This window comes from Chrysemys picta, chromosome 4 (genome assembly GCF_011386835.1).
Source record: "Chrysemys picta bellii isolate R12L10 chromosome 4, ASM1138683v2, whole genome shotgun sequence".
NCBI lineage: Eukaryota > Metazoa > Chordata > Testudines > Emydidae > Chrysemys > Chrysemys picta.
The window spans coordinates 22527747-22578469 of record NC_088794.1 but is presented as its reverse complement, the minus strand read 5'-3'; the positions used below and the strand labels follow the sequence as shown (position 1 = coordinate 22578469).

Below are 50723 nucleotides of genomic sequence, written 5' to 3'. Positions count from 1 at the left end.
CATTTTTAATATCAGTGTATGTTATTTTGTTAACTCTTAGTTTCTGTATTACACAATGTGGGCCAGATCCTCTCCTGCACCCATCTCCACTAGCCAGGGTCGGGGGGCATCAAGGTGTTTCAAATGGTCTGGAGGCTGCTCTAAATTTCACAGTGAAGAAGGAACTTCTCCATCAGCCTGGGACAGCTGGCGTGTAGGGAGACCAGGGCTTTCCCGCTACCCTCTTGCAGTGCCATGATCTCCCTTCAAAATGTTTCATGAAACAGAAGTTTTCCAGACAGCTCTGCTGATAGAGGATAGTTTGGTTGGCTTCCTTGTGACCCCTGTACTGATTGCACTGCCTATGGTTGCCTACCACACCTTTGAGAGAGCCTATGCTGCACCTCTTATCTTCACCCAGTGGGAAAGAGGTGAGAGTCAGCGTGTCCTGCTCCTGTATGAACCTGAGCATGTGGAAAATGACCCACAAGGGCTCTGTGTGGGACAGAAGCTCCCTGGAGAACGTGGTTGGCACCTGAACCTGGGAGACTGTCAGTAACAATGTGCAAGGAGCCCAGTGAATTGTATCTTCAAACAAACCTCTGTTTGTGTTTGCATTAAGCAAGGTGTGAAGGTGTAAGGGATGCCATTCCTCTGGGGTCAGAGGCCTGGGGCTGGCTGGCCGATTAGCCCTGCTCACTGAACCTGAGAGAGAGCTGGAAATTTAATTAGCTGACCCTTATTGAAAAAAAAAGGCAGCAGGAAATGGCAGAGAGGACTACAACACCCCCCAGGAAGCTAAGGGGCCAGGGGCTGCGAGCCCGTTGGACTGCTGCTGGCGCTACTGCGAAGAGGAATTGCGCCAGAAACCAAACGGACAGAAGGGAGACTGCGTGGAGCCCTTTATTGCTGAGACTCGGTGGTAAGAGCCAGGAAATGTTGGTTACTGGAGTTACTGGCGTGAGAGTCAGGCTTGGGGAAGGGACTCCTTGGCCAGCACAGACTATAAGAGAAGAGTTGATGAGGGTTTTTTGTTTTGTTTTGTTAAGAAGGCTTAAAATGAAATTGCTGAAAATTGCTTCCCTGGATTTCTTGAGAGCTCAGACAGAATTACCTCAGAGAGTGAGCTAATTCCGTGAGAGGAAAGCCTGGTCTGGTAGAAAGAAGGCGCTCTAAGATAGGCCCCAATCCTCTGACACAGGGACTATCACCAAGGGGGTTGCCCCACGCTGGTACATTGTTTGTGAGGATCCTTATGACAGGCCTTAATCCCCCCGAACAGAGACAACATTGTTTCTGTCCCTTGGCACTGTGTGTGCGCTGCTCTCTGAGGTGATGTGAGTTTGGTGGCTCTTAGCTCTGGCCCTCTGGGGAGGGGACTGTGCAGATAACCATCTTGGATAACGCTGCACACTGATATGACAGAGCAGCAAGCCCCTTTGCAGCAGGTGGCAACCAGAGCACCAGGCTCTCTGTCGCCCTGGGAAAGGTCTCAATCTCTGGGTATGTCTAAGCTGCAATCGTAGGTGTGATTGCAGCTTAGGTAGACACATGTATTAGCTTTAATCAAGCTAACATGGCTAAAAACAGCAGTGAAGACACCGTGGTATAGACCTCGGTGCAGGCTAACAATGCATATATATACCCAGGGTCCCTGAGCAGTTTTCTTCAGCCTGCCCTGTAGTCCATGTTGCCACATGTTTACTGCTATTATTAGTGTGTTAACCAGATTAAAGTGACCACGGGTATGTTTGCACAAACTACAAATCACATATCCGATTGCAGCATATACATAGGGTGAGAGAGAAAATTCTCCTTTAACTCTTAGGGTGGGGCCACTGACACCTGGTAGCAGTATTCGTTTTATGTTCCTACAGACCCAGTGTGAATCTTAGGGCACTGACCACCTCTGTGCTTTGTGGGGAAACACAGAGAGGTATCCTCGGCTGTCACAAGTTACTAGCTGCAGAATATAACTGATAAAACACAGTTTTAACCCATCTCTCTGCTCCCACTCTGTGTTGTTAAATGCTAACTCAGCCCTGCAACGGATTCCTGGACTTGTTTTATGTACTGGGAGTGTTCGAGTGAGATGGCCCAAGATTACCTGATCCAGTGCACTACTGCCCCATTTTGGTCCACCTCTGGGTAAGGTATCTCCCTGGACACGTGGGGAGCATTCAGTTGGTTTTCTGGAGACATCCAGCCAGGCTGGACACATTTAGTAAAACTGCTAGTTTTTCATGACAACACTGAGTTTCAGTGAATCAAGACAAGACACATGAGACACAACAATGCCCTTTATTCAGGATCACCTGGGTGAGTAATTCATATAGCCCATTGCACCCTCTATAGATTGCACCCGAGACACGCTGTGGCTGCTAACATACGCCAGTGAAAGTCCCACTCGTGTGCTAGGCGAATGCACTGTCAAATGCTGCATCTTTGGTTTCTTTTGCTTGGAAGCATTTTCCATTAGCCTGGCAGGCAAAGCCTGGCATAGCAAGCAAAGGTTATCTGGCATGGGGGCCTGGGGAAAACCGAGCAGAGCTTTCTCATCCTGTCCCCATCTCTGCAGCATCGCTACATGTATGTGCGTTTGTCCTGGGGGAGTTGGGAGTTTGGACGGACAGACTCTTGGAGTTCTTTATTTTTCTGCCCATCCTCTTCCTCCTCCTCCCATCCTGTCCAAGCGTTACCTGTTCTCTTGTACTGGAAATGGAAGAGGAACACAGATTAGAAAGCGGGTGAGAGATGAGAAATGGAGACAGTTGCTGACAACCTCCCATATGGATGGCAGGCTCATTACACGTTCATTTAGCTTCAGCATTTATCCTCTCCCTTAGGAAGCAGCAAAGTTTGCCCTGGAACCTTATTCCAGTTCCCCAGGGCTCTTTTCCCTCTTGTTTCCCTAGATCTGTAGCCCAGCACGGTGGAGTGTCTCCCAGTGGGGGTTAATTCTGTCATGTGAACGCTCATGAGATCACCTGTGAGTGGGAGGTGCTGGTGTTGGTTCAGGTTTTGGCTCCCCTCGCTCGTGGCTCTGCTCCTCTGACGGCTGGCGATGGTAAAGATCAGTACGGCTGTCGGGAATTTAGCAACCAGGAGTACCATAATGATGCAGAGGAATGCACTGAAATGGGCCTCAGGAAGGCTGTTATGGGAAACCACACATAGAACAGTTTAGCTTTAACTAGGAAAGGAAGTTTTCCACCTTTTAATGGGAATCTTGTATTTTGGTAACATAGAAAGCCAAAGACAATCACTGTCTCTATCTAACGTTCTCCCTGCCCACACATGCTGGGACTCATGGGAGGCTGCAAAGATGACAGTTGTCTTAAACAATAGCTTTAATCTGAAGGCAAGGGCAGCTGATGGAAACGAATCATTCCTATGGAGTGGAAAGAACAGACAGCTCACTAAGGACCTGCTCCAGCTCCTAGTCCAGCCAGTGGGTGTCTTTCCACTGCCTTGAGGGGGTTAGATAGGGTTACCATCTGTCCGGGTTTCCCCGGACATGTCCGGCTTTTTCAGCCTTAAATGGCCGTCCGGGGGGGATTTCTAATGAAGTAGAAATGTCCGGGATTTCCCCTCCTGCAGAGTGCGGCGTGGCTGATTGGACGCCTGGCCTGATTGAAAGCCGCTCGCAGCCACTAGGGCTTCTAGCAGCCAAAGTCCCTCCCCCGCTCCCTCCTCCCCCACAGAGCAGCGAGGAAGTGTTTGAGTCAACGTGGAGCCTGCAGCTCTCCCTCTGCCGGGTGAGGGGTGTGAGTGTGTGTGTGTGTGTGTGTGTAGAGGCTGCGGGGGGGGGGTGCAGAGGCTGCAGGGCGAGGGGGGAGCAGGGGGCACAGAGGTTGCGGGGGCGGGTGGGTGCAGAGGCTGCAGGGCGAGTGGGGAGCAGGAGGCACAGAGGCTGCGGGGGGGTGCAGAGGCTGCAGGGCAAGTGGGGAGCAAGGGGCACAGAGGCTGTGGGGGGGTGCAGAGGCTGCAGTGCGAGTGGGGAGCAGGGGGCACAGAGGCTGTGGGGGGGTGCAGAGGCTGCAGTGCGAGTGGGGAGCAGGGGGCACAGAGGCTGTGGGGGGGGTGCAGAGGCTGCAGTGTGAGTGGGGAGCAGGGGGCGCAGAGGCTGCAGGGCAAGTGGGGAGCAGGAGGCACAGAGGCTGCAGGGGGAATGCAGAGACTGCAGGGCGAGTGGGGAGCAGGAGGCACAGAGGCTGCGGGGGCGGAGGGGTGCAGAGGCTGCAGGGTGAGGAGGAGCAGGGCAGGCAAGGGCATAGAGGCTGCAGGGCAAGTGGGGAGCAGGGAAGCACTTAGCAACCCCCAACCAAGATCAGAGCGGGAGGGGGAATGCGGGGTGCTCAGAGGAGGGGGCAGAGTTGGGGCAGGGACTTTGGGGAAAGGGTTGGAATGGGGGCGGAGAAGGGGTGGGGTTGGGGCGGGGCCGGGGGCGGGGAAGGGGCGGAGTTGGGGCGGGGGAGGGGCCCCCTGGAGTGTCCTCTTTTTTAAATGTTTGAGTATGGTAACCCTAGGTTAGATCAAACCCTGTAAGAGACTCGGAGGATGGGGTGTGTGTGTGTCTTTTACAACCCCACCCTTTTAATCTGCCGCAGATCCAGAAAATCCCCACTGGGGACTCTAAAGTCAGCCCTGAAGACTTTTGTTTGTTTGATGTTCATACCTCTGCTCCTTGTTGCTGGCCACAGTTGGGTGGGCGGTTTCCCCCTCGTTAGTGGGAGGCGAAGTAGCCTCATTAACTGTATCATAATACACACTTTTTGCTGAAAATAAACACAAGAGTGAGTGACCCTCCCCTGCATAGCCCTGGCCTGCTTGACATCTGGAAGTGATGGGAAATTATGACGAGGCTTTAGAGTCTTCTCGTACTAATCGTGAGTGATCGCTTGTTGGTTAACAGTGAGAATGTGACAATAGGGTGTGATGCAGGAGCTCTTTACCGCCCAGAGGAGTCCTAGCCGTGAGGCTTATTGGAGTGTAGTCCAATAATCACTCACGGAAGTCCTGTGCATTCTATCCAGGTTGTTATGTGGTGCCTCTCACCGTAGTATCTGAGCAAAAAAAGTTTAGTGTCGATACCACCAGAAAGTGAGTAGCAGCTATGGAACTAGAACTCACATCTTCTGATTCCCAGGCCCCCACACCATCCATTGGGCTACACTTTTTCACTGGAGACATTTACAGCTAGTATGGCACACGCCTTGGAAAATCTACTAGAAGGAACAACCCTGCAATGGCCAGAGGGATAGTCTAGACAACCATTGGTTTCCAGGCACCCAACCTTGCCAATTGCTGAGTGTCTCCGGTGAGATGGACCTGATAGGTCTGGGGTCTATGACAGATAAAAGGGAAAGCATGGCTACTGTCGGAGAATACGTGTGAGCAGGGACCGATAAGCCACATATGGGAAAAGGTCCCCTTGGATAAGGATCCAAGTGCTCAGTTTATGATCTGACCCTCTTCAGGGTTATTAACTATAACAAAGGGATGAGTTCAGTCAGAGATTTGGGCAACATTCAGATCAGTTCTGGGGCCATTTCTTTTGCTGGTGTAAATTGGTGTAGGTCCATAACAACTAATGATTCCCCTCTGATTTACGTGGGCAGAGGATCTGGCCGAGTTTGTTTATAAGACTAGTAAATATCAAAGGTCTCAAAAGGTAAATTCAGAAGTTGTCTCTGGGTTTCCTGCAATTTCCCTGCTCTGAGGAGCCCATCTGAGCTCTGCCCTGTTACCACATCCACCAGGGGATGAAAATTTGCTGACTTTTAAGGGAAGGCCACTTTTCTTTGAGAAACTCACTGAAAACATTCAGTATGATCCTCTTCAGTAGCACGGTACTTCCCTGGAGATGGGTCTCACAATGATACTCCCCCGAGTCACGTAGCTGGAGCGCCACCAGCATCACTATAATCACTCTGTTCCACCGGTCAAGCTTTATCCTGGTCCTTTTTTGCATATTAAGAATCTGATCAAACTTAACGCTGCTGACAGGTTGACATCTGGTTGCGGTTATCATTTTGCACCAGGTAAAATTACTAGGTCTTCTGCTGTCGTCCATCATAAAATAGGAACAATTTAGCGAGATGGAGTCTCCTGTTTTGGCAGATAGCCTCATGGGAGCTGGAGAGAGAGACCAGTGACTGGTTATTGTGAGAAAGGGAAGGAAAGAGACATGTTCCGTAGGTGTATAAATGCCCCCCTGCATCTAAATGGGAAGACAAAGGATCAGACTAAACCCCATCCCAAAAGGAGATTGCAAAAGACGTGGAAATAATCTCTTCCAGCCCAAGGAAAATATTTCCTAGGATTGGCTGTGCACAATTACCACTGGAAAACTGCACATCAATCACCACGAGGCAGCCCTGAACCAGCCTGAGCATCTGCTAATGCTGCCACCACTCTGAAAATGCACCTTCACCACTGGCCCCTCTGCTCCTGGCAGTCTTAGCATCCGAGGAGCTGAGGACTGAGTGAGCCCTGAAGTGGGGATTCCTCTCTCCTCCCTAGAATGGGGGACCACCTAGGACAGGGCTGAGGTAGTTTGGCTGGGGTAGCACGGGGAAAGTTGCCCTGCAACTGGCCACGCTGGGCCTCCCCTGTGTGTAAGGATAAGGGTCCAGAGGTGTCATTGCAGCACCTTTCAGCAGCAGTGACAACAAACAACACTCAACCAGGACAGGGAGGGTGTGAATGAAGAAGCCCAGTCTTGTTATTGTGCATCCCAACTGGTAACCAGGACTTCAAATTGGGAGTGGGGTTTCTCCATCCCATGGGGTTTCTATCCCAGCTGGTCAAAGATTTTCTGTCTAAAAGGTTCAATTTTTGATGCAAAATGGCTTTTTGATTAAATAGGACATTTGGGGGAAATGTTAATTTTCATTAAAAAAAAAAAGTTTTAATTGAACAATCGAAAACTGAATTTTTTTGAGTTTTCAACCCAGACCTTTTGGTTTTCATTGTTTTGACAAAAAGACTAAAAATGTTTGTTTGGGGTTTTTTGGTTAAAATTCTTTGGGGATGGGGGTGAGGTGGGCTGGGGTGGGAGGGGGAGAAATACGTTCCTAACCAGCTCTTCTTTTTACATAGATATGTGATAAGTGTACATCTAAATACATACATATATGTGTATGATACACATGGTGTTTCTATGTCTAGATATGTAATTGAAGGTTATTATTTTAACCATCTCTCTCTATAACATATACTGGGGAATTGACATCTATAGACCCTGTGTTTTCTTTGGAATAGGAATGGAGCATTAGTCTAATTTGGAATATCCTGGTTTGAGCTGATTTGTGTCCCAACTAGGTCATGACAGGTCTTTAGCTCACCGTCATAAGAAACAGTCAATTGAATCTTTTTCAATGGGATAATTGTTTGATGTTTGAAAACCCCACAGAAGTATGTTCCTGAATCCTCTATCCGGAGCTCCGTCATGGACACAGAAATGCAGCCTGTTCCCGAGTTTGTTAGATCGACCCTTCTCTTTGGTGCAATATTTAGGTATTTTTCTCCCTTTTCTTGGATGCTCAGGAAGAGTCTGCTGTGGCATTCCTGGTCTGACAGCATCTTGCACCAGAATTTCTCCTCTAGTGAATACTTGTCATTATTGTAGTAACACGTTGTACTGAAAGAGCTTCCCTGTACAGCTGTCACCAATTCCAGCTCCTCTCTGGCCAGGCATGGCCCTGCCAAGGAAAGAAAATATTGGTGAGAATGACCTGCCCATCAATGCTGCAACTTCAGGCTGCTGTGACTGGTTCTCCAAGCTCCCATCTCTGTGTAAAGGAGCTTCTGTGGTGAGACTCGATCCATTGCCACTGCCTCCGTCCTATTCAACTTCCCATGTTCTTCCCCACTGTGAAGCTTATGTCCCCCGATCTTCATTGCAGGTTAGCATGTGAACAACTGATCAGGAGCTAGGCTGGCTCTGTCTGGTAAACTGGCACTGGTCTGATCATCTAATCCTTGAGTCATCTTGCAGGGTTGTTCCCTACAGAACATTCTCTGTTACTTTCTCCAGACTCATGGCACCCAGTTCCTAGGTTGGTTTGGAGACAGGAATCCCTTCTAGCATGAGAAAAGTCTGTTTCCAAAAATTGGGGTTGGTTAAACCCTCTCTGACATCCACTCTATGGCTTTTCATTCCACTATAACATATGCAATGACTGGGGGAAAATATGGAACCCCAGCAAGCCAAGCATTTCTCGCCATTGCAAATAGCTGGGTGCGCAATTTCCGTGCCTGCTCGCAGCCTGCCAAAATGATAAGTGCAAAAGCAAACAAGCGCAGTGTGCTACGAGTGCAAGAGCAAACGGAATGTTCTGTGTCTACGGGAGGGGAGGGCCGATCTCTCGGTTCCTTACCTGTTAGTGCCAGCAATAGCAGCCGGGCTGAGAAGCGACCCATCCTGTAATGGGAAGTGGTTTAGATCTTGGAGAGGTGGAATGCAGCATTGAGGCTTCTTTGTTGCTGTCAAGATGGGTCGGCAGTGAACTCCCTTTGTCACTGTTTGTGTCGTCATGCTCCAGAGTGACAGTATCGTTTGTAATTGTTGGAAAGATGCTTCTACCACAGTCCTAATCTGAGCCTTCACACAGGAAGCCTGCATTTTGGCTATCAGCTGCTTCTCGTTTTAGCACATGTTTAGATATCTGCTTTTGGAAATGGGGAGTGAGGGGAAAAAAGAGAGAGTAGCAGATGTTCTATTTTTAATGACATTTGAAGCCTTGGTGTATAGTACATGAACAGCTTTTAGTTTTGTATCCCTAGATCTCAAAGCACTTTATAAAGGGGGGACTTAGCCATAGCTACATTGTCCTGCTAGGAAAACAGAGATGGGCAATTCCTTTGCCTGGTGTTACACAGCTGGTCAGAGATGGGAGCAGAACACAGGTTTCCTGAGTCTGAGGCTAGTGCCCAATCCATTAGGCCATGCCATCTCCTTAGTAGAACATGCCCCAAGTTGCTTCCCATCAGGGTCCCTTGTGTCATCCTCTAGCTCTGTGTTTGGGATGTTGACCCGGAGAGGATATTTTTGTTTAAAGCCATACAACAAGGAGGAGGATTACAGTGCTAAGGAAAGGGAAGCGGGATCATGTTGGTTCGCCTCCATGTGGGAGATTGGAATGCATGGCTTGGCTCAGCTGATCCATCCAGTCCTATTGGCTGTTCTGGGATGCGTCTCTCTCAATCTCTCCTGTTGAAGCTGTTCCAACTTTGTATAAATAATGACCTGTTCATTGGAACAGCGCACTGGGCACTCAGAACTGAGGTGACTGCCATAACTCCTGGGCTATTGGTTATTCTGATCTTCTTCCTATTGGGTGTTTCACAAAAAAACTTCAAAAGGACTCGGTTTCATCCCAGTGTGGTAGGGGAAACATTTTGAAATCTTGACATTTTTCACGGGATGGGAAAACCAGCTATAGTCTTCATGGTGTGTGTGTGTGGGGGGGGGAGGGGCGGTGAGGGGGGGAGTATGGGCTTGTCCACACAAATATTTAGTTGGCAGCAAGCTGGTGTGAGACCCACACTAGCCCGCACGGTTAGTGCCTATGCATCCGCTGATGCGCATTAACGGTTCGTCGGTGTGTTTTGAGCTAATCCTGTTTCAAAGAGGAGTAGATCACAGTGGATTGACGAACTGTTAGTCAGCGTCAGCAGGGTCACGTGGGCAGTTAGTCCGCGGCAGGCTAGTACAGCGTACGCTCACACCTCAACTTTCCACAAACCAATTGTGTGTGTAGACAAGCCCTATAAGTCAGTTTTGTTTGGCTCTGCCTTGGGTTTACAACCAGTGCGGGAGAAAGGAGAGCATTGCTGCTGGTACTGGGTTTGGCCGTTCGGGTGCAGCATTCTGGGGGTGAGTTCTTGCTGGTGTCAGTGTTTTGCATTGTGTAACGAGATCCTCTCCCAGGATGGCCAGATTCAGCTTTGCTTTGGGGCCAGTGATGAGTCAAACTCGCATGCGGATGACACCGCAATAAGAGAATGGAAAAAAACCCACAGCTGGGTTACCCTATGTCAAGGCTGCTTCCCCACTTTGAACTTTAGGGTACAAATGTGGGGGCCTGCATGAAACTTCTAAGCTTAACGACCAGCTTAGATCTGGTCCACTGCCACCACGCTTGATGCTAATTCCCTTCCCTGGAAGCCATGAGAGACTCTTCACCAATTCCCTGGTGAATACAGATCCAAACCCCTTGGATCTTAAAACAAGGAGAAATTAACCATTCCCTCTCCTCCCTTCCACCAACTCCTGGTCGATCAAGATCCAACCCCCTTGAATCTAAAAACAAGGAAAATCAATCAGGTTCTTAAAAAGGAGGCTTTTAATTAAAGAAAAGGTAAAAATCATCTCTGTAAAATCAGGATGGAAAATAACTTTACAGGGTAATCAAACTTAAAGAGCTCAGAGGACCCCCCACTAGCCTTAGGTTCAAAGTTACAGCAAACAGAGGTAAACACCCTAGTAAAAGGTACATTTACAAGTTGAGAAAACAAAGGTAAACTAAGACGCCTTGCCTGGCTGTTTACTTACAAGTTTGAAATAGGAGAGACTTGTTCAGAAAGATGTGGAGAGCCTGGATTGGTGTCTGGTCCCTCTTAGTCCCAAGAGCGAATAACTTCCCAAACAAAGAGCACAAACAAAAGCCTTTCCCCCCCCCCCCAAAGATTTGAAAGTATCTTGTCCCCTTATTGGTCCTTTGGGTCAGGTGTCAGCCAGGTTACCTGAGCTTCTTAACCCTTTACAGGTAAAAGGATTTTGGAGTCTCTGGCCAGGAGGGATTTTATAGTACTGTACACAGGAGAGCTGTTACCCTTCCCTTTATAGTTATGACACCCTATTTTTGCAGCCTGGTTTCTTGTGAAATCAGGAAACAACTGACCTTTCAACACCGAGCAATGACCAGGCTCCGAGCCCATTGTTCTGTCTTGTGCAGCTGGTTCTTGTTCTATTGCTCAGCTAATAGTGCTGAAACTCTGGTCCTCAAAGATCCAAGCTGCTGCGGGTAGGAAACCTACAGGATTCACCGTCCCTGAGTCTAAAGACTGTGAGCAAAGAGCCCCACTCTCTCCTTACAGCCCCCAGCCTGGCCCTGGATTCCTCTTCCATGATTGCAAGGCAGAGAACCTCAAACCCATGTGAAATGAGCTGTGATTTTGAGAATAAAAACAGTACCTAGCTTTTATGTGCATTACTGCCAGGCTCAAAAATCATGAGTTAGCCCCCACAAAATCACGATTTGTCCCCAAATCATGAATTTTACATAGAAAGATTATATGGTTTTTGGGGTCTGTCCTTCCCCTGCCCACCCCTAGTGTGTGTGTGAGACAGAGTTGCCAACGTTCCCAAATGTATGGTGTGACATTGTGCAGTCTATATGGTTTTATAAAAACATAATAATAAGTGAATATAATGCAACTGGGATATGCTTCGTGCAAAAGGTCTCTTGTAAGGTATCATTACAAAGCTCATAATCTACTGAGTGTGATCATCCTATTTGTAGAAAGGTACCACTCTTTTTGTATCTAAAACTAGAAATATAAAACATAACTCTGAGGGCCTATTGTAATTATGTAAAGTGTGGGCCATTAATGATGGTTTGGAATCTTGATGACTCCCATTAACAAGGACCATTGTCTGCAGATGGCTGTGTTTACCTGTTAATCTTCCTGTATATGTGTGTTCTGGCAAGTGAGCAATGAAGTCTTGCAGTGACATGTGATCATGTCACCTGAACTGGAATCCATCTTTAATCTGGTGCTTTTCCAGTGGGGTGGGGGTGTGTGTGGAAACCCAGAGGGACAAAGGGTTCCTACCTTATGCAAAAGATATATAAAGGGGTGGAAGAGAACAAAGGGAAAGAGGAGCAATCATGAAGAATCCCCTAGCTATCACCTGAGCTGCAACAAGAGCTGTACCAGGGGAAAGAATTGTGCCCAGGCCTGGAAGATGTCCAGTCTGAGAAAAAACTTACTGAAGCATCTCTGAGGGTGAGATTATCTGTATTCAGTTTGATTAGGCATCGATTTGCGTATTTTATTTTATTTTGCTTTGTGACTTACTTTGTTCTGTCTGTTACTACTTGGAACCACTTAAATCCTATTTTCTGTATTTAATAAAATCACTTTTTATTTAGTAATTTACTCAGAGTATGTATTAATACCTGGGGGAGCAAAGAACTGTGCACATATCTCTATCAGTGTTATAGAGGGCGAACAATTTATGAGTTTGCCCTGCATAAGCTTTATGCAGGGTAAAACAGATTTATTTGGGTTTAGACCCCATTGGGAGTTGGGCATCTGAGTGCTAAAGACAAGCACACTTCTGTGAGCTGTTTTCAGGTAAACTTGCAGCTTTGGGGCAAGTAATTCAGACCCTGGGTCTGTGTTGGAGCAGACGGGAGTGTCTGGCTCAGCAAGACAGGGTGCTGGAGTCCTGAGCTGGCAGGGAAAACAGGAATAGAAGTAGTCTTGGTACATTAGGTGGCAGGTCCCAAGGGGGTTTCTGTGATCCAACCCGTTACATATGGAATAAGGTGATTTTGGCCTCTGCTGTCCTCAGATCTTCCTCCCCACCCCAAGTCTCCATCAGTTCTTCCCAGTCTACAAGGGCTGCAGTGGGGGGTCTCCCTTCCAGTGCTGTGAAATGAGCCCTGCAGGTTTGGCTTATGTCCTGCCCCTTTAAAAGGGAGCCCTTGCTGTTCCTGTCTCATCACCTAGTGGGTAGGAAGTGGATGTCTCCTGGCTGAGTTGGCTACATGCTTCGCGTGCTGCTTCCGTATAAGCCCGAGGCCCATGGACACAAACTGCAAAGGCTCCCGAATGGACAGGACGTGGCTGCAGCTGGTTATCTGGGGTGTGCCCGAACCTAGCGACACCACCAGGAAACATTGTGTCAGGTACCCAGCAAACAATGAGTCTTCAGCTCACTTGATGCTTTGTGTGTGCATCAAATTGTGGTATCACTCCCCTGTCTTGTCTCATTGGCTACAAACAGACAGCACCGTCTCTTTTTCCGGGCACTGCGGGCACTGCTCTCTGAGGTGGCATGAGTTTGGTGGGTCTCAGCTCACAGCCTATTTGCGAGAGGCAGTACAGGTAACAGCTTCCATATGTCTGCAGACTCATCAGGCAAAACAGCCGGTATCCCAGCTACTAGTGGGATCCAGAGCATGGTACAAGAGGAATTGCACCAGAAACCAAACGGACAGAAGGGAGACTGCGTGGAGCCCTTTATTGCTGAGACTCGGTGGTAAGAGCCAGGAAATGTTGGTTACTGGAGTTACTGGCGTGAGGGTCAGGCTTGGGGAAGGGACTCCTTGGCAGGACAGACTATAAGAGAAGAGTTGATGAGGGTTTTTTGTTTTGTTTTGTTTTGTTATGAAGGCTTAAAATGAAACTGCTGAAAATTGCTTCCCTGGATTCCTTGAGAGCTCAGACAGAATTACCTCAGAGAGTGAGCTAATTCCGTGAGAGGAAAGCCTGGTCTGGTAGAAAGAAGGCGCTCTAAGATAGGCCCCAATCCTCTGACACAGGGACTATCATCAAGGGGGTTGCCCCACGCTGGTACATTGTTTGTGAGGATCCTTATGACAGGCCTTAATCCCCCCGAACAGAGACAACATTGTTTCTGTCCCTTGGCACTGTGTGTGTGCTGCTCTCTGAGGTGATGTGAGTTTGGTGGCTCTTAGCTCTGGCCCTCTGGGGAGGAGACTGTGCAGATAACCATCTTGGATAACGCTGCACACTGATATGGCAGAGCAGCGAGCCCCTTTGCAGCAGGTGGCAACCAGAGCACCAGGCTCTCTATCGCCGTGGGAAAGGTCTCAATCTCCGGGTACGTCTAAGCTGCAATCGTAGGTGTGATTGCAGCTTAGGTAGACACATGTATTAGCTTTAATCAAGCTAACATGGCTAAAAACAGCAGTGAAGACACCGTGGTATAGACCTCGGTGCAGGCTAACAATGCAAATATATACCCAGGGTCCCTGAGCAGTTTTCTTCAGCCTGCCCTGTAGTCCATGTTGCCACATGTTTACTGCTATTATTAGTGTGTTAACCAGATTAAAGTGACCACGGGTATGTTTGCACAAACTACAAATCACATATCCGATTGCAGCATATACATAGGGTGAGAGAGAAAATTCTCCTTTAACTCTTAGGAGTGGGTGGGGCCACTGACACCTGATAGCAGGATTCATTTTATGTTCCTACAGACCCAGTGTGAATCTTAGGGCACTGACCACCTCTGTGCTTTGTGGGGAAACACAGAGAGGTATCCTCGGCTGTCACAAGTTACTAGCTGCAGAATATAACTGATAAAACACAGTTTTAACCCATCTCTCTGCTCCCACTCTGTGTTGTTAAATGCTAACTCAGCCCTGCAATGGATTCCTGGACTTGTTTTATGTACTGGGAGTGTTCGAGTGAGATGGCCCAAGATTACCTGATCCAGTGCACTACTGCCCCATTTTGGTCCACCTCTGGGTAAGGTATCTCCCTGGACACGTGGGGAGCATTCAGTTGGTTTTCTGGAGACATCCAGCCAGGCTGGACACATTTAGTAAAACTGCTAGTTTTTCATGACAACACTGAGTTTCAGTGAATCAAGACAAGACACATGAGACACGACAATGCCCTTTATTTAGCATCACCTGGGTGAGTAATTCATATAGCCCATTGCACCGTCTGTAGATTGCACCCGAGACACGCTGTGGCTGCTAAGATACGCCAGTGAAAGTCCCACTCGTGCGCTAGGCGAATGCACTGCCAAATGCTGCATCTTTGGTTTCTTTTGCAGGGAAGCATTTTCCATTAGCCTTGCAGGCAAAGCCTGGCATAGCAAGCAAAGGTTATCCGGCATGGGGGCCTGGGGAAACCGAGCAGAGCTTTCTCATCCTGTCCCCATCTCTGCAGCATCGCTACATGTATGTGCGTTTGTCCTGGGGGAGTTGGGAGTTTGGACAGACAGACTCTGGGAGTTCTTTATTTTTCTGCCCATCCTCTTCCTCCTCCTCCCATCCTGTCCAAGCGTTACCTGTTCTCTTGTACTGGAAATGGAAGAGGAACAGAGATTAGAAAGCGGGTGAGAGATGAGAAATGGAGACAGTTGCTGACAACCTCCCATACGGATGGCAGGCTCATTACACATCCCAGTGGGGGTTAATTCTGTCATGTGAACGCTCATGAGATCACCTGTGAGTGGGAGGTGCTGGTGTTGGTTCAGGTTTTGGCTCCCCTCCCTTGTGGCTCTGCTCCTCTGACGGCTGGCGATGGTAAAGATCAGTACGGCTGTCAGGAATTTGGCAACCAGGATTACCGTAATGATGCAGATGAATGCATTGAAATGGTCCTTAGGAAGGCTGTTATGGGAAACCACACATACAACAGTTTAGCTTTAACTAGGAAAGGAAGTTTTCCACCTTTTAATGGGAATCTTGTATTTTGGTAACATAGAAAGCCAAAGACAATCACTGTCTCTATCTAACATTCTCCCTGCCCACACATGCTGGGACTCATGGGAGGCTGCAAAGATTACAGTTGTCCTAAACAATAGCTTTAATCTGAAGGCAAGGACAGCTGATGGAAACGAATCAAATTCCTCCTCTGGAGCAGTGGTTCTCAACCTTTTTCATACATGCCTCCCTTTCTGATACTGGGTCATTACCCTCCTCTCATCTAGCCCTCTCCCATTGAACTGCTACTCCTCCCCGATTTAGCTAGGTGCAAAAGGCACAGTGCTCATGTCTCCCTGGCATTTGTTTATGTTCCCCCTTTCCATCCTCCCACAAGTTGCTAACCTCTGCTCGAGAGGAGGGAAAAAGATCTTCAAACCCAGCCATAGAGGGGTTTCAAATGCTCATCCCCTTAGGGGTGTCAGAGCCCAGGACCCCCCAGTGAAATATACCTAAGCCAATTAGACAGTCAGCTGTTGGAATTCATTCTTTCTGTTCGATTTGTACCAGCCTCTCTAGGATTCTATAGGAAGTGTGGGCTCTGTAATGATGCCTGGCAATTTCTGTGTCAGAAGAATCTGAGATCTCCCAGGTGGGAGGCTGCTCTTGAGAGCAATGGGTCACTTGGAAGCTCCCCCGGGGGATAGAATTACCCCGCAGGGATCTGTATCGTATTTTTCCTCTGTACAGTTGGTGTAATGACGGGTTAAGTTAATTTCCATGTGTGCATTCACTACACCAGCCCCGATTTTTTTATTTAAAGCTGGTTCTGAGGTGGAGTAGACTGATCCTTCTGCCACTGTGGGTTCAGGCAATCAGTGGGCAGAGCCCATCCTTCAAGCATCAGTTGTTCACTTTCTCTAGGATGCTGCTGCCAACCTTCCCCCACTTCTGATAGGCTCTCCTATCACATTATTATTATGTGTAGCATGGTAGCACCTAGCAGCCCCACTCACGAACCAGGACCCCAACGCGTTAGGGGCTGTACAAACACAGAACAAAACAAGGAGGCGCTTACATCTCAAACAGCTGTGCCACCAGGCCAGCCCACTCCTCTGCTGTAGCCAGCCAGCTTATTGCTTGGCCATTTTTGTTCTTTTCTATCTCTCATTGGTTCAGTCTGTCTCTCCCTGCCTGCTGCACTCTTTCCAAATCTCTGACTGCTCATCCAGGGTAATCCTGTCCTACTGGGCAATGGGTCTGGCTTCCCGCAGCCATTGCAGCGGAGTCCCACCCAGCAGGGGATATACCCTAGGTCCCATCGCTGCTTTAAAGCTGGTGCAGTTGCTGGGTGAACTAAGCCCAGGGATGTGTTCCTTACAGAGATCGCAAGAAAGAGCCTGCAGGTTTACCTGGAGATGCTGTGCAGAGCCCTGGCCTCCTCTGGTGCCTGGGTCTCCATTACACCTGCTGATAGAAACAGAGCAGTTTAGCTTCCCATGTAATGTTTATTCATAACCAGAGGTCATCACCTTTGCTCTGGCTCCTCGTGGATGCTGAGAGGTGAAGTTTGGGACCTCTCTCATGTAATGACTGCAGTGGGTTCCACTGCTGCAAAGCAGGAGTAAATAAGAGAAGAATCTGGGCCAGAAACTTCAGGCTTTCAGGCCCATTAGACATTTACATGACAAGAGTATCCTGCTAGTAATTAGGAAACCATGGCATCTCTGGTACCCGGGCTTGGATACTCCGGGCTGCGTTCTCAAGACTAGCATGGCATATGGATTTTATAGACACTTGTAATCTGAATAGCGAATGCTTGTTAGCCTACAAAGTCCATGAATGAAACCCGTCTGCTCTGCCTGTACAGGGACTATTCCTCTGGGCCATTGAGCGAAAGGAGAAAGATGCAGGAAACCCATGAGGTCACCACCACATTTATGACTGTATCTGAAGAGCTTGATGCCTGGTAACACGGAACTCTGCGGCTTACTCACTACTGACTAATCTGACATTGCTAACTGCATGGATCCAAGGATGCCCAAACTTCACTGCGTTAAGGGCCACATGAGCAACTTGCCAGGAGTCTCAAGGCAGTGTACATTTTGCATACAGATCTACGTAGTCTGAGTGCGTATCAAACACATGGGGCAATAATATTGGTTTAACAGAAGCATAGGAATGCAGGACTGGAAGGAGGGACCTTGAGAAGTCATCAAGTCCAGTCCCCTGCACTGAGGCAGGACCAAGTAAACCTAGATCATCCATGACAGCTGTTTATCCAGCCTTTTCTTAAAAACCTCCCCTGGAAGCCTGTTCCAGAGCTTAACAACCCTTACTTATCTTTAGAAAGTTTTTCCTAATATGTAACCTAGGTCACCCTTGTTGTAGATTAAGCCCATTATTTCTTGTCCTATCTTCAGTGGTCATGGAGAACAATTAATCACTGTCCTCTTCATAATAGCACTTAATATATTTGAAGACTGTTATGAGGTCCCCCTTCAGACTTTGTTTCTCAGGACTAAATATGCCCAGGTTTTTTAACCTTTCCTCATAGGTCAGGTTTTCTAAATCTTTGATCATCTTTGTCGCACTCCTCTGGACTCTCTCCAGTTTGTCCCCATCTTTCCTAAAGTCCGGCACCCAGAATAGGACACAATACTCCAGCTGAGGCTTCACCAGTGCCAAGTAGAGCAAGACAATTACCTCCCACGTCTTATGTAAAATGCTTCTGTTAGTACACCCCAGGATGGTTTTCGCCTTCTTCGCCACATGGTTAACTCATATTCAATAGGAGATGTACTAAACCCTCCAGATCCTTTTCAGCAGTACTGACACCTAGACAGTTGTTCCCCATTGTGCATTTGATTTTTCCTCCCTAGGTGAAGTACTTTGTGCTTGTCTTTCTTGAATTTCACTTTGTTGATTTCAGACCAATGCTTCAATTGGTCAAGGTTGTTTTGAATTCTAACCCTGTCCTCCAAAGAGCTTGCAACCCCCTCCCCTTTGTGCTCGTGTCTTCCCTGCTAGGGGGAAAGGCAGCTGTTTGCTAGATTTCACTAGCAAAGAAACATTGTGGTTAGCCATGTGTGTCCTTGGCCTACCGTTGCAGAGGAGGATGGCTGCAGGCCACACTTTATAGGCTGTGCTCTGCCCTTCAGCTCACCCCTCCTGCATTAGCACAAGGACTACAGAAAAGGAACTATGGTCTTGTGACAAAAGCACTGGACTGGGAATGAGGAGATCTGGGTTGAGTTCCTAGATCTGCCCACAGACTCTTCCTGGGTGACCTTGGGCAAGGCACCTAATCTCTCTGTGCCTCAGTTCCCTATCTATAAAATGAGGATAGCAGCACTTCCTTGGTCTGCTTAGATTATAAACCCCTGGGGGCAGGGAGTGTCTCTTCCTCCTGTGTATGTACAGCACCTAGCACAGTGTGGTCCTGATCTCTGCTGGGGTCTGTAGATAATACTGTAATGCAAAAATTTAAAATGCATGTAATCTTGTTGTACTGAAACCACAGCCTGGGGACCTACCTCCCAGCACCTCCACTTTCACCTTCTTTAAGGTCCTTGCTTCTCCTAAGAAGTCAGTCTTGCACTGGTACAGGCCTGCATCCTGTTTCTGGAGTCTCTTCATGGTCACTGTGAGGACGCCCGTGTGGATGTTGTCAGCAATGGAAGTGTTGCCATTCCACTTCTTCAGGAACTGGAGCCAGAAGCGGTGGGCGCTGACCACGTGCTGGCACTCAGTCTTATTGACATGTTTGCACCAGCTCTTCTCTCTCCACTTGTTCTCTTTGGGGCTGTAGGCGCAGCTGATGGAGATGGTCTCTCCTTCCATTCCATACACCACTGTGATGTTCTCTGCCACACACAGCTCTGGGAGGAGACAAAGGAAAATCCGACTTAGGTCTCAATCGTCTTCTCTCTGACACACACACTTCCCTTGTCCTCACTAGGACAACTTGGACCTGTAATTCCTCATCTCTGTTGGAGGTAGCAACGTGGTGTAGATCAGTGGCTCTCAACCTTTCCAGACTACAGTACCCCTTTCAGGAGTCTGATTTGTCTTGCCTATCCCAAGTTTCACCTCAATTAAAAACTACTTGCTTACAAAATCAGACATAAAAATACAGATGTGTCACAGGACACTAGTACTGAAAAATTGCTGACTTTCTCATTTTTACCATATAATTATAAAATAAATCAACTGGAATATAAATGTGGTACTTACATTTCAGTGTATAGTACATAGAGCAGTATAAACAAGTCATTGTCTGTATGACATGTTAGTTTGTACTGACTTTGCTAGTGCCTGTTGTAAAACTAGGCAAATATCTAGATAAGTTGATGTATCCCTTGCAGGACCTCTGCATACCCCAGGGGTACACATACCCCTGGTTGAGAACCGCTGTTGTAGATGACAGGGCATCATCCAGCCATTTACCACCGTCCTCTGCTCACCCTCCTTCCTCAGTCCCCAAAGTTTGGGCATGTTCAGATTCAGGATTTTGGTTCAGGCCTTCTCTAATTCTTTACCTATTGACCCCCACTGATGCGCCAGTCAGCTGGGTTTTCCTGTGGTGGAGAAGGGAGGAGATATTGTCTCCCCAGTGGAAGGATTTGTCTCCTGAAATGCCACAAAAGTCTTCCCCTTCCACACTTTCTTCCTTGCATGATGTTGAATGTTACATGGCCTTGCTTGAACTCCAATCAGAGCTCATCAACACCTCACCTTGCCCGGTCACATGACGCACTCCATAGTGATAGAGTTTAAGGCCAGAAGTGACCGCAGATATTCCAAGCTGACCTCAGTGATGTGAGGCACTTCCATCCTCCAGGGGCTGATCACATTGCTGGTCCGGAGAGCAAGAAACTTCCAGAAATTGAACCTGGGCCTTTCCTTGGACATAGAGGAGGATTAAATCGACAGAGTCTGCTTGGCAGTTACACCAGTGGCTCCTAGCCCTGCTCTGGTGGTATGCAAATAGAATTCACAACCCTGTTGGGCCCCTTTACGCTGCCAGAGTGGTGCAAAGGGGTCTTGGTATAAAGGAAACAGATCCACAGGCACAAGCCAGTCTCCAGTTGTGTGGTTGGAGGGTTAATTCTTAGTCCTGTTACTGACCTTTTAACATCCGTGGTTTTGAGAAATCTCCTTTTGCCCTGAGCAGCTGATCTTTGACTATTTTCCTGTTTCTCTTTAGTTCCTTCTATTCCTGTTTCTCTTCAAGCTGCAGATGCAATGGGGCCGCATTGTTTGCGATATTTATACTTTTAGAAGGAAGCTGTGTGTTATTTTGGAGAGTCTGTGTTTTAGGTGGAGGCTTTTCAGTCACTAGCAACTGCTGCAGAAGAATTCTAAGTAGAACTGAAGCCGGAAATACATTGGGAATGGATGTTATAAGGGCTTCACAGAGCCGCCTGTCCTGAGATGATTGAGAATGCCACAATGTTTGGGAAGATGCACCATCTTCTCTTATTTGTAAATATTCGGAGTAAATGTTAAGCTAAAAAAATAGGCATAAAGACGGATAGGTGTTCTGCGAGCGTCGCATATGCTGCTTTACCAATGCATCTCAGTCCTGACCTGCAGCCCCCGCTATTGTAGTCTTGGGGTTCCACCCCCACCCCAGTGCACCCCAGTTCTGACCCAAAGCAGCCCCTGCTATTTCACTCTTGGTCAGAGACTGCCAGTTTAGGGTTGGTAATGTCCCATGCAAAACTCTGAGACATTATCTTTTAAAACAATTCTGCTGACAGATCGTATATTATCTGTGTTCCTCCTCCTTTGTTCTTTATTACTGAGGATGATACAGATGAGCCCAAGCCAGAATGTTGGTTGCAAACACCTCATCATTTTGGAAAGTCTGGCCACTCATCCAGATTTTGCAGCTGTGGCCCACGTGTAATGGAAATAGAGTTGGTGCTTGTAAAACATACATCTACTATGATGTATATTGCGATAGCACCTACGAGCCCCCATGATGGACCAGGGCCCCATGGTGCTAGGGGCTGTACAAACACAACAAAAAGATGGTTTCTGCCCAAAGAACTGACAATCTAAGCATAAGCCAAGAGACAAACAGGGTGGGACAGACAGATGGTAAGACTGCATGTGCCAAGACTAGAGAAGAGGAGGTTGAGAACCGGGATGAGAGTTCTAACTGCCTGGGTGGAAAGGAAAAGCTGTTCCTTGCAGATGTTCATCTACTCCTGTGTCTTATTTCCCACGTGAAGTCCCCATAGAATGATGGTGAGCATGGCATAAATGCCGCTAGCTAGATGACAGTCATAATGGATAGGTGCTCAGCTTCTCTCTGTCCACCTCCCAGGCAGATGGGTCTTGAATGGGTGGATATCATAGGAGAGTGAGGCAGACGAACTGTGTTTCAGGTATCCTTCTCAAAGTAATGTGGTCCTTGGTTATTCCAGGGTGTTCCAGGAAGAGAAGTCCGGTCCAGTTTCCTCCCACGGGAGAGCTGGAATTTTTTTTTGTCAGCCTCCATAGAAAAAGAAGGGAAGAAACTGACAAGATGTACATGGGACTGGAGGAAGGATGGTATTGATATTAAGGCAGTGGAGTGGGACTCAGATAGGCCCTGGTTTTATTCCCAGTTTTGCTATAAACTGTCCCCTTGTGACCACTGACCAGACATTTAACATTTCTGTGCTGTAATTTCCTATCTGTAAAATGGGGCTAATGCTTCCTTGCCTCCCGGAGGTGTTGTGAGGTGCTCAGTTGTGACGGAGGCCAGATAAGCACCTAGATAAAATATAGGGGGAAAAATTCTTTTCATTTTGCCTAGATGGATCAGATGATCTCCAGCGGTTAGTCTGATATCCTCATGCCTCGCTCTCCCTCCCCCTGCCCCCAAATGCCTCTCCCCAGGAATCTCTGGAGAGAAAGACCCTGAGTTCCCACATTTAAGGGTTGGTCCTCTGAGTGCCGATGAGGTGTCTCTGTTCCCTTAAGCCTTATTTGCTGCTGTAGTTTGCATGTAAAATAGTCACACAAACTGGATTTTGCAATCTCAGTTGCTGAGAGTGCAGTTAAAGGCGCTTGTTATTTCTTCCAAGATGTTTCCTGCTCTGACTCACAGGTTCCCTGACAGATCTCAGCCCACCACCCTGGAAGCAGCTGAGTGGTAGAATCTCCAGCGTCCTTTGGAAAAAATCAAGAGTATAGAACACAAACCCTGGAAGGGAATGAAACCATGAATGCAGCTGCTGAAGAGCATGTAGTGTAGTGACTTATGTTTAGGGGAGGCCCTTCTCATCCCCCACCCCAAACTACCTGCTCCTTCTACATAAAAACATAAGAACGGCCATACTGGGTCAGACCAAAGGTCCATCCAGCCCGGTATCCTGTCTACCGACAGTGGCCAATGCCAGGTGCCCCAGAGGGAGTGAACCCAACAGGTAATGATCAAGTGATCTCTCTCCTGCCATCCATCACCACCCTCTGACAAACAGAGGCTAGGGACACCAGTCATGGGATGCATTCCCTCCTCCTCCTGCTTTGTACATTCTCTGTGGTTCGCATGTTCACTCGCTAAACATGTTACCATGGCTCCATTTGACTCCATCTGCTGCTTCAAGACTATTTGTGGCTTCTTTGCCAGACGTTCTGGGACACATGGGTCGGGAGGGAGGCGGGCTCGTTCTCCATTGCTTTGCACCTTACGTTGTCGTTTGCACAGCGAACGCGAAGTGGGTGGATGATGCACCAAATCACTATACTTGCATGTGACGGTCCCTTTGCACAGGTGCAATTATTGCACCGGGCACAAGACAGTGGAGAACCAGGCCCAGAGAATCTACATCTCTTCAGTCCAGTGCCGAGGATAATAAGCTTGAGCTGGATCCTGCAGGGCGCAGAACACCGCCTGCAAAGTTTTGAGCTCCCTCAACTCCTGTTGCAGTTAATCTTGCCCTTAAAAGATAGCTACCTGCTTTGACTTTTATTGGCACTCCCACTGATAATTGTGGGGGTGGGTCCATTTAAGAATGTTTACAATGGAATCATCTTCTCTGGCTCCAGAACAAACAGCTGAGCCTTGCGTCCTGGGCAGTGTTTGCCTCATGGTCCCTGCTATGACTCATGCTAGATGTTGGACAATGCCAGTTATTGCTCCAAACCTTCGCCTACCCCTCAACCCGACACAAAAGGAGTTGGATGCTTTCTTACCTGATAAGGAGACCAACAAGACCAGATGCATCAGCTTTCCCATGTCTCTTCCTCGCGCTATCCAGCAGCGCAGGGGGGAGTCTGAACAAAAATTAAAAGGATTCTTGCCCAAGAGCAGCTTTTTTCTCCTTATTCTGCAGGAAGGAATGAGAACAGGAACTTGGCTTCTCTTCCCTCCTGGGGATTGAGCAATGTACCAGGGACGGATGCTTCTCTGACTGGCTGAAAACTGGGGCAGCAGCAATGCCCACTGTGAACCAGGCTTTGGTCTAGACAGCCTGAGAAGAGTTGTCATGTGAGGAGGAAACCATGCGATGGAGAGGCGGTTTTGACACCGAGGGATGGTGCTTTTCATTCTCAATAGGCTTTCTAGGCAAGCTTTTGCATGATGTGAACTTTCCGTGTATGGACGGAGATCGTGTCTTGACTATCTCAGGGTGGGCTCTGCCAGGCAGATCACCCAGATACCTCGAAAGGTGGAAAAGAGGGGCTGGGATACAGCCTTGGAGATCTCCATGGAGAACCCTAAGGTTGTATTCAGACTCTTTGCTCGTCCTTTAGTGGCACAACTGAAAAGGAACTACAGAAAAGCTTATCACACAAGGAGTCCAGCAACTCGACATGACTGTTTAGGACAGGAAGTGAAGAATATTGTATCAGTTTAAACTGCTGGGTGTTTCAGACCAGCACAATGTAATTTGCCCAGGACACAAGGGCTAACATCTTTACTCTGTACTCTTGCAAAAAGTGCTGTGGGATTTTTAATGAAGTCAGGGGACCAGGAGCTTAGTTTTTTGTTTCATCTGAAAGACAGCACCTCCAACAGGTACAGGGCCCATCGCTACCATGCTGGGGCATTGGTTCAGTACTGACTTGAAAGAGAGCCACCTATGGAATTAACTAATCTAAAGAGCTAGGTATTCACATGATACCCATCACCATGGTATCTGAGCTCCTCTATTGCTTTTAGCTGGAGGTTTTCCTCCAAGTACTGATTCAGCCCCAGGCTATTTAGTTTATAGGAGTTGTGATGGGCTGGGTCACAGAAACCCCCTTGGGACTGTCACCTGATGTGCTGAGACTTCTTCTGAGCCCATTTTCCTTGCCAGCTTGGGACTTCATTACCCTGTCTTGTTGAGCCCGACACGCTAGCCTGCTACAAACACAGACCCAGGTCTGAACCACGTCCCCCACAAGCTGCAGACTTAACTGAAAACTGCTTAAGAAGTGCTCCTGTCTCTAGCACCTAGATACCCAGTTCCCAATAGGATCCAAACCCCAAATACATCCGTTTTACTCTGTATAAAGCGTATACAGGGTAAACTCATAAATTATCCGCCCTTTATAACACTGATAGAGAGAAATGCACAGCTGTTTGCTCCCCCGGATATTAATACTTGCTCTGGGTTAATTAATAAGCAAAAATAGATTTTATTAAATATAAAAAGTAGGATTTAAGTGGTTCCAAGTAATAACAGACAGAACAAAGTGAATTACCAAACAAAATAAAACAAAAACACACCACTCTAGGCCTAATACAGTAGGAAACTAAATGCATGTAAATTTCACCCTCAGAGATGTTCCAATAAGCTTCTTTCACATACTAGACTCCTTCCTAGTCTGGGTCCAGCAATCACTCCCCCCCTCCCCCCCCGTAGTTACTGTCCTTTGTTCCAGTTTCTTTCAGGCATCTCAGGGTGGAGAGGCTATCTTCTGAGCCAGCTGAAGACAGAATGGAGGGGTTTCCAAGGCCTTTTATATTCCTTCTCTTGTGGGTGGAAACCCCTTTGTTCTCCTGTGCAAAATCACCGCAACAAGATGGAGTCTGTAGTCACCTGGGCAAGTCACACATCTATGAATGATTCCGCTTTTTGTAGGCCGACACCATTGTTTACATGTTAGTTTGAACGTTCCCAGGAAAACTCAGATGTGGATTGGTGTCTCCCAAAGTCTATTGCTAGTTAAGTACTCCCAATTACTTGAATAACCCCTTCACACTATGTTGACCAAATCTGCCTTATGTGCTTCCTACAGCAAACACTTTAAATACAAGCATAGAGCCAATGCTCATAACTTCATATATAAAAATGATACATGCATACAAATAGGATGAATATATTCCATAGATCATAACCTTTGCAAAGATATATGACATGGCATATCTAGCATAAAACATATTCCAGTTATGTCATATTTACACTCATAAGGATATTTCTGAAAGCATTATGGGGTGCGTCACAGGAGCTGACAGCATCACACCCAGAGGTGGTAGGACTGCAGATATATCCTCTATGCACAAGCCTTTCTCTTTCTCCCTCTCTCTTCTAGATAGGATATAAAGAAACAGCCCTCCACCATGACCATAAGTATGTTATAGGATTCATTCTTTCTATGTAGAGGTCCATTTTCAGTGCAACAGGTAGGAGTTTAGCCTCATGTTGGTCAGAAACATCTACTTCCCTGCAAGTACACCCCATAGTCAGTTCTAGTTCAAAGTCTTCCATTATTGTCTAGTTTAGGTTTTTTTAGCAAATATTTTTGTACTTTCTTTTGTAATTCCCTGCAACTTGTTCCTCCTGGGCACAATGTGATTTACAACTGTAATGGGTCAGTTGTAAAACAACCACCAAAATTGTTGAACATTTTCTTTGATTGTTCCCCCCTCCACTCCCCCAGTTTTTCAATGAAAACATGAACATCTTCAACAAAACTGGACGCTTTTTCGCAAATATGCCTGTTGTTGACCAATAAAGGCTATTTTCCACCATAAAATTTTTTTGACTTGCTCTGTTTACAGCAAATTCCCGCTATCAGTTTACTCCCTTCATTCCTGATAATTGAAGATCCTGCCCATCCCTAGGCCCTGCAGAGCTTCCTGTCTCCGTTATATTTCTGACCCTTCCTTGTGCATGCAAAGGGATCCCACCTTGTGTTGCTATTTGATTGAGTAGTATTTTCCACCTGCATTGTACCAGTGAAAATGGCTGAACAAGGAGCATAGTGGTAGAAAATCAGGCCATTGGTCTCAGGCTCTGCTTTCTTTTTCATTTACTTTATTGCTGGCGAAAGGTGCCTGATTGTTAGCCAGAAAACCAAAGTCAGTTCTGTATCCCTAGAAGATTGGTAGTGTAGGCTTCCCCTCGGCAACCCCAAGAGAGCAGGGACCTACTTTTGGAGTGAGGGGTAGTTGAGGCCCATTCATCTGCCACCTGTCTTGAACAACCAGATATGGTGCCAGCACTTTTTGGAAACCGGACACTTCTGTCCACTGGGAACTGGGCTAAAACCCAGCAAACTCATTTCACATCACTCACTGACCAGCTATCTGCTCTTGGACATTACCCATCCGGTCCAGATTCGCACCACTGATCTATAAATTAAAATTCCCCGAGCCTCAGCATGTCCCTCTGAGTCACCCAGCGCACCCGAGTCCTTAACTATTTAGCCTTAGTGATTGTTGCCACTTCCTCTCTAATTTTGGGCCTGTGTCGAAATCTGCCCTCTGTGCTCATCCTTCTTCTTCCTCTATTTTCTCCGTCATATTCCTTGCAATTTAGCTGCTTCATCTAGCACTTCCTCTTACCTGCTCAGCTGCCTATCCTCTCAGCTAGAGCAATGAGGGGACCCTTCTGTTCGGAAAGCTCCCCTATTCTCCCCCGCCCTTCCTTCCTTCTGGGTGAATGTGTGCAGTCCCATCTCTTTTCTTCACTCGAACACTCCTTTCTTGGTTTCCCCGTGCTGTCGCTATTCCCTGTTGCCTTGGTTTGAGTAGCCAGCCTGGGTAGGTCAGCAATGCAATCAGAGATGCTGAGTAACCCAAGGGTTTTCCCAGCCGGAGAATGACTGGCCACTCCTTCAGGGCATTCAGGGGTGGGAGGGCGAGTCAGAGGCCTGTGCCAACACAGCAGTGTGGAAGCGGTGTCGATAAATGCTTTGAATGCGGCAGGTGACTACCTGTTTTCAGTGAACTGGCCATAGAGACTGCACGTATGTCCTGAGCCTGTGGACAAACACTGAGCACAAGTTCAGCACTAGAGCTGGGAACACCACAGGATCCAGCTTTCGAGACTCGCCACTGTCATTAGTCCTGGCAGCCCTGTTTAACCTGTGCCCCCTTCCCTAAAGGAAGAGACACATGCCCCCAACACACATGCAGCCCTGAGACCCCATCCACATGCCCATACACTCTATTTTTTCATTCTAAATAGACGCTCCTGATCTGATGCCTCACCAAGACAACCAACATTTAATTTATTCCAAAATCCTGTTGTCCCTGTCTCCCTCACACCCACGCAGGTCGCTGCACTTGAGCTGCTTGGGCATTTGCATGACCTATTCTGCACTAACATGTGTCTATAAGGTGACTAGACAGCAAGTGTGAAAAATCGGGACGGGGGTGCGGGGTAATAGGTGCCTATATAAGACGAAGCTTTGAATATTGGGACTGTCCCTATCAAATCAGGACATCTGGTCACCCTATGTGTCTATGCATGCTAAATATCATTTTTGCAGCTGAAAGGCTGTTCTGGGGCCTTGGTTCGTACAGTATAGTCATTCTAGGTTAGAGACCGTGATGATGGTGATTAATACTTACACGTTGCTCCCTTGCAAACACTCTCAAGCTATGTATTGAGGTACATTCAGCAAAACGTGATGCAGTTCACACATCATCAGTATATTTATTCCCCTTCCCCCTCTGCTCAGTCTCTGTCACTCTCCCAAGGGGAAGCGGAACCCTGTAACATCTGAGTCAGAATCTTACACAAACAATGTTTGAGTGGGTTTGAGATGACAATGCCCGTCCATATTCCTCCAGCTTGAGCCCTGAGGATTCTCCTTCGTTCTCTTGATCTTCCTGTGCTGTTTCTTCAAAAGCAGATGCATTTTGCCCAATTGCCTGTGATAAATTTCTCTGCAAGCCTCTGACCTGAGGCAGGACTTTAAATATACATATTAAATATGAACATAGCAAAGACTTCTTCTCTAGCATGCACACATGCTCCCCCCCCACCCCAGCAGTGTTCCAGCTCAGTCTCTTCTGTTCCACTGCTGGGCTATTCAGGGTTCTCGAGATCATGATTTGGCGCCTGATGCTAATGGCTTAAGTGAAATGCTGGCGTATTCCACAGGCTCAGTGGAGGACCTGATATGGGGTGTCTCCAGAGCTCGACTTGGCGTGATGTTGGCGTAGACAGATTCCCTGGGACTGGGTCTGGATTTAAAGGCCAAGGTGGCATATTTTAGGTCTTGTGGCATCTCCTGTTTGTCGTCCTTGGGATCGTTCATGTTGCCGAAGCCCTGAGACTGTGCACAGAAAAGAATAACACTTCTCAGCGAGAGCAGAGCTGATTCCAAAAGCACAAGATGTACTCAAGTAGGGAGAAAAAGACCAACACAACACGTTACTCTTTGTTGTGGAGACGCTGGAAAGAGATTGAGCCGTATTCACCCATCTCCTTCCCAGATACCTACTATGACCCCATCCTTTCAACACTGGCTTCTAATCCTGTTGCCTCCCAAATGCTCCTAGAATCTCTCAGCTTCACTGTATTTCCAGCAGCGTTTCCTATTGCTGTTCCCTCACTCATCCAGTGTTTTAAAGCCCCCGGAGAAAGTTAACCTTGGGGTTTTTAAGGTGAAAAGAATGCAAAGAGTTCAGGGGCCATAGCCAATTGCTGGCAAGTCAGCAGGACTCAAATGGATCATAGGACACTTGAGTTTTGTAGCTTCTTGTCTCTGTTTAGCTGTCCAGCTCATTCTATTCAAGCCTGATCCATTTCAGCCTATTCCTATGTGTTCTTTCTAGTCAAATCCAATCCAGCCTTTCATTCTGCTCCATTTTCAATCAATCCCAATTCATTCTAGGCCAACCCAATTTTCAATCTACTTTCTCTGCACACTCTTCAGAGCAGGGACATCTTGTGCACCTTTGTCTGCAAAGCATGTCACACAAAGCACAATACAAATAATTACTGATCCAACCCAATCCATTCCAGTCTGTTCTATTCAGTTCATTCCATTCCACTCTTGCCCAGTCTGATCCAATCTATTCCAAACCAGCATGATCTATTCCAGTCCACACCACTGCAAACCAATATGGGGCTTGGGTTCCTGTTTTGTACAGACACCATCCCAACGTTTTGCCTCCAAGCCCATTATAAACAGGTATCATTGTCAGCTAGCGCTGGTTGGAAAAACTTCAATGGAACCATTTTCCATTGGAAAATGCCGTTCCTGGTGAAATCGAATAGCTTGGTGAAATCATATCTATTTTGCCAACATTTTTTTGTTGGGGGGGGGGGGATTCCAACTCTCAAAATGGCCCATTTTGACATTTTAAGAACAAACTGTTTCAAATCTTCTTTTTGAAAAGACCTTTCATTTGGAATTTTGTATTTTGTATTTTTAATATAACATTTTAAGTCGACAATGGAATGAAATGTTTCTGTTGACTAGAAATGTTTTTTTAAAATGTTTGCATTCATAGAGAATTTTGAAATCTTTTGGGTTCCATTGTGAAACTTTGAAATCTCAAAATCCTTCACGAAATGGCATTTCCATCCTCACATGGCTCTCTTGTCAGCGTGGAGGGAGAGTGGAAATTTAAAGTGACTATTTCAGTAAAAGGTAGTGCACGGTTTCACTCTCACATCCTCTCTGTCTGCTCTGTCTTACAGTGCCATCTCTTTCTACTTTAAAGCAAATGCCCCAGTATGGTGAAAAGGCTGTTCTGTCTCTCTGTACTGCATTTAACACTGTATTGCAGGGGCTCCCAAACTTTACCAGAGCACGGCTCACATTTTAGTACAGAGGTTGTCTCATTGTCACTTCTTCTTCTGTTCACAATTAAACAAACCACCCCTCCCCTTCACTTGCAATCCTCATGGCAACTATGACGACTGCCTGTGTGGAAAAGTAACATTAAGAAAGTATTTCAAGTTTCTTTGAATGCAATTTAGCAACTGAAAATAAGGAGAAGTAAGCACCACATGAGCAGCCAGCTTTCCACAGACCACAGTTTGGGAATCGCCACGCTACTGCTTTTATGTTTCCAGTAGCTTCACTTACCACTGTGGCATCCTTGGGTTCTTCATAGATGGCTTCAGCTTGTCCATCACCTTTTAATAAAGACAAGACAAGACCCCTCAATCCTGAGCATTCCTCATGTCATCACAGCGTAGGTGAAAGCCACAGAATGGACTGGCCAGTAGTAATGGTAGCGAAGATTGTAATAGTGGGGACCAAACTACATTGAATCCAGTGAGCAGGTTGTGCCCAGTTTACAGTTCCGCCCTGGGAATTATAGTATGGCTGAGTTTATGAAATGTCCTGTGAGAAGTTTTAGGGACGTGGGTCTGATCTCATGTGGCAAATTATTTTTAATCTGGTATTTTCTGTGGCAGTGACTGCAGTCTGATGCTTTAGAAGATTTTTAAAAATATCCATGATGCACCTGTCCAGTTGCACAATGTGTATTTAGGGGAAAGAACTCCTTCCGAACCCTTGGGGCAGTCAGGCTTCCCTCCACCTTGTGCAGGGTTGCCCACTGGGAATCAGGCAGTGGGGCTGAATTCACTCAAAGTTAAAACAAATGAGAAATAGGGAACCGAATGTAGTGCCAGACAGACCATGTGAGGCCCCATCAGCTCTCCATTTACCTCTTGTCTTCAGCTGCTTGGATTTCCTGGTGTACAATATCACCAAGCCTATAAGCGCCAGGATGAAGAGGACTCCCAAGACCACGCCAAGGATGATGAAATTTCTCTCAGTCGAGAGGCTGAGGAAGCAATGGCAGTCTGTGTTAGACAGACTTACCCAGTGCAGGTGCAATGCTTCCCAAACCCCTTAGCGTACACCCAACCGGCCGTCAGACCAGGGCCTGGGATAGCTCACACACCTAGGTGGCTTTTTCTCATCACATGTTACTTCCTTTAATGCAAAACCCTGTCTGTGCCATTTGACGTAGGGAGTAAGGTCCTGAACTTCTCTCTGTGGCCCTGTGAAAACAAACCAGTCTCTGAAGCCCAACTGTGAGCTCTGTGGGGCAGGGAATGTGTTTTGTACAGTGCCTAGCGCAATGGGGTGCTGGTCCATGGTGCCATCAAAATACAAATCACAGACCTCAAAAAGAAAAACAAACCTAAATTGAATAAACCAGTAACTAGAATGAGGTGATACACCGCTGGGGAAATATTTAATAGGGCTTCCTCAGCTTCCACTGAGCACAGTGGCCACTGGCTGGCGTCAGGAATGAGAAGGGGCAGCCCTGCTTTTACAATGGCTGATGCAGGGAACTATTTGGATTCAATGCATCCAGATTTAACGTCATTTCTCTTGCTCCAGAGAGCAGCAGCTGCAAGGGTTAATGATAATACAGTGACAAGACTAGTAAATTCTCAAACGAGATGGGGCCTGAATTTCATCTGCCCATTTTTATCAATGTGCCATTTAACACTGGGTGGTAGGTGGGAAGAGGGCACTAATCTGGCACCTTTAAAGGAGGCCTGCTACATTCATTGCCATTGTGAAAGGCTGCTGCTTTCTCTCTGAAAAGAGGAGCATGTGGGATCAGCCGCTAAGAACCCCTTGGAGGTGTGTGAACACAGAGGCTGTCTTAGAGGAAGGGGTTGGAGCCTTACCTGCTATTTGGTGAGATGACCCCAGCACTAGCTGTGCTAAGGATTAGGCTGGTGTGACCTGTGCTTGAGGTAACTGGAACGACACTTGTAGTTGTAGCTGCAAATACAAACAGTTTCGACACCTCAGGCCTTGTCTACACTAGCCTTTATCCCGTAACATTTCCCACCAGTGATAGCTACCACTGGTGCAGGGCTAGTGGAGACAAGCTGGCAGTGCTGTGAGCGCTGTGTCATGCAGACCTACTTGGCACAAGCTAAAAAACACAGCCGTTAAAAGGCTGGGTGGCCACTTGAGCCTTGTCTACACTAGCATTCAGACTGTTGCTACTGAGAGAAGCACATGGTATGATGGGGAGGTTGCTCAGTATTGCAAAGCTTCTCCTGTACCACGAAGCATGTAACAATCCTAGACAAAGCCACCAGCCTGTGAGACTCAGGCCATTAGCATCACCTGTGCCACAGCTTCCTGCAGTAATGAGGAAACAAACCAAAGAAACAAAGCTTTAGAAACATGCAAAAAATTGATACAGCAACAGCATCTAGGGCCATTACTGCACATCACTGCAGGCCTCCCATGAGGGATCAGGGCTCACAGACTGTGTATTCAATCACATGTATTATGATTACAGCAGGATGACATTTTTGGACCGAAATAATTTTTGGTGAAAAAAGCAGGTTTGGGTCGACTAAAATAGTTACTGAATTCATGTTGGATTTTGTCAAATGGTTTCTGTGGCAAAAAAACCCAAACCCAACTTAAAAACATTAAAAAAAAAGTCAGTGTTTTTTGACATATTTCTGAAAAAAATTGACTTTTTTTCTTCAAAATAACACCTTTTTGTTTTTAAATGACCTTGCTGGAAATGAAATGTTGTTGACTTTTCGAAACTTCTAGCTAACCAAAAATTCAATTTTTTTGCACAGCTCTAATTCTGATATGGACTTAATGTCCGATGGCTTCCCTTGGACAGGACTATCCCCACCCGTCTGTATTGCTCGACTGCCATCTTCAAAAACAGGCAGAGAAAGTTGCTGGGCTCTTATAGATAATTTGTTAAATTTCATTGATTAAAATAAATAAGTCAATTTGAGGGCATAGCTAGAAACTGGAGCTGGTTAAAAGGTGGGTCAGAATTTAAAAAAATACTCTTTTGTTCTCCATAAAAATGCAAACTTTGAATTGAGTAGTATCTCCGCTAGCTGCTCTGGAAACCAATGCTCAGCAGCTATGCTGGTGCTTAAATACTATGAGTCTGTGGGTCATAGAAATACCTAGATTGAAATGATTGAACCAGCTCTCAAGTAAAGGGGAGACAAGAAACAACTATTTAAATAGGTCATTAAAAACAGAAATATCCACATGGCCAAAGTCCTTATCTCAGCTGATGTTGTACATCAGTTCCTAGTGTGAGCTGTGAATAAAGGGACAAGGTTTTTTGGGGAGTGGAGGGAATTCTGGAATAATCTGGGAGGAGGTGATACAGATTCAGTGTGAGAGAGAGGAAAGAGAGAGTGGGGAAAGTGGGGGGCTGAAATCTTCAAAACAAAAATCCCAAACCCCACATTTTCCCTACCAATAAATACTCACCCTTGGCAACAGCCAGTTTAACTTCAATTATTCTGTAAAGCCTGGGAGGCTCATAGTGCACACACCGGTACACCCCTGCATCATCTACCTGTAGTTTCTCCATGATGATAGTAACAATCCCTTTCTGGGTGTCATCATGTATCCTGACTCTGCCTTTCTGAGCGCTGTTTTGATATGTGAAGTACCCGTGATCAGTGTTGACCAAGACATCACACTCGTTTAGGGTTACCATATTTTGAGTGTCCAAAAAGAGGACACTCCACAGGGCCCCGGCCCTGCCCCCAGCCCCGCCCCGCCCCGCCCCCGCCCCAACTCCACCCCTTCCCCAAAGTCCCCGCCCCAACTCCGCCCCCTCCTCTGCTTCCCGCGAACATTTGATTCAGGCAGGGGAGAAATGATAAAGTGGGGGAAGGAATTGGGATTATAGTCAGTGGAAAAGACAGTTCTTCTGAAAGGAAATTAACTCACCCTTGGAAACAACCAGTTTAATTGTCTTTAGCTGATACACTGTATCGGGTGGGTAATAGAGCGCACACCAGTACACTCCGGAGTCCTGCACCTGCAGCTTCTCCATGGTGATGGTTACAATCCCCTTGCGGGTGTCATCCTCTATCGTGGCTCTTCTAGAGGTAACCTTGGCTTGGTATCCATATGATGTGTAAGAGGTGCTAACTAAGGGAGAGCATGTCTCACCTCTCAGCTGGCACCAGGTTTTCCGTATTGCACTGTAATCCAGGGATCTGTAGCGACACTCAACAACGAGCCTCTGCCCCTCCACTCTGCTCTCCATGGTGTCATAGAGTTGTGCCGGGAATCCTGGAAAACACCAGACCTGCTCAGTAAGAGTTGGGATGGAGCAGGGCTGCCTGCTGCCCCCTCTGTGTCCTGCACTCAAGTGCTTGGACTAAACACAGCCCAAGAACTGGAGGTGGGAAGAATGGAGATGAATCAGTAACAGCAGCAATTACAAATCATTCTCCTATCAAGGGCTGGATTAACACAGGGGCTTTAGGGGTGGGCACGGGCAGTGCATGGAGACACACTGTCCTCCTCCCCCCAGGGGTGTGCAGAAATGTGCCAGCAGCTGGTCGCTTCCGGGAGTGTGGGGTTATGGCAGGCAGACAGGCAGCCTGCCTGAGCCCTGCTGTGCCGCCGGCTGGGAACTGCTGTGATTAGCACCTCCTGGCCAGAGCCTACATCTTGCACACCCTCCTGCACCCCATCCTCCTGCCCCAGGTCAGAATTCCCTCCTGCACCAAACTCCCTCCCAGAAAGAAACTAATATAACAGCTGTTCTAAGGTAAGAAGTAGGCTATTTTGAATTAATTCACTGTATTATACATGTTTTAAGACTGAAATGTAACCACAGAACGACTTTATGTTAATTAAAAGGCAAGTTGAGTATAACGTTAATAGCCTCGATGCCATAATTGTGATCATTTTGTTTTAAATTAGCAAAAAGACTTGTATACAGGGGCCCGACAAAATCTAATAGCCCCAGACCCACAGGAGAGTTAATCCGGCCCTGCTCCTACCACCTGCCTGGAGCACATTCAAAGATAGCAACATATCCTAGAATATCTCCTGCATGTGTCCCCTGCACACAGTACGTTTTCTCAGTGTGTATTCCCATGTTCTTTGTTTATTTGCAGATTTCAATTTCTCTGGTTGTTTAAAATCCCTGTGTCATCTCTGCCTATTTACATGTAGGTAGCTGGCAATAAACCAGTTGAGCACAGATCTTTGAGCTGGGCAGTTCTCTGCACTAACACGGAGATGGTTTGGATGTTCCAGCAGATCTTTTCAATCTTTCATTTCTGTGACTTTAGGAACTTTGCTCTCCTGTCTAACATCTGACCTTTCCAGTGTCACATTGGGGTAAACCACTATTTTAATTTCAAATCATTTAGGACACATCTCTAGCTGGGTGAAGCTGAATGCTCCACAACTGAAGAAAAATGAAACTAGCCGGAAAGTTTCTGCTCATCCCTTTATTACACGTATCCTTATCAATCCTATTTATTGCAGTAATGCAGAGAGGCCATGCAAGAATGGGGCCGAATTGTACTAGGCACTCTGCAACTGCCCAGGAAGAATTGGGTGCCACACTCAAGTCTCTTTTCAGACCCTTTCCTTAGGACATAGTTTATTAAAAAGCCTCACAAGATAACACAAAACAAAAGCTATCCCCCTCTGGCAAACAGGCTGCAAGACCCAGAGAACTTCCCCTCTGCCCTTGTAAAAGGACACTCCCCCCTTTAAAACCCTGCTGAATCACCACACGTGACAAGCAGCCTGTAATGGGGTTGTCTGATCCTTTAAGGGCCAGAGGCCTGGAGTTGGCCAACCTGTCCAATTAGCCCTGCCTGCTGTCACACAGGGAGGGGGAGGGGCGGAATGTGGGGTTTAAGTAGTAGAACCTGCTGGGTGCGGAGAAGCTGATTCTCCTATAAAGGGCAGCAGGACGCTGCAGAGAGGGGATGATCAGGAAGTTGTAGAGAGATGGCAGGGAGTGGAGCGAGAAAGGCTTCTGCAGGGAAGACCCTGAGCCCAAGAGAGTAACTCCAGCTAAGAAGAGTTGGGAAGAGCCTGAGCCCCTGTACAGCAACCTTTGGCCAGGAGGGGGTGCTCAGGAGGTGGCTGGCTCCCGCTGGACAGTCCTGAGGTATTTCGTGGTCATTCCATCCTGTCACACAGTCCCTGCCTCAAAGAGCATACAATTAGGGCTGTTGATTAATCGCCATTATCTCACGCGATTAACTCAAAAAAATCAATTGTGATTGATCGCAGTTTTAATCACACTGTTAATCAATAGAATACCAATTGAAATTTATTAAAAAATGTTGGATGTTTTTCTACATTTTCAAATATATTGATTTCAATTACAACACAGAATACAAAGTATACAGTGTTCACTTTATATTATTTTATTACAAATATTTGCACTGTAAAAATGATAAACAAAAGACATAGTATTTTTCAGTTCACCTCACCAAGTACTATAGTGCAATCTCTTTATCGTGAAAGTGTAACTTACAAATGTAGATTTTTTTGTTTGTTACAGAGCACTGTACACTTTGTATTCTGCATTGTAATTGAAATCGATATATTTGAAAATGTAGAAAAGATCCAAAAATCAAGGATCAAGGCTTGATTGTGCTAGGGGCTGTACAAACACATAGGAACAGTTTATAGTCATATCCTGCAGTGAGCTTAGCAGGGGCTTAAGAAGACAAGTGATACAAGAAAGGTGGAGAGGGTCAAAGAGAGAGATGCAGTCACACTTACACAATAACCACATTTGCTATAGAACTCGGCCTGAGGGGTGCTTTGAAGTAGAACTGCTGCCACTGGAATTAAGCCAGTTTTGTATTGCAAATTTGGGCTTCCCTGATGCCTCCCAAAGGAATTCCCATTTCCTGTACGTTTGTTTTGATAGGGGGAATTTCCTTCACATCTTTTTAAGGCTCCTCTTGTGCCTAACTAATAGGAAAGTGCCCTGTGCACCCTACAGTCTATGCAAATAAGTCATCACAGGCCCACAAAAACATTTGATCAGAATTGAATCCAAGGAGACATTTTAGTGTCATTTTAGTGACATTTTAGAGGCCTTGATCTGTCACATCAATAATCGGCTTCTAATGGAAACTGGACACCCATGGGCCAGGTATTCAGCTGCTGTAAATCGGCATCAATCCATTAACTTTAAATGATGCCAATTCGTGCTGGCAGATGATGCCATCTGATTATCTGGCCTAGAATGTCACTCTGAAAATTGCAAATTAATAACAAAATAGAGCTGGCCACCTGTATTTTTGTACGGCTACATTTGTGTGGTGTGTAGTGGGTGCTCAAGAATGTTTACTCATTGAACCTGGAATTTCCAGTATCTGGTGTAAATTGGTGTAGCCCCATTGACTTCAGTAGAGCTCTAGTGTTGATTTACTTCACTTGAGGTATTCGTCTGGCAGGGATCCTCACGCTCCTTATTGTGCTGTTTCTCGCACATTTCACAGCATATTTGACAAACCAAGCAGGGAAAATAGAACCCCAGATCCCTCCTGCCCCTGACATGGAATGTCCATGTAACCCCCCAAGTATCACATCACTCTTCCGCTTACCTGAGATGCAGAGCAGCAGCAGCAGGAATCTCAGCTCCATGCCTGTCTTCAAGCCCACAGAAGGGGCATTGCGGGAGTATCGTATGGAACGTGAAATGGATTTTTAGAAAGAGTCGTCTCTCTGAGCTCTCTCCTATCGACACTGAAGCTGCATGAGGAAGTGGCTGAGGTCTTGCCTTAGCACGGAAATTCTTCACCATGTTTTGCAACAAAACCGATATTAAGATAATTTAATTGTGTATTTAGGGAAGTGGATGGCAACAAAAGCATGGGGGGGGGTTTACACATCCCTCGTGGGCACAGTCACTGGCTGATCTTTCACTAACTGGGCTAAAGGATCATTTTGTTAAGTTCCCTGTGTGGGAAAGGGGGAATGAGCTGGTGTCTCAGGCTCAAATCAAACCCCAAAGGAAAAAGGGGTGTATTTTAAGAGACAGGTTTCCTGAGTATGGAAATGTGATGCATTAAAATACACCCCTTTTTGCTTTGCGGTTTGATTGGAGCCTGAAAGATTATCTCATTCCCCTTTCCCACGGCTCTTGTGATCAAGAACTGAGGATCATCTTTTGACACAGGTTCCGCCAGGACAGTTGAGACTAGTTGGGTTGTTTTTGCTACTATGGCCTCGTCTCTGCTGCAAACTGCATAATAGAATCCTAGAAATGTAAGGCTGGAAGGGACCTTGAGAAGTCATCAAGTCCAGCCCTCTGCACTGTGGCAGGACCAAGTAAACCTAGATCATCCCTGACAAGAGTTTGTTCAGCCTGTTCTTAAAACCCTCCAATGACGGGGATTCCACAACCTCCCTTGGAAGGCTGTTCCAGAGCTTAACTACCCTTAGAGGTAAGTTAAATACTAGGAAAAACTTTCTAAGCGTCCCTTGCCACAGATTAAGCATGTTACTTCTTGTCCTACCTTCAGTGGACATGGAGAGCAATTGATTACTGTCCTCTTTGAAACAGCTCTTAAGATATTGGTAGACTGTTATCAGCTCACCCCTTGGTCTTCTTTTCTCAAGCTTCAACACGCCCAGGTTTTTCAACCTTTCCTCATAGATCAGGTTTTCTAAACCTTTGATCATTTTTGTTGCTCTCCTCTGGACTCTTTCCAGTTTGTCCACATCCTTCCCAAATTCTAGTGCCCAGAACTGGACACAGTACTCCAGCTAGGGCCTCACCAGTGCCAAGTAGAGCTGAACAATGCCATCCTGTGTCTTACATACGACACTCCTATTAAAACACCGCAGAATCATATTAGCCTTTTTTGCAGCTGCATCACATTGATGACTCCTATTTAGTTTGTGGTCCACTGTAACCCCCAGATCCTTTTCAGCAGTACTGCCTCCGAGCCAGTTATTCCCCATTGTGTAGTTGTGCATTAATTTAAACCTTGTGCACTTGTCTTCATTGAATTTCATCTTGTTGGATTCAGACCAATTTTGAATTTTAAACCTGTCCTCCAAAGTGTTTGCAAATCCTCCCAGTTTGGTGTCATCTGCAGATTTTATAAGCATACTCTCCATTCCATTATCCAAGTTATAAATGAAAATATTGAATAGTATCGGATCCAGGAATGACCCCTGCAGGACCCCACTAGATACGCCTTTCTAATTTGATAGCAAACCATTGATAACTACTCTGGGAGCACGAACTTTCAACCAGTTGTGGACCCACTTTATAGTAAATTCAACTGGACCACATTTCCCTAGTTTGCTTATGAGAATGTCATGTGGGAATGTGTCAAAAGCCTTAAAAAATCAAGGTATATCACGTCTACTGCTTCCCCCTATCCACTAGGTCAGTCATACTATCAAAGAAGGACATTAGGTTGGTTTGGCATGGTTTGTTCTTGACAAATCCATGCTGAATGTTCCTTATAACCCTATTATCCTCCAGGTGTTTACAAAGTGATTGTTTAATAATTTGCTCTAGTACCTTTCCAGGTTTCAAAGTTAGGCAGACTAGTCTATAATTCCCTGGTTACTCCTTGTTCCTCTTTTTATAGATAGGTACTATGTTTGCCCTTCACCAGTCTTCAGGGACCTCTCCTGTCCTCCAGAAGTTCTCAAAGATAATTGAAAACAGCTCCGAGATTGCTTCAGCTAGTTCCTTAAGTATCCAAGGATGAATTTCAGCAGGCCCTGCTGATTTGAATACATCTAACTTATTTAAATATTCTTTACCTATGTTGGTTTACATTCCTTCCCTTAGTTGTCAATATTAATTGTGTTCAATATCTGGTCATCATTAACCTTTTTAGTGACTACTGAAGCAAACTAGGCATTAAGCACCTCAGCTTTGTTGATGTCATTATTTGTTAGCTCTCCTTCCCCGCTAAGTAGAGGACCTGCACTTTTCTTGGTCTTTCTCTTGCTCCTAATGTATTTAAAGAACATCTTATTGCCTTTTATGTCACTTGCCAGGTGTAACTCATTTTGTGCCTTAGCCTTTCTCTGATTTTCTCCCTACATACTTGTGCTGTTTCTTTGCATTCCTCCTTAGCAATTTTACCATATTTCCACTTTTTGTAGGATTCCTTTTCTATTTTCAGGTTATTAAAGAGCTCCTGGTGGAGCCAGATTGGCCTCTTATGATTCTTCCATATTAGAGCAAACATCAGCCTTAGTCAAGGGCTGTCCTGTTTAACACTGTCTGCAGATTGCAGTTAGCCCTATGATCCATTCATTGATTAACCATGACCAGATGAGGCTATGTTACACCCAACAGTCCATTGCTACACTGAGTGATAAGTCATGTTAGTTAGGATTTTTTCCAGCAGGAAGTAATTTTGGAGGGTAGATAAGCCCTATCAGGATCTGGCCAAGGGGCAGGGTCTTCTCGTTGCTTGGTCTTGTTTGTGCAGTTCCCTCATGGAGGAGGCCACTCTGAGTTCCTCTGAGAATGTGCAAAGCTTTTCCATTCCATTTATAACTCCATAGCTCCTTGTTCTCACCTGTGCACTGGAAGGTAAGAGTCCATGGTGAGAGGCCCTCCACTTTCTTATTAAACCTTGATATTCCACGTATGGGACACAGATGTCTCTTTGGAGAAGGGTACCCATGACCATCTCGGTCCTTGGCAACTCTACTGGAATTGCCATCTACTCTTCCCTGTGATGGTTATTTTAGGATGTGGGCAGTGTGTTTGGGCACCTGCCTTCTGGGAACTTGACTGAAATCCAACAACCTCATTGCACATTAAGCAGTTTGGTAAGTACTTTAGGTCATGGTACACCTGAGTCAGCAAGTGAGCCGGACTCTACTCTCATCTACCCTGGTGTAACTCAGTCAGCAAGTGAGCCGGACTCTACTCTCATCTACCCTGGTGTAACTCCACTGACTGCAGCTGAGCTACTCTGAATTCACTGTGGTGTGAATTTGCCCCCAAAAAGCTCCTTCTGGTTCTGCCAGTGGGTTGGTATGGAGCAGGCAGTGGAGAGGGCGAATTATTAATATTTTTCACCTCCCTAGCACCGTTGTCTGTGGATCTCAAAGGGCTTTGCAGGCAGCGAGTGCAGAACCTGTGTTGCAGAAGAATTATCATCTCAACATTGCAGAGGAGGAAATGAAAGCCTGTCCTGCATGTGTTTAGAGATCCCATAGGAGGCATTATATGAGTTCCAGGCATTATCACAACCAAACTAGCCCCAGGTTGCTCCCAATGATCCATTCCATGGAATGGAAGAGAGCCAGGGCAAGGACCAATGGGACAAATATTTCCACAGGAGCCTGGAATGGAGAAATCAAACTCACACCATTCAGCAAAAAGAACGAGGAGTCCTTGTGGTATCTTAGAGACTAACAAATTTATTTGAGCATAAGCTTTCGTGGGCTAAAACCCACTTCATTGGATGCATGCAGTGGAAGATACAGTAGGAAAATATATATACACAGAGAACATGAAAAAATGGGTGTTGCCAGTGTTCATACTTCATATTTTCAGTTTAACAGAGTTGTTACAGCCTTCAGCATTGTACAGCACATGGAGTGACAGTAGGGTCGCCAACATTCTATTTAAAAAATACAGGACCAGTTTCTTGGTAGTGCCCCTCTGTCAGTGCTATTCAAATTTGACCTGGCTGCCCCTCCGTGCATGACAGAGGGGAGGCCAGGCCAAATTCTGGACTGCTCTGGCAACACTCTACATTGAAACAGATGATAAAAGGCACTCAGTATTGATTTAGTTTGGGACAGGCAATTTTTTATTTAAATAAGGGGCATCCCTAAAGATACGGGACAGTTCGTAACCCTACAAAACTGGGCCCGTCTGCAGCCAGTACAGCAGTGAGCTTCCATGGATATTTGTCACAGCCCCGCTAAAGCTCTCTCTGCCGGACACTCACCAGTCTACTGTGCATGGGTCCATCACTCTAGAGCCATGTGCTTAAACTTTCCAAGGTTGAATAGGCTCCAGCACTGTCTCTTTCCTTGGCCTCTCTGGCACACTTCATGGAAATGGGAGCTCGCAGTCCAGCTGCTCTAGACCTCCAGGACCCCACGGCCATTCCAGTAGTTTAAGCTCCCCGTTTCCAAGAGCTCCAACTTTGTGGGTGCTCTGGGTTCCAGGTTACCTCTCTAGGGACATGTGACAGGAGAAGCACATAAGACACTGACTTTGCAAAAGCTCCCAAGACAACCACTCTATAGATCGCTCAAGACATATAGAGACGTAGTCCAAACAATGATGTCTGTGTGCATTTCCCTGCTTCAGATTGCTAACCATTCTTGAGCGTTCTTTGGGCTTAGGTTGGAGCCCACTATGAGTCCAGGTTCCCAGCTCCTGCATGTGGCTCCTCCTCCGAATCACAATGTCTCTCTCCTCTTCAGCCAGCTTCCTTCTTCCCCAGCTGGTCCCACAGTTCAACAGGACCCCCCAGCTATGAAAGCATGCCCCTCTGCTATTCTCTGCTGCCCAAGCTTCCGTTGAGTCCTGCCTGAATCTCTAAGCTGCTGCAGTTTTTAAGACCCCGCGCTAACACTGGATCTCTTTGTTCTGCTTCTGGGAAAATTCCATTCCTTCAAGCCCCCAGTGCCCCACGCAGAGAAATTGGAGAAAATGAACTTGATCTATGATGCAGTTACTCCTGTGTTCTCCTCGAGTAAGATCTGTTCTGGTGCTGCTAGTCCATAATGATCAACCTGTCCGTGGACATGCTGGTGCCCCTCTCCTCTTATCACATGGAGCATGAGGCAGAACACAGTCAAGGGCAGTCATAAGACATAAGGATACAGACCGTTCATAAACTCAAACTGGAAAGCATCATTTGTACCTAGCCAGATTTCCCAAAGCGACTCAATATTCCTCAAGTGTGTGCAGGTGGGGAGGGCGTTCCGACCCAGCTGGAAGAGCAGCTCAGAAAGAAAGCAGAGGATTGCTTCTTCCTCATGGATATCAGGGAACCACTGAAGCAGACCCACCTTATTATTAGGTGTAAAAATGCTGAGGGGGGAGAGAGCCTAGCTGATACCCAAGGGTTCGCAACTGGAAGGGGAGCTTAGGTAAGGAGCTACATTATTCTGCATCCTCGCTCCATGCTATTGTGTATGAAGTCTGGGGTACGCAGTGTAGAGAGGGGGTGGTCGATTTAGGGAGGAAGGCTTGGATACAATGTGGGGAATGGGCACCTGCTTCTGCTCAGAGCCTTGGGAGGGACGACATCGTCAAGTTCAAGTACAGAGATGCTTCCAAAGGAGGAGATTTGTATCAGCTCCTCACCCCCTCAGACAGGTCTCCAGTGCTTACTTCAGCTGTCCCGTTGCCCTGAAATGAAAGGAGAACAGTTTTCTTAGAAAGAATCTTATCTGCAGTGAAGTATATGTAGCCTGTCTCAACAAGGGGAGGAAAGGGTTAATAAACTTGCAGATGATACCTAATCACTTAAAATTACTGACAATGGATAAATCCAAAGCTGACGGCGAAGCGTAGCAAAGGGATCTCATGAAACTGGGGGACTGGGCAATAAAATGGCAGATGAAGTTCAGTGTTGATAAATGCAAAGTGATGCACATTGGAAACATAATCCCAACTATCCATACAAAATGATGGGGTCTAAATTAGCTGTTACCACTCAAGAAAGAGATCTTGGAGTCATTGTGGATAGTTCTCTGAAAACATCCACTCAATGTGCAGCGGCAGTTCAAAAAGCGAAGAGAATGTTAGAAACCTTTAGGAAAGGGATAGATAATATCATACTGCCACTACGTAAATCCATTTTACAACCACATTTTGAATACTGCCTGCAGTTCTAATCGCTCCATCTCAAAAAAGATATACTAGAATTGAAAAAAGTACAGAGACAGGCACTAAAATGTTTGGGGGTATGGAACAGCTTCCATATAAGGAGAGATTAAAATGACTGGGACTGTTCAGCTTAGAAAAGAGATGACAAAGGGGGGGGTTATGATAGAGATCTATAAAATCATGAATAGGGAAGTGTTATTTACCCCTCACATAACACAAGAACCAGTGGTCATCTGACAAAATTAATAGCCAGCAGGTTTAAAACAAAAATAGAGAAGTATTTCTTCATATAACGCACAGTCAACCTATGGAACTCCTTGCCACAGGATATTGTGAAGGTCAAAAGAGGAACAGTGTTCAAAAAAGAATTAGATACCTTCATGGAGGATAGGTCCATCAATGGCTGTTAGCCAAGGTGGTTGGGGTGCAACCCCATGCCCTGGAAGTCCCTAAACCTCTGCCTGCCAGAAGCTGGGACTGGATGACAGGGGATGGATCACTCCATAAATGCCCTGTTCTCTACAGTCCCTAGGAAGCACCTGGCACTGGCCATTGTCGGAAGACAGGATACTGGGCTACGTGGATCATGGGTCTGACCCAGTATGGCCGTTCTTATGTTCTTAACTTCCTTGAAGTAGGAAAAGAACCTACCACACCCAAAGGGATTGAACAAACTGTCATGCTCAGGGGAGGTCAGATGGGTCTGAAGGCAGTGCAGGGCCTCATTAAACCAAGTGTTTTGGGCTATATGAGAGGTCTTTTGCTTCTGGAGAGAAACAGGGTCTGCCTGGATTCCAGACTCAGCCCTGGAGGCAAGGTCCTCTAAGTACTGAACATCATGAACATGAAATGCTGCGAGGTTGGGCTACCTTAGGGCTCTCTGGGGGTGATGTGCCTTGGGATTTGGAATAGAGCTGGTTGACAAATATGGAAAATGTCTTTTTTCCTTTTCTCACTAGAAAGACAAAACTTGGTTGAAAAATGGTCAGTTTTTGACCAGCTGTACTGCTGGCGGGAAAATTATGTCTTTCTATTTCAAGGTCTGCCCAGTTCTAGTCTGAGTCCTTGCATTGGATCTATTCTGGTGACTGCACATTGAAGAGGACAAGCAGTTTTCCAGGGTCTCAGAGAGAGAGAATAAAATTTCAAGGGTAAAATTTCTAAGTTTTAGTCTCAAAACTGACGTGGGCCCTTAGGAGCTTACATCTTATCAAAAGTCAATGGGACTTGGGTGCCTAAGGACATAAGTCAGTTTTTGAAAATGGGACTTAGAAACCTAAGTCACTTACAGACTTTTGAAAACTTTACCCTAAATTACCAACAATCTCCTTCAGCTTTCTGATGAGATATTGTTCCCTTCTCTTTTAAGCGCTATTGATCCCTTGAGTTTGGTCTAGAGTCCACTTTTCCTAGTGAGCCCTGGCTTAGGAAGTTGGCCAAATACTCTGATTGCCTGGATTTCATATCATGAGCAGGACATTCCTTCCAGAACCCAAGTCAGTTGCCATGGGCTAGATCTACATTGGCAGAAATGGAACTTGTAATTCAACACTGATGGAGCTGCTCTGGTGCTAGCCAGAACAGAAGCTGTAATGGGGCCTTTCCCCATTGCGTTGTCTAACCCTGCTTTCAGCAGGACTAGATGACATGGTGATAGCTAATAAGGCCCCCGACTTTTTTATCATCAATGGAGCTATGCTGGTTCCCTATCTGGCAGCATAAACGAAGTCCCGCGAGGAATTCCCTGCTTCCTAGTGGGCCCATATGACAGATAGTTTGGTTTTAAGAGACAAGCTGTCCTTTCACACCATGAATTCAATATGTATTGGTGTCTGGGTGCTTCCTCCGAGGCGGTTTCTTCTCCTCACTGGGAGAGCTATCATCACAACTAACAGGGTCTTGTTGATCAGGAAGCCAACTCCCAGCCAAAGGAAGGTAGATCTCGAGTCGAGGGAGCTGGTAAGGAAAGAAGGAAAGGGAGAGAAGCAATCAGCTCACAGGGATGAGGAGGGTTTCAAAAGACATGTTGGGGCTGAATACAAAATTAGAGTATTTCCTTCATCCTTTACCATCCAGAACAAATAAACTCAGATACTTAAAATGGGATTTAAGGTTAAAAAAAATCATGTAAGCCACTGTGTCCCATGTATTATTTTTACTGATTCTGCTTTCAGTCACGGTGTGAAAGATTTAGCCCTCAAAAACATACTTAGTGTAGCTGCCTCTTTCCATGTACTGTACTACCCCAGTGGATGTATCCTTTCCCCTTACAGTAATCATAATTCCATAGAACTTGATTGGGAAATCTACATAAGTCAGTGAAGTTATGCTACGGGTGAGTTTTGCCAGGAGTTTGGGAGACAGCTTTTTGCTTCACTAATGAAAAAGTCACTAGTAGCTTGCACCATGCAAACTGCCATGATTAGTGGAAAGAGCTCATGAAAGATTGAGTCCAAAATGTACAGAACATCTACAAATCCATAAATACTTACATTCAAAAATAGTGAGATATGCATCCTCCCTATCAGAGACACCATTTCCACATGTCGTTAGAACAGGAAATAACTGTGTGGCAAATGCTTACCGCATCAAATGACCGCAAACAAAGAGCACTGAGAAATGAGGGCACGTCTATACAGAGAGGTAGTGTGCACCAAACTGGGTGTAAATCTGCAGTGGTCTAGTGTGCCGCAGGCTAACTGGCCGTGTGACTCCTGCTGCTGTGCGCCCTCAAAGTTCCGTAATGACTTTAAGCCAATCAGGAGCTTTAAGCACATTGTGGTACTCATAGTGTGCGGTAGCAGGGCCCACAGGGCCAGTTAGTGCACAGCACACTAGAGCGCTGCAGGTTTACTTACCAGCTTGCTGTGCACTAACTCTCTGTATAGAAATGCTAAACCTCACACCAGCTGTCAGACCTGACCTCTTGAACTAAGTTTTCACAGAAGAAACAACATCCCTGCATCTCACATTAGGCTGTCAGACCAGGGCCTGGGATAGCTCACACACTTCGGTGGCTTTTTCTCATCACATGTCCCTTCCTTTAATGCTAAACCATGTCTGTGCCATTTGACATAGGGAGTAAGGTCCTGAACTTCTCTCTGTGGCCCTGTGAAAACAGACTAGTCTCTGAAGCCCAACTGTGAGCTCTTTGGGGCAGGGAATTTCTTTTTTGTTTTCTGTTTTGTACAGCGCCTAGCGCAATGGCGTGCTGGTCCATGGTGCCACCACAATACAAATCACAGACCTTGAAAAGAAAAAAACCTAAATTGAATAAACCAGTAACTAGAATGAGGTGATACACCGCTGGGGAAATATTTAATAGGGCTTCTGCAGCTTCCACTGAGCACAGTGGCCACTGGCTGGCGTCAGGAATGAGAAGGGGCAGCTCTGCTTTTACAATGGCTGATGCAGGAAACTGTTTGGATTCAATGCATCCAGATTTAATGTCATTTCTCTTGCTCCAAAGAGCAGCAGCTGCAAGGGTTAATGATAATACAGTGACAAGACTAGTAAATTCTCAAACGAGACGGTGCCTGGTTTTCATCCGCCCATTTTATCATGTGCCATTTAACACTGGGTGGCAGGTGGGAAGAGGGCACTAATCTGGCACCTTTTAAAGGAGGCCTGCTATGTTCAGTGCCATTGTGAAAGGCTGCTGCTTTCTCTCTGAAAAGACGAGCATGTGGGATCAGCCACTAACAACCCCTTTGAGGTGTGCAAACAGAGGCTGTCTTAGAGGAAGGGCTTGGAGCCTTACCTGCTATTTGGTGAGGTGACCCCAGCACTAGCTGTGCTAAGGATTAGGCTGGTGTGACCTGTACTTGAGGTAACTGGAACGACACTTGTAGTTGTAGCTGCAAATACAAACACAGTTTCGACACCTCAGGCCTTCTCTACACCAGCGTTTATCCCGTAACATTTCCCACCAGTGCTAGCTACGGCTGGTGCAGGGCTAGTAGAGACAAGCTGGCCGTGCTGTAAGCTCTGTGTCATGTAGACCTACTTGGCACAAGCTAAAAAACACAGCCGTTAAAAGGCTGGGTGGCCACTTGAGCCTTGTCTATACTAGCATTCACACTGTTGCTACTGAGAGAAGCACATGGTATGATGGGGAGGTTGCTTTGTATTGCAAAGCTTCTCCTATACCACGAAGCATGTAACAATCCTAGACAAAGCCAGCCACCAGCATGTGAGATTCAGGCCATTAGCATCACCTGTGCCACAGCTCCCTGCAGTAATGAGGAAACAAACCAAAGAAACAAAACTTTAGAAACATGCAAAAAATTGATACAGTAACAGCTTCTAGGGCTATTACTGCACATCACTGCAGGCCTCCCATGAGGTGTCAGGGCTCACAGACTGTGTATTCAATCACATGTATTATGATTACAGCAGGATGACATTTTTGGTACTGAAACAGTTTTTGGTGAAAAAAGCAGGTTTGGGTCGACTGAAATAGTTAATGAATTCATGTTGGATTTTGTCAAATTGTTTCTGTAGCAAAAAAACCCAAACCCAACTTAAAAACATTCAGAATAAGTCTGTGTTTTATTTACATATTTTTTTAAAAAAGTCAATTTTTTTAGGTTCAAAATAAAACCTTTTTGTCTTTAAATGATCTTTAATTCTATTTTTAAAACAATTTAAAAAGAGAAGTATCTCAAAATGGAAACAAAACATTTTGCTGGAAATGAAATGTTTTTGACTCTTCGAAACTTCTAGCCAACCATTTTTTTCCAGCTCTAATTCTGATATGGACTTAATGTCTGACGGCTTCCCTTGGAGAGGACTATCTCCACCCTTCTGTATTGCTTTACTGCCATCTTCAAAAACAGGCCAGAGAAAGTCACTGGGCTCTTATAGACAGTTCATTAAATTTCATTGATTTAAAAAAAATAAGTTAATTTAAGGGAATAACTAGAAACTGGAGCTGGTTAAAATGTGGGTCAGAATTTACAAAATACTTTTCTTTCTCCATCAAAATGCAAAATTAGAATTGAGTAGTATCTCCGCTAGCTGCTCTGGAAACCAATGCTCAGCTGCTATGCAGGTGCTTAAATACTATGAGTCTGTGGGTCATAAAAGTACCTAGATTGAAACGGTTGAACCAGCTCTCAAGTAAAGGGGAGAGAAGAAACAACTATTTAAATAGGTCATTAAAAACAGAAATATCCACATGGCCAAAGTCCTTATCTCAGCTGATGTTCTACATCAGTTCCTAGTGTGAGCTATGAATAAAGGGACAAGGTTTTTTGGGGAGTGGAGGGAATTCTGGAATAAGCTGGGAGGAGGTGATACAGATTCAGTGTCAGAGAGAGGAAGGAGAGAGTGGGGAAAGTGGGGGGCTGAAATCTGCAAAACACAAATCCCAAGCCCCACATTTTCCCTACCAATAAATACTCACCCTTGGCAAAGCCAGTTTAACTTCAATTATTCTGTAAAGCCTGGGAGGCTCATAGCGTGCACATCGGTACACCCCTGCATCGTCTACCTGTAGTTTCTCCATGGTGATAGTAACAATCCCTTTCTGGCTGTTGTCATGTATCCTGGCTTTACCTTTCTGAGCCCTGTTTTGATATCTGAGGTACCCGTGATCAGTGTTGACCAAGACATCCCACTCATTCTGAACTGTGCTTCTGCACCAGGCTTTCTTCTCTTTGTAATCCTGTGTGTTGTATGGAAAATGGACAGAGAGATCCTGTCCCTCCATAGCATTGTATTCTTGGACTTCAGGAAACCACAAAAACTGGTCAGTACGATCTGGTTGAGAGGTACGATGACGTAAATTTCCCATGAGTGACGTATGCACCAGGGGCCAAATTCTTCCCTGGTGTAGCTCCATTCACTGGCTTCAGCTGAGTTACAGGAGGGGTGAATGTGAACTGGTGTATTTGGTCTTGTTTGCCGCAAAAATCAATTGTTTGGGCTTTTTCCTTTGCACTTGATCATCCCAAAGTCTCACAGAGCGAAGGAAGTTACTGATCCTTTCCAGGCCAGGTTCTCTGAAGAGCTCAGCATGTGGGGTGCACTCTGGATTCTGAGCTCCTGGAAATCTGGCCCAGATTGTTGGGACTGAGCCCTTTAAAATGTCCCCCTCAGAATCTGCTTCTTGCATAAATAAATTTACAATATAAATTAACAGCCCCCTGAGGAAGCCATTAGAGGGGAAAACAAGAAAAGAATATTCTTACAGGAAGCATGAACAGTCTGTTGGCTGAATTGCTAGGTTAGCTGATGATTCAGAGCAGTTTCCAGTGTGAGACAGGAGAGAGGTGACAAGGGTTTGTGGAGGGTGACAAATTCTGGGGGCAGGCAGGAGGAATCGATACAGGCAGGGGAGAAATGATAAAGTGAGGGAAGGATTGGGAGTATAGTCAGTGGAAAAGACAGTTCTCCTGAAAGGAAATTAACTTACCCATGGAAACATCCAGTTTAATTGTCTTTAGCTGATACAGTGTATCGGGTGGGTAATAGAGCGCACACCAGTACACTCCGGAGTCCTGCACCTGCAGCTTCTCCATGGTGATGGTTACAATCCC

At 46.2% G+C, this 50723-nt stretch overlaps 3 protein-coding genes across 5 annotated transcripts; all 3 read right to left on the bottom strand.

The window, feature by feature from the left end:
• Positions 1–2266: 2266 nt before the first annotated feature.
• On the bottom strand, positions 2267–8535 carry LOC101938453 (polymeric immunoglobulin receptor-like). Its single transcript, XM_065591610.1, has 6 exons — positions 8364–8535; positions 7329–7685; positions 5797–6117; positions 4658–4757; positions 2967–3133; positions 2267–2691 (listed from the first exon to the last, which is right to left on the bottom strand). Exons 1-6 carry the CDS (start codon positions 8404–8406, stop codon positions 2675–2677), a joined length of 1005 nt encoding a protein of 334 aa, XP_065447682.1. The 5' UTR covers positions 8407–8535; the 3' UTR covers positions 2267–2674.
• A 6096-nt stretch (positions 8536–14631) lies between these two features.
• LOC101937624 (triggering receptor expressed on myeloid cells 2-like) lies at positions 14632–23889 on the bottom strand. Of its 2 annotated transcripts, none has more exons than XM_008177594.4 (5): positions 23595–23889; positions 18938–19282; positions 16814–16871; positions 15202–15368; positions 14632–15056 (listed from the first exon to the last, which is right to left on the bottom strand). In XM_008177594.4, exons 1-5 carry the CDS (start codon positions 23887–23889, stop codon positions 15040–15042), a joined length of 882 nt encoding a protein of 293 aa, XP_008175816.2. In that variant the 3' UTR covers positions 14632–15039. The 2 variants fall into 2 exon arrangements, with proteins under 2 accessions (XP_008175816.2, XP_005314118.1); XM_005314061.4 differs by having other exon boundaries at positions 16814–16868; positions 23595–23772.
• Positions 23890–28253: 4364 nt separating this feature from the next.
• LOC122173056 (triggering receptor expressed on myeloid cells 1-like) lies at positions 28254–38127 on the bottom strand. Of its 2 annotated transcripts, none has more exons than XM_065591607.1 (6): positions 37943–38127; positions 34290–34637; positions 32234–32330; positions 31253–31371; positions 30663–30712; positions 28254–28898 (listed from the first exon to the last, which is right to left on the bottom strand). In XM_065591607.1, the coding sequence occupies exons 1-6, from the start codon at positions 37980–37982 to the stop codon at positions 28668–28670; spliced, it is 885 nt and encodes a 294-aa protein (XP_065447679.1). In that variant the 5' UTR covers positions 37983–38127; the 3' UTR covers positions 28254–28667. The 2 variants fall into 2 exon arrangements, with proteins under 2 accessions (XP_065447679.1, XP_065447680.1); XM_065591608.1 differs by having other exon boundaries at positions 34290–34743; positions 37943–38075.
• Between the last annotated feature and the right edge of the window lie 12596 nt (positions 38128–50723).

Excerpts from the sequence above, each read along its gene's own strand:
- LOC101938453 (XM_065591610.1), bottom strand. The coding sequence starts at position 8,406 with ATGGGTCGCTTCTCAGCCCGGCTGCTATTGCTGGCACTAACAG. Across the intron at positions 7,686-8,363 it reads GCTATTGCTGGCACTAACAG|GGCCATGCCTGGCCAGAGAG; the intron begins GTAAGGAACCGA and ends TTTCCTTGGCAG. Across the intron at positions 6,118-7,328 it reads ATTGACTGTTTCTTATGACG|CTCCCATGAGGCTATCTGCC; the intron begins GTGAGCTAAAGA and ends CTCTCTCTCCAG.
- LOC101937624 (XM_008177594.4), bottom strand. The coding sequence starts at position 23,889 with ATGACAACTCTTCTCAGGCTGTCTAGACCAAAGCCTGGTTCACAGTGG. Across the intron at positions 19,283-23,594 it reads CTTGTTGGTCTCCTTATCAG|AGCTGTGTGTGGCAGAGAAC; the intron begins GTAAGAAAGCAT and ends GTCTCCTCCCAG. Across the intron at positions 16,872-18,937 it reads GAAAGTGGAGGTGCTGGGAG|CAGGTGTAATGGAGACCCAG; the intron begins GTAGGTCCCCAG and ends TGTTTCTATCAG.
- LOC122173056 (XM_065591607.1), bottom strand. The coding sequence starts at position 37,982 with ATGGAGCTGAGATTCCTGCTGCTGCTGCTCTGCATCTCAG. Across the intron at positions 30,713-31,252 it reads CAAGCAGCTGAAGACAAGAG|GTGATGGACAAGCTGAAGCC; the intron begins GTAAATGGAGAG and ends CTTTATTAAAAG. Across the intron at positions 28,899-30,662 it reads AACCCAAGGATGCCACAGTG|TCTCAGGGCTTCGGCAACAT; the intron begins GTAAGTGAAGCT and ends TTCTGTGCACAG.